The sequence below is a fragment of the Capsicum annuum genome, chromosome 10, assembly GCF_002878395.1.
Source record: "Capsicum annuum cultivar UCD-10X-F1 chromosome 10, UCD10Xv1.1, whole genome shotgun sequence".
In the NCBI taxonomy this organism is placed as follows: Eukaryota; Viridiplantae; Streptophyta; class Magnoliopsida; order Solanales; family Solanaceae; genus Capsicum; species Capsicum annuum.
In genome coordinates, this window is record NC_061120.1 from 216205281 (window position 1) to 216267207 (window position 61927).

General features: G+C 33.3%; 5 protein-coding genes and 1 long non-coding RNA gene across 9 annotated transcripts; 2 read left to right on the forward strand and 4 right to left on the reverse strand.

Moving 5' to 3' along the window:
• Positions 1-1028: 1028 nt before the first annotated feature.
• LOC107843758 (WAT1-related protein At5g07050) lies at positions 1029-4015 on the reverse strand. The gene is made up of 6 exons (XM_016688146.2): positions 3715-4015; positions 3434-3613; positions 2862-3102; positions 2610-2768; positions 1865-2016; positions 1029-1404 (listed from the first exon to the last, which is right to left on the reverse strand). Exons 1-6 carry the CDS (start codon positions 3912-3914, stop codon positions 1152-1154), a joined length of 1185 nt encoding a protein of 394 aa, XP_016543632.1. The 5' UTR covers positions 3915-4015; the 3' UTR covers positions 1029-1151.
• Positions 4016-24317: 20302 nt separating this feature from the next.
• Positions 24318-30261, reverse strand: LOC107843760 (bifunctional protein FolD 2). Of its 4 annotated transcripts, XM_016688151.2 has the most exons (7): positions 29930-30187; positions 29210-29244; positions 28085-28239; positions 27693-27876; positions 25869-26026; positions 25312-25524; positions 24318-24736 (listed from the first exon to the last, which is right to left on the reverse strand). In XM_016688151.2, the coding sequence occupies exons 3-7, from the start codon at positions 28196-28198 to the stop codon at positions 24506-24508; spliced, it is 900 nt and encodes a 299-aa protein (XP_016543637.1). In that variant the 5' UTR covers positions 28199-28239; positions 29210-29244; positions 29930-30187; the 3' UTR covers positions 24318-24505. The 4 variants fall into 4 exon arrangements, with proteins under 4 accessions (XP_016543637.1, XP_016543635.1, XP_016543636.1 ...); XM_016688149.2 differs by lacking the exon at positions 29210-29244 and having other exon boundaries at positions 29930-30261; XM_016688150.2 differs by lacking the exons at positions 29210-29244; positions 29930-30187 and adding an exon at positions 29536-29725.
• A 3073-nt stretch (positions 30262-33334) lies between these two features.
• Positions 33335-35968, reverse strand: LOC107843761 (transcription factor MYBC1). Its single transcript, XM_016688152.2, has one exon. It carries the CDS (start codon positions 34576-34578, stop codon positions 33754-33756), a length of 825 nt encoding a protein of 274 aa, XP_016543638.2. The 5' UTR covers positions 34579-35968; the 3' UTR covers positions 33335-33753.
• Positions 35969-37642: 1674 nt separating this feature from the next.
• On the reverse strand, positions 37643-40395 carry LOC107843762 (G2/mitotic-specific cyclin S13-7). Its single transcript, XM_016688153.2, has 6 exons — positions 40232-40395; positions 39369-39583; positions 39024-39266; positions 38793-38918; positions 38455-38703; positions 37643-38362 (listed from the first exon to the last, which is right to left on the reverse strand). The coding sequence occupies exons 1-6, from the start codon at positions 40266-40268 to the stop codon at positions 37841-37843; spliced, it is 1392 nt and encodes a 463-aa protein (XP_016543639.1). The 5' UTR covers positions 40269-40395; the 3' UTR covers positions 37643-37840.
• A 9375-nt stretch (positions 40396-49770) lies between these two features.
• LOC107843763 (tubulin beta-5 chain) lies at positions 49771-53802 on the forward strand. The gene is made up of 4 exons (XM_016688154.2): positions 49771-50048; positions 51349-51747; positions 51843-52112; positions 52899-53802. The coding sequence occupies exons 2-4, from the start codon at positions 51354-51356 to the stop codon at positions 53576-53578; spliced, it is 1344 nt and encodes a 447-aa protein (XP_016543640.1). The 5' UTR covers positions 49771-50048; positions 51349-51353; the 3' UTR covers positions 53579-53802.
• Positions 53803-55862: 2060 nt separating this feature from the next.
• Positions 55863-57022, forward strand: LOC124887658. Its single transcript, XR_007045498.1, has 2 exons — positions 55863-56400; positions 56643-57022. It is a non-coding gene; the product is annotated as an uncharacterized LOC124887658 (long non-coding RNA).
• The last annotated feature ends 4905 nt before the right edge of the window (positions 57023-61927 follow it).

Below are 61927 nucleotides of genomic sequence, written 5' to 3' on the forward strand. Positions count from 1 at the left end.
TTTTTTAAATCATATCATTAAAGCTCAATTTTTCAGTTAAATCATATAATTTAACCATCTTTAAAACTCAATTCAATCATAAAACTCTCAATTCAACCATAAAACTATTTTGTGAATTGATTTGAAAAAAAAATGAACGGGGAGAAAACATGGTGACTGAGGCAACTTAGGGGAGATGCTGATGGGGTGGGGGTGTTGGACGGGGGGTGGGGGTGTTGAATGGGGGTGGGGAGTGGAGGAGAGCTGCTGGGGGGAGTTGCTGGATGGGGTGGGGTGGAGGAAGAGGGGGTGGGGTGTTAAATTAAATAAAAAGTAAAATTTTATTTAAAAAATAAAAAAAATATAAATTAAACGTATTTGACACGTGGCAGCACCTAATTGACGCTTGTATTTCACTCTCCTTGTTGTGACTGAGATTCAGCGAAAAATGGTGTGTTTGTAACGAAATAAAAAAAAATCGTGGGGTAATAGGTCGAATTCAAAATTTAGGTGTGTTTTTGAAGATTTCGACCAACATCAGTGGGGTAATTATGTATTTACTCTATGTTTGGCGTAAGGATAACAATAATAGTGGCAATGTACAATAAATGGCTATAAATAATTAATGAGTCAATTTATTTAATTTAGCTTCAAAAATTAGTTGAATTATTTTCGAGAAAAGGAAAAATGGCATTTAGTTTAAAAGAGAATATCAATATTGTACTACTAAATATAAAGGCTTTTTTCATCGCGAATCAATGCCGCTCAATAATAAAATATGTGATGGAAAACAGACTCTCATTGAAATAGTGAGGAAGCTAACACTATTGTTTTAATTTTCTTTTCTCGCTTATTCAATCAAATTTTATCTGTGGAAATACCTATTGAACATTTTTCAATGAAAATAATGATGTTTTAGTAGCGTTAGAACTTTCACGTTTCTTTTATCTTAAATTAGAATACAAAATCAAGAAAATTAAAAAATAAATTATATAAAACATAAAGGGTGATGAAATTAGAAATAGATGTAAAGGACCAAGGAGGAGAAATTAGATGAACATTTGTTATTTATACAAAAGTCTCAAGGTTAAAAAAGTAAATTACTCTAAACATACTTGTCATATCAAAATTGCTCTACACATATTTTTTTTCCTTCTAATTAATAATTTAATTTAAATTAACCCTTCGGTGCTTTCCCGAGCCAATATAGGGAAACTGAATGCTGGAGCTGCTGATATTATTTTTTCATCATTTTTCTGAATTTCTAAATCATTAATTACTATAATCATCATTTGATTATTTCCATTAATGCCCTTCACTGGTTCATCAATTATTGATTCCTCAATTTCTTCTTCTTTATATTCCTTGTATTTTCCCAATAATACAGTGTATAGCCCTGCCACTATCACTACTGCACCAAGAATTCTGTAAAAAAAGAAAAAAGATAAAAGATAAAAATTAGTCTATATATATAGAAGAAAAAGAACGAGCTGATTTTTCATATGATTACTCGATTAATAGTTATTATCTCCAAAAATTACTTTTTTGGAGAAAAAAGTTCGAAATATGTCTAAACTTTGACGAAATTTGCTGCAACACGCCTCAATTTTGCAGGGGTCCTATAACCCTCCTCAACTATATATTATCGTATTTCTGTGACATATGTTTGTCCAGCTGGACCATCGCGTGAATACACACGCACTGAGCGCGTAAGGATTTGAAGTGGTCCAGCTGGACAGATATATGTCACAAAAATACGGTAATAAATAATCGAGGTGAGTCATAAGACCCTCACAAAATTGAGGCGCGTTACAACAAATATTGCTAAAGTTTGGATATATTTCTGACTTATTTTTTTTTTTTTAAATGATTTTCTTGGACTTACCCTCCAATATAGAATTTTTCAGCTAGAATGAAAGAGCCCATAATGGCAACAATGATCATCATGAGTGGACTAAAAGCTGTCACAAAAACAGGTCCTTTTTTCTCCATTACTTGACTATGTACATAGTATGCTATGCTTGATGACACAATTCCCTGAAATTTTATATAAAAAAAAACATATAAATATTGATTATTCATCATATATTTAAATCTATGTACATATAAAAAAAATAATTAAATTCAGTTGAAACCATTATATACAAATCAAAATCTGCCTATGCAGACTCGAGTTAAAGGGTTCGCAAGAGGTTCATCTGAATTCCTGTTATCGAATCAAACAGGAATAGGCATACAGTAAACAAAAGAAGCAAGAAGAACACACACAGATTTTACGTGAAAATCCTTGACCGAAAAAATCACGGGCAGAGAAGGAGGAATTTCACTATAATGAAGAGGAGTACAAGGAGAAGACGAAAGTCTCAATGACGTATATGTGACATTCAAAACAACCCACTAAATGTACTTATATAATACGTGCGTACAAATAAATTCTAAACTTGAAAAAATCACAAACATGAGTTGCATCGCAAACTTTTCAGGGTCGGTTCAACAAAATTCAGGCCACAAACTCTAACAATTTCCTTTGCCCGAAACTTATGTTATTATAGTACATATCAGGTCGGATTTTTTTTTTTCTTTTTTTTATGTATATACAATAGACGTCGGAAGAAAGGAAATGAACTTACAGCATAGGCAGCAGCAAGAAGGTTCATGTCAAAACCAATATTCCAAACAGAAGTTTTGTGTTCCATTACAAATGTTAAAGCACTTGATTGCAAAGTTCCCATGAAGCAAATAAGTGCAGTTAAAGATAATGGAGCTGCATATTTCTTCATGGTAATAGCCTATATAATAAAAATAATAAAAAATAAGTATAAGATTCTTGAAAAAATGATAATATAAGGAAAAAAAAAAAGAAATATTAGTGTGTTACATACCTGAAGAATAAAGAAAGAAGCCCAAGAAAGTGTAGCAAAAATGAGAAGAATTGCACCATTCACCCAATCTTTATCATAAGCTCCACTAGTAATAACTTCATTAGAATTTATGTTATTTGACCATAATAAATTAACAACTTGGCCTTTGTACAATGTCATTAATATGGCACCAACCATAGTTACTATAGTTCCCAACACCTTTGCTAGACATCCAATTTTCTTTATGTGCACTATCTCCATTCTGAAAAAAGAAAAAAGTTACTAAGTTGGTCCGAACGTTACGATTATTTAATAAAAGAGCAAAGTATCTAGCACCTCTGAACTATGGTCAAATTTGCTACGACACACTCCAATTTCACGGGGGTCCTGTTATTTAGTTGGCGTGACACCTTTTTAGCTGATGTGGCACCGTTCAGCACAAAACGGTGACAAAAAAACGCTAAAATGGACTTCGGAGGGGGTGGATAATAGGACCCCTATGAAGTTGGAGTATGTCGCAGCAACTTTGGTGATAATTCAAGAATATACTCGATCTTATGTCTAAAAAAAGATGCTGAACAATATGTATATACCTGCATAGGACTGCTATGACAAATGTCATAGCAGGTAACATGTTGCTCATGGCACATGAAAATGTTGGTGATGTATATTTAAGCCCAGCATAGTAAAAATTTTGATCAATCACTGGCCCTAGAAGACCCAATACAAATATTTGCAAGAACATCATGAATGTCATCTTTGGCCTAATTTTTCTGTCAATGAAAAAAATAAAGGTCATAAATATTATACACAAATCGTAATTTATTTCACACGATCAATATAGTTTAACCTGTAACGCGATGAGTAATTTTACCTTTCGAGAAAGAGAGCAAAGGGAGCAATAATAGCAGTAGCAAAGGCATTTCTATAGACAACAAGAACATAATGACTCATGCCTCTATTAAGTGAAACTTTGGTTATAATATTCATTCCTCCATAACCAAATTGCAATGAAATCATAGCTATATATGGTTTTGCTCTTTGGTAAAAATTGCAACTACATTCACCCTCCATAATTTTTAATATTTTTTTTTTCTTGAGATGATGTGAAAATGGAGGAAAATACACTAAAGTTTTTAGAGGAGATTTTTGTGTTTTTCCCAAGGAGAAGAAGTCAGACAATGCAACATATATATAGACAAGAAAATTAATTAATGCTATAGATGTACTGCTTCTTACTTTTTTTTTTTTTTTTTAATGTTTATGTGAAGATAGTGGAATACACTTTGCAATCAATTGAAGTGTGTGTGGTTCACACTCACGAGTGAGTGTAATGTGTACTTTCTCCATTTGAATCTAATTGAATATCCTAATTTGGTTATTTATGTAAGTTGTTAAAAGTTACTATATTATTGTTATTGTCATCATTAGTATTATTTTTAATATCTCCATCATCTTTTTTTTTTTTTTTTGTTTAATTATCTAAGATATCATACTGATTTAGTGAAAGTTTCTCCCTCCATAAAAACCTAACATGATAAGTAAAGGGGCGTTGCATTTAACTCGAGTTTAAAAACTATAAAAGGTGAGAAGTATTCGAGATTATTTAATGTGATAAATTATCATCACATAATTTACCGATGTCGGACTAGTAATAACTTTGCACAACTAATTTAACCTCAAAAACTAGGTCAAAAAATTATCGAAAACTATATTATTATTATTATTATTATTATTATTATTATTATTATTATTAATAATAATAATAATAATAATAATAATAATAATAATAATAATAATAATGTAAGTGGGATGATGATGATACACTCAAATGGATTGGTGGTGGGACCCATCTTGTATGTGGGACCCATCAACCATCGTCACACGAATATGCGGCATACCGTCGCCGGTGATTCGCCGGAACAGTAATGCCACATACCGGAGTACTTGCAATAGTAGTAAATGATTAATTAAAGTTAATAATATAAATAATTAATTGTAATGATGTGAGCTTAATAATTAGTAAAAATAATATAAATCCAAACAATTTGGAGTTTAATTACATAGAATCTCAACATTTTGCATAATTATTGAAAATTCTGATTTGGTTCTGTCAAGATATATAATTAACTCTTAATACATTCAACGAAGATATATTTTTCTTTTATAAAGATATATAATTAGCTCCCGATATAATTTTTTCGAATTTGGATCTGTCGAGATACATAATATATCCAACAAATATACATTTTTTCTTTGTAAAGATACATAATTAACTCCCAATACTTTTTTTTCGGTTTTGAATTTATCAAGATAGATATTAGTTCACCGATATATCCAATGAAGATATATAATTAGTTGAGATTTTTGTAATTACGTCGTAAAGATAGAAATTTGATGTGTATTTGTGTTATTTTTCCTAATTGTAATCAACAACATTTGCTTTTTTCTTAGTGTGCAGGGTGCTATAACTACCACTAATAGTCTTTTGGTTTGACTTTAATATATGAATATGCTCATAGAATATCTTTTAGAAATGCAAATGGCCCAAACTTGATATTCTATGATAAATACATCTTTAGTGAAAATTCTAATCCAACCTACAAAGAAATCAATAATTAATTTCTTCAAATATATTTTCACAAGAGCTAAAATAAATTGGATATATAAAATCTCTTACATGCAAGTGGATTTGTTATTACCAACATGGATTGTGGTACAGTGGATTAGGCTGCTTCACCCTTAACCAGAGGTCGAGGGTTCGATTCTGGGTACAGAGAAAACTCTTTTAGGGAGCGCTTCCCTCGAATGGGGCCCTACGTGGCGTGAATTCGAATTAGTCGGGCTTCAATGCGGGTACCGGACACCGGATGAAAAACAAAAAAAAAGTGAATTTGTTGTTAGAAAAGAAAAAACTCAATCAACATATAAATCTGTCAAGATATTTAATTTAGACATTCAAATTAAGTTCTCTTTCAATTGAACACATTAAATCCTAATAAAATATTCTAATTAGACATTTTGAGTAATTTTTTTTTTCCAAGTTCAATATGTCATCAGCTTGCACCAAACAGACAGGAACTAATAATCACATGATATTTGATACCAAATGAATATTTCAATAGCAAGTGGGATTAAATTATATTCTGCTATAACATATGGATATGAATATCAACTTATTAGAGATCACTCTAATTATTGAGAATCAAAACGTCACCCATTCCAACTTATCTCCTAACATTTCATTTCATCTTATCCATTTAGAATTTTCCAACATTTCTTGTTAATTAGAATTGTCTTGTCTTCTTTTTTTTTTTTGGGGTGGGGGGGGGGGGGGTTGTTTCTCTTTTACTCCTTTTTCACCCCCCCCCCCCCCCCCAAACCTCCTATCAACCAAATAAGTCATTTTATGGTAATTAAGCACAAAAAAGATATGAAGAATTAACTTAAATAGTCACTCATCCAAACACTTAAACTAAAATTATATAGTCAGAAAATGTATTTTATATATATAATTCATGTATAATATATGTATCACTATGTCTAATAAGAATAACTTTTTAATGCTATATTATTCCAACCAGGGGCGGAGTTATGCACCCAAATACGGGTTCGGTCGAAACCAATAATTTTGCTCAAATAATGTATACATAACAAGAAATTCATTAAATATATTTGTACAAATATTAAATTTAGAATTCAACTAAAAATATTTGAACTTGTCATTCTAAATTTCAAAATTCAAAAAGTTGAAATTTTGACTCCGTGTCCGACTTCAAATAAAAATGGCTTCATGTCACACAAAATGGAATTAGCTAAAATAGCAACCTCAAAACCCAAGTTGGCATATTATCCAATAGTAAATACAGTAAAAGAAAGCATAGGAAAAGTGGATCACTCAATGTGTTAACCTAATTAAAATTCCTATTTTTAGGCATCATGGCCTAACAGAAATATGGGCCACAAAATTCATGGTCACATAATGTGATATCACCATAAATTTTTCTTTCTATCAAGATCTTTTTTTTTTCATTTAATCATCTGATAGTCGATATCTATTGAACCGTTTAATTCAAATTCACGTTGCTTAGAATTCATTCGAGGAGAAATTGTTTCATATCAATAATTTCCATGATATTTATGGCCTTTGGGGTTCATATTCATAACTCACTATTAAAAAACGTAAATTTCCAACAAATATTTTCATCGGAATGTTGTTAGAAATATGAAATTTTCAACTAAAAAGTCTGTCGAAAATACTTCCGACATACGAGCTATTATTTAGCGACTTCTAATTAAGTATGGAGACAAATCACAACTATATATGTTACCATAGTCATGAAAAAAATTATTGTTTTATTTGATTATCTTCTTGTAAAGTACTTGGATACATAGTTAAAGTAGGAGGGAATTTTGTAGAAAAGAGTAAAGAGATAGAGAGTGATTTTTAGGGTTGTCAATGTTTGTATGTTTAGGGCAACTTACAAGAGGTAGGAACATCTATTTATCCTACTTTTGTTTTCTTGTCCCTTTGTTTTTCAAAAATTTAAGTTTCATGTATTGTTAGTGTACAAATATTCTATACTAGCAGGTAAATTTGATTTGTTATTGTAGATTACTCAATTTTTTTCTAAAATTTTTATGTAAAAAATTGGATAACCTGCAATAGCAGGTCAAGTTTACCTAATAGTGTAGAATATTTTGTACACCGACAATAGTGGTTGTGGTGCTTAGGATGTCAATGGTTTTGAATTTTTTACCTCGCTTATCTCATGAACAAACTTTAAAAATTTGACAAGTTTTGATTTTTGAATTTAAAGGTTTTCTCATGGGTGTGTCTGTTATACTGCTATTGGTCCTAAGTCGGGTATCTATTGGAAATAATCTCTCTACTTCACCTGAGTTAGTGGTATGATCTGCATACACTCTACCCTTCCCAAACCTCACTATGTGGAAATACACTGGGGAAAAATTGGCAAAAGTATCTTTCTCAAAACTATTATGTCAAAGGGACACTAAATTTCTTTTTGAATTAGTTTTTAGGGTCAGAGTGTAAAAAGTGTGTAAAAGTTGAAAAAAGTAGGCCCACATTGGACCAAGGGACCATTGTATCTTTTTTTTAACTTTACAATTTTAACATAATGTACTAACACTCATCCACTTATTCCAATATAAAAATAAAAACTTCTCTCTCCTCTTAAATAGTCTCCTAACTTCCGTTTTCAAGAACTCTTCTCCCCAAATGCCATTTTGATTTTTCCTTCTTCTGTAGCTGATAAAGAGCTCGTTGTTGCTTCATATGGTTAGTTAAAATTATGTTTTGATCATTTGTAGATCCATTTAAACAGGTTTCTTTGCTAATCGATTCGAGTGATGTAGGAATTTTTTTTTCGAATTTGGTTGATTAAGAAGTTTTGGTTTAGTTTTGATTTTTTTTAGCAAAAAAGTGTTGAATGGTGGGATAATCATTATTTGAAGAGTTATTTTGGAATTTTGATTCGAACAATGACTTGTTTCTGTCCGTAGACCCGTGGTCTATGAAATTGACCCGTGGTCTACAAAATTAGAATACCCTAGACTGAAATCAATTTTTAGACGTATGGAATTCATTTGAAATATGGTTGCTGAAATAGTGGAAATTGAAAGATTAATAGCTAATTAGTTTGATAAGGTGCACTAGTTTAATTTTTAGCAATTGTTGTGTTTTGATACTGCATGTTGGATTTTGGTTCCGTTATTGATGTGTGTAGTGAACTTTTTGATGGTGGAAGAGTTATTTTGGCATTTTGATTCGAATAGTGACCTTTTTCTGTTCGTAGACCCGTGATCTATGAAATGAGAATGTCCTAGATTGAAATCAATTTTTAGATGTATGAAATTCTTTTAAAATATGATGGCTGAAATAGTAAAAATTAAAAGATTAATAGCTAATTAGTTTGATAAGGTGCACTAGTTTAATTTTGATACTGCATGTTGTATTTTGGTGGGGTATTTCTTTGTTTTTTGAAGGATTTTCATTTGAACATTGACTTATTTTTGTTGTTAGACTTGTGGTCTATGAACTAAAAATCAAAGATTTGTTCTGCAGGTGTAGATTGTGTTGAAAATGAGTAAAAAAATCATCCATCCTGAGGAAGAAAAGGAAGGTGAGAAAAAGCAGTTGTTGAAGGTGAAGAAAAAAATGAAGCTCAAGAAGAAAAATAAGTTGAGAAAGAAGCAGCAGCAGCAGCTGCAGATGCTGAAAAAGGAGGAAATGAAGCTGAAGATGTAATGGAAGAAATGACAGACAAAGAAGGAGGAGAACACAAAGAAGTTGGGTTCATGGATATCGTTGATGAAATCAACAATACCTATGTTTGAAACATTCTTTTATTTCATAGAATTAATATTTAATCTTTCGTATACTGCTTGCATAGTCTATCATTATAATGCTGCTCAATTTTCAGTTGAGTTGTTGATTGATCGACTATGATTCTATCAAGTAGTAACATTGTAGAAAAATAGAAGTATTATTATTTGTTCAATATCACTATATCCATGTTACACTTTTTCAAAGAACGAATACTAGTATTATAACACATAACATCATTTTTAGGTCACTCTCCCTTTCTTCGGCCAAAATCAATTTTTGTTTTGGTTGATCCCTCTCTATTTGAGTGTTATGTAGCAATACTTTAAGGTGATTCCTTTGTTCTTCGGCTTTTTTTTTTTATCAAAGTCACAAGAAAACCTCTATTTTCTTCACATTCTTGGAGCCTTTATAGTAGATTAAATTTTGCTAAGCGACGAAAATTTGATGTCTCGAGTCCCTGACTCAACGTTGATGGAATGTTTGGAAGTAATAACCCATCGATCCATTTAAAAAACGAGCATGCACCATTATCCTAGAAGATAAATTATAATTACATAATGATTAACTTAACATTATAAAAAAGACATACACGGTTCACCTTCGCAATTGCATAGTTATAAAATTTGCAACCTGAATTTGAGTCTGTGCGTGATGTCTTCAAGACAACCGCATTCCCCTAATCACAAATTAGAATCTTTTTAGAATTGAATGTTTGAGATGCTTGAGACATTGTAGAATTTTTAAACAAAAACAAAGTGGATGAAATAAAATAATGAGGGAGTGAAGACTTTATATATGAAGTAAAAAAGAAGTTTTAAGTACAAAATAAGCCATTTGTTATCGTTGGAACAATAATTTTTTTAAAAAAATTGGTGGTGACACTTAATAGACTGTCGTAGATCATGACCTATGTCAGCCATCAATGAGATACTAAAGTCTACCGTAGACACGCGTAACGATGGACACTCAATAACATGTTTAAAAAAATATAAGTAAAAGATATACTTGTGCTTTGAGGATCCATCAACTCCTCCGGTCTATCGTAGACCTACACCTTAGGAGTGCATCGATGAATCTCTTAATTATGCGTAGACTACGGTGATGTATGTACACTGCTATAGACCAACACTTGGATGTTGTTTAGAAAATAATAAATAAATTAAAAATAAATGTAGGGTGAATTTCTACATATGTGAAGGAGTGTAAACAAGTCACACAATCATATTAGAGCTTATACAAATTAGGGGTGGTGTATTAAGGAGTGTGTTAATGGGTAGTGTTTGAATGTTCAATTTCCTAATAGTAATGTTTCTCAAAGCACAAGTATGTATTGAGGATGATGATTGTTCAACCACTATCCATTCCACATACTCTTTTGATTTGGGGATGGTGATTGAAGGAGTATGTGGAATGTGTATTCATCAAATAGAAAATATATCCTCAAAACATACTTGAACTTTGACAACCACTACCCATCCACACACTCTTTAATACACCACCCCTAATTTGTATAAACTCTAATATGATTGTGTAATTTGTTTACATTCCTTCACATGTATAGAAATCCACCCTACATTTATTTATTTATTTATTTATTTATTTTAAACAACATTCAAGTGTTGGTCTATAGCAGTGTACATAGATCACCCTAGTCTATGCATAATTAAGAGATCCATCAATGCACTCCTTAAGGTGTAGGTCTACGATAGATCGGACGAGTCGATGGACCCTCAAAGCTCAAGTATATCTTTTACAGATATTTTTTTTGGGCCAACATCAATGATAGTCTACTAAGTATCACCAACAGTTTAAGATTGTCTATTTAAATCTATTTTAATTTAATTATTTTCTTCCACCAACCTCAAAATATATTATTATCAGTTTAAATCATTTTTAATTTAATTATTTTATTCCATCATCCCCAAAACATGCTATTATTAATTTAAATCTATTTTAATTTAATTATTTTATTCCACCATCCCCAAAACATGTTATTATCTGTTTATATTATTTTTAATTTAATTATTTTACTCCACCAGCCCCAAAACATGTTATTATCTGTTTATGTTATTTCTAATTTAATTATTTTATTCCACCAGCCCCAAAACATGACCCATCGATTCACATAATCTACGATCGACTACTATGTTAGGTCGAGGACTGATGGAGTATACAATCGATGATAGACAATATAGACTATACGACCTAACAATGCATAAATTTTTGAAGACTATACGACCTAACAATGCATAAATTTTTGAAACATTGTCTGCATAGACGAATAACCGCAAAAAAATAACAGTCACAAAAAAGAGAAAAAATATAATGTACAAACTGAAAATACTTATATTGATTGAACTTGTTCATTGCATTACATGAATTTTAAGCAAAAAAGGCAAAATTGAAGAAGCTTTCTTCTAACAAAATCCTATTACGAAAGCTTCTTCAACAATGAACAATACAAAAAAACTTAAATACATAAAGTAAAATAAAAACCTAAACTAAATTAGGGGGATGCTGGGGGTGATGTAGTTATTGCCATTCATGCCAAGCCTCTACAGAATTGCTTAGAGGAAACGAGCAATACATTAGAGTTCACACTCCAAGTATGCTCGGTCTTCCCCCAGGCCGTAGAAAAGCCGATCAAGGTCATTACGCAGCAGCAGATCATAGTGACAAGGCGGAACTCGAAACAATAATCAAAAGTTTGCCTCACTGTTGCTGCATCTAGTAGCATTTTGAGCTCTTTCTTGTCGGTGAATATTTGATTAAGATAGAAATTGATTTCGTCGGTGAAAGAATGTCCTAGTTGTGATCCCATTCCACGGTCTTCTTCATCATCTTACGAGTCGATGAAACGTCTTCCATATGCATAGAATTATCTTCCATATTAATAGGATGGTCGCCATCGTTCTCATAATCACTGAAATCATCGTCGATTGCCGAGCGCAGAGGTGGGGGTTCTGATAAATTTACAGGTTTTTTGAAGGACCTCTCAACTACATTTATCCTCAAAATAGGCCTAAAGCCACCTGCATTAACATCCATCATGTACATCAGCACACATACATCACTATTTATGATCGTAGCATTCACCTTTTTCCTCGAATGCATTAGATAACTAATTACTATGTCGCTCGTCACGCAATCTAGATCCCCGCTCTGCATTACGCTTGCAACCAATTCATCGTACGAACTGTTGCAGCGAATAGCAATGAGGATTGTCATCTTGGTAAAAGATCTCCATTTCCAGCATTTGGGAATCTCCACTCATTCTACCATGAAATCACCAGAAACCAGAATAAATTCTACAATAGACATTCTAGAATTAGACTTTGGTCAATGGTAGATTATGCTTATGGTCTAGGTCGGGTTATATGCACAGTCGATGAATGACGATCAATGGTCGATGACTGGGCAGCTATCCGTATGAAAACCTTGAAATTGCAAATATTGCTTCTAATCAACGATCGTTGGGTTTATGAAATAGAAAAATGAACTTAGAGTCGCCTGAGGTGCTGTAATATACTTTCTAAAGTGGTTTTGAGTAATGTGAGTGGGGTTTCAATCTTTTTAACAATGATGGAAAGTGTGTTTGAGAAGATACCAAACAAATGGGGTAACAATGGCTGCAATGGACAAGCTTATGATATTTGTGGACTGATTTAGAGCTAATCGCCGGAAAATAACGCCGAAAAGTGATCGGAATCGAAGCTTTTTGGAGGAAAAACAATGGGTCATGTTTACACAGGCTAGTTTTGTCACTCCTAATTACGCGCTTTGCTTATAAGATCGTATTCGTTCCTTGTTATTTTACGGAATTTATAACCTCAAAGTCATTGTCTTTATATTCAAGTCAGTCTTATCCTGTCTGCTCGTAAGCAAATTACCTTAATTACACACATCCTTTAAATTTTGTAACTAGATAACATACTCTATAGATCTCCTTCTCCTCCTCCTACTACTATAATAATTGTACTCAGTACTACTACATAATTGTTAATTATATAGCCTTACTTTGTGGAGTAGTACAATTATATTGCAAGTCACGTCCTAATCTTTTTAACCCTTTTTTCTTGGTCAACAAAGTAGGAAAATCATCATGAAAATACTTTATTTTATAGATGTTTTATTTAATCTAAAATTTTATGGCTAGCTTGCTTTATAACGTCACATGAATCAAAACTAATTAATTAGTTGCACATAAGACACACTTCAATTGAAACTAAAAATCAATGTTCCTTTAATTCTTTTTCAAGAAACTATATAGTTATTTAAATAAACTCTAAAGGTTGATGATTTTTATATACAGGAAATGAAAAAAAGAAAAAAGATCTGACAAAGTCGTAAGAAGACAAAAAATTATATAAAAATGTAATTAATAAGTTTCACTTTCATTTATTGGTTATTATCCGCCCACTAATCATCGAGTAATGTTTTGATTACTATTAATATATTATAATAAATAATAAATTAATAAGATAATGTTTTAATATAATGTCCATTCTTTGAGCTCCCCTTTTTTTCTTGTTATTTCTTATATATCAAAAGGTCGAATTATTGGTACATATTGAAAATAAAATCATCAGTACTTTTTTTGGTCAAAGTTAACGTATACCAATAATAGATGGATCATCTTTTCAATTTTTTTTATTTTTTTTTGTAAGCATGCAAGAACGTCTATTTACAAATTGAATAGAATTCGTAATGCACTTCACTTTATTTTTATTTATTTATTTGCTTTTTTTCTTTCAAAAAGCCTAATGATGTAGACTTTTGAACCAATGAGTTTAAGTTATATGTTTAATCATGCTAGGGAACTCTTTGATTGTCCAAGTGAATGGAAAACGAATCAACTAATTATTGGCAATATCTGCAATAGAGTTTCATAATATTCGAATTTTTTCGAAATTAGTTTCTTGATTATCAATAATTAAAAAAGGAGTAGATTATAAGCATTAACAGTGTAAAAAAATATTATTAGATAATTACAGGTATATCTCTTGATAAACATAGCTTATAATTACAGTTAAATCTCTTGATAAACATATTCAATTAAATTTTTTTGATAATATAAAAAAATATTACACTAGCCAATAACCTAATTCATAAAAAAATTAAATTGGTCGGTAGGAATCTATGAGTATGGGGAACTATTATTACATACGTGAGCCATGCATGCATGATCAAGATCATGTCTTTTATTTTTAAAAAGAGCTTATATTAGTGCATATACTTTTTTTTAGTTGGACCAAAATAGTGATTGCTAAATCTAAGTCACCAAAATGGTGGTGATGAGATGGAAGAGATTACTTCACTATTAATGAGAGGTCTTTAATTTTAAGTCTTGACTATAAAAAAAGAGCTTGTTAGAGAACACTTTTTTATTAAATGGGCTTTACGTGATGCAAATTCAGATTAATTAGAGTCCGATACGAAATTAGATATCAGGTGAGACCCTCCCCCGTTGCTAAAATATCGGTTAAATCCGAAACTCACGGTAGATTGCCAGTGGCTCAAAGAAATGAAAGAATTGGTTACATTTTTCATTTGATCTCCTCTTACATCAACAGTTCGTATTGAGGTACGGTATCTGATATCAGGTGAGACCCTCTCCCTTTCGAAAAAAAGAAGAAGCTAGATGCGAGTTATCTACGGTTCATATTGAGATGGATAGAATACCTTCTCCCTTAATCAGACGTCTCAAGTTCCAACCGAACCCTGAATATGAAAAATATATATCTTGTTAGGGAGCGATCTTTCCTCTTAAATGGATCTTACACAGTGTCAAATCTGGAGGTGAGAAACCCGAAGAAAAGTTTGACCTAAGATTGTGGTGGTATGGATATATAGGATATATCCCTTCACTCTTAAGCAGAGATTTTGAATTTAAGCTCTATCGTACTACAACATGTACTAGCATATATTTATGGTTGTCTTCTTCTCCTTCTGTCTCTCTCATTTTTTCTCTTTACAACTTGTTTTATCTTTTATTGATCTTTAATTTCTAATTGATTGATTATAAATAGTTTGGGCAAAACTTTTGTGGCGAATGGCTCAATCCAGTAGATGTTAAGAATGAGATGAAGCACAAGTGGAAAATTTCTTTCTTTTTTATGAGATGGACCTCGTGCCTGATTCAATTCCAAAAGTTAGCTTAAGTACGGAGGATTATCCAAATTTATATAAGGAAGTCCAGGTTCCTTCAATCAATTGCTCATGTAGGATTCTTTTTATTCATCACCCCTTGCACGCCCGACTTACTATGGTTCCGAGATTGTGCCCACCCCAACACAATTTGGCCCCTGCACGGCGTGGACAATCTATCTGAAGGCCTATGTCGAGGACCTGACTCTGATATCATGTTGGACATATATAAGCTAGCTCAACACTATTTGGCCCTAGGTTGAGCCCCTGCACAACATGAACAATCTATCTAGAGGCCTATGTCGAGGATCTGACTTTGATATCATGTCAATTGAACATATAAGATAGCTCAAAGAAAATAAAATTGTCCAAATCCGTATAAGAAATTAAATTAAAGCCCAAGACCCCTTTCATCGCCAATATGAGATTTTTTTTCCATTCATTAGATTTCTTCTAAAAGAGTGACTCTTCTCATAATAACTAATAGGAACAAAAATATTTTAAATCATTATGTAATTATTGGTACTTTTCATCTCATTTATCTTCACTTTTTTGACTCGCTTTCTTTGTTAATTAGTTCTTTTGTTGCAAATAGTTCAATGGAATAATTGTTTAGATCAATTTAATAATAAATTAAGAACATGCAAATAGTAAATGTTAACAATTGAATTATTGTTGCTTTTAATTTGTTTTCATGCTTAGGTAGTGCTTAATTATTAGTAGCTATTTCATTCTCAGCAAAGTGGCTAGCTACTTTTTTTTAAAAAAAAAAAAAATCTTTTTACAGTCAAAAGACAGTCTTGTCAATTCAATTGTGTCAAATCGTTAAGTGATGATACATAGACTATAGTTCTGTTTTGGATTTTAATTATTCGTCGCTTCTCCACGTCCATACGCACACCATAATTAACTTCAATATCATTGAGCTGTGCTTTGTGAAAAAATATGTACTAATTTCTTACCTCAAGTATGCAGTAGCGGAATCAGAATTTTCACTAAGGAGGTTCAAAATCGAAAGAATTAGGCATACGAACTAGTCGAAGGGGATTCAGTATCAATTATATATACAAAAAAAAAAAATTAAACTATGTAAAAATAATAGTATAATTTTTCGTCGAATAGGATTTAGATGAACCCCCTAACCATAAGGTTGCTCTGCAAGTAAAAAATATTTTCGTAAAAGCACATTTGTATATAATTTAAATAAATATTACGGATGTGGTGAGAACGGTGGCTACATGGGAGAAGGTGAAGATAAGGTATGTTCGAGGTTTGGAGGACACAATCAATTAAAATACCACTTGTGAAATCGATTTTGCTTAGTTCTACTAAAGGAATCCCTTTATCTTCGAAAAACTTATCTTTCTTTAGAAAATATTTCTGATCATCCAAATATGAAAAAATTAGACACCCCAACCCAAGACGATGTCTTTTTTTTCTCCTCTCTACTAATGCCACGTGTATAGTGTATATATTAAACATGTCAAATCGACCTATTTCAAATGGACGTATATACTTTTCATCTTTTAGTTTTCTCGATTTCTTTTTTCTCCTCCTCAATGATACAGACATCAAGCTAGAGAATATATCGACCTCTAAATATTGAAAAACTTTTTTTAAAAATAAAAATGAAGAATTACATACATAGCTTAAAGCTGGCAACCATTTTTTTTAAAAAAAGGTATTGAAGCTCAAAGTATATATCAAATCACAAGTTACAAGAATATATAGGCGTCCTTTGGAATTTGGAAGTACCAAATATTATTATTACAAAGCCTTTCTCTTGATATTAACGTGCACCATGAAAAATGATAGAAGTACAATTCTTATTCGTTTTGTGTTAATTCATATGAATAGGTAGTACAAATTTGGGACCAAAAAAAATACCCCCTCTGGACTATTTTGAGTAATTGGCACGAAATTTGAGAAAATTAAGAAGATCTGCGAATTTTATTGCATTGTCTTAAATTAAAGATATGTGGAATATATCAAAATGTTCTTTAATCTTATGATCTTGAACAGACTACATGAAAAGTTTAAATTAAAGAGTTACTAAAAAAAGGATAATAGGTCAAATAAATTGAAAAGAGGGGAAGTAGTAGTATGATAGAGCTTTAATTTCTTATCTACAAATTAAAACAGTTAGATGGGGTTATCTTTATTATTTTCTCTTTTATCTGGTGGGTATTGGTCCTCTTTTTTGACTTTGATTTCCTTAATTTCCCTACATTTTTCTCTTCGTTTGTGTATTTTTGTGATCACCATCTTATTCTAAAAAAGGATGACTTAGACATTTTCAAGATTAAGATGAATATTCATGCTTAACCCTTACGTACGTGGCTTTCTTCAACTTTTTTTAAGTTTTGCATTATTGAGGTCGTTTGGTGTGAGGTATAATGAATAAATAGTTACGGGATAAATGAAGGATTATATTATTCCATGTTTGGTGTGAGATGTTAGTTACTATGAGAATTATTTATCCCGCCATTTACGCCATAGTGATGAAATAAGTTATCACAGGCATATACATGGTGGAATAACTAATCTCGAAATTAATTATCCCGAGATAACTCTTTCCCAACCAAATAACAGTAATTCCCTTTTGGATGAGAGTTTCTTCTTTCTTTAGGAAGACATGTGTTATATATTTAATTCTTCTGTCCTAATTTATATGAAAATGTTTGAATGGTAATTAACATTCATTACCAAAGGATCAAGATCATAGAGGTTGTGTAAAAAGTTGAGTTAATAAATAAGCGAGTCATTAACCTGCTCACATGATTATTTGAGTCGTAATGCCTGATAGACATTTCAAATATTCGTTAATCTCAAATAGGGCGCAAGCTAGGGACATTACTAGTGTATGTATGAATCAGATCACTTCACCATTATTACATTACATGGAGATACCTCAAATATAATTCTTAAAATGCTCGAGAGGCATTAATTACCTGTTATAGAGATGGTGCGATTTGATTCTTTTTTTCTTAATTTCATATTTATTCATTCCTCTAGGTCTTACGAGGAGAAAAACACGTGATTTGAGTAAAATTTTGAAAATAAAAATCTACGCTTTTTGAAGGTGAAGTTTGGAAATAGAACAATTTCTTCTATCGTGTATCCTCGATTATTGCAACCTCAGATACTATGTTTCATTTCTGTTGATTCTAGTATTAAGCGGAAGATTACGCCTAGAGATTCTGTATACATTACGGGCCAATCTTACTCTACTATATTCTTTTCTTTTGTTGTTATTGTGATGCATGTAGGAATCATTCTTACCTTCTCTTTCTTGATTAGGTCAATACAAAATACAGGGATCACTTGTGGCTAGAGGTAAAAGGTCAATCAAGATCGGATATAGCTGGTTTTCTGCCAAATCTATTTCAGTAGAGTATATGATGTCGATGGCCCGAGGTAGAGCACTTAATATATAGTCAATAATAGGCTAGGGTGGCCTCATTTCGTCGTACCAACCCAAGGAAAACTCTGAATATCTCATTTTTTTCTTGTTGGTAAGTATGTGTTACGATATTACTATCGTGCCGAATAATAAAATTCATATTATTCATGGATAAAATTGTTTTCCAAACTAGAAAAGGAAATAGGGAATATTTGGTTGAGAAGAAAAGAAAACTTTCACTTTTTCTTCCTCTTTCAATCCATAATGATAATAATAGTAATAAGCCATGCATGCATGTCTCTTTCTTTCACTTTTATTCATTTTTTGTGTAGACCATACTTACGTATAACACATTTTAGAACAACAATTGTCATCAAGACAAAGTTGCATGCCTCTTCTATACGCAAAGGAACAAGGGATATATATATATATATATATATATATTATCGTCCCACCAAATTGGTCCCTGCTTGAAATTCTTGCTCCGCTTAATTTATGTATCATACTTTATTTTTTAGTCTATTTTGTTGTTTAAAATAATTAAATTTTAAACTTCTTATTTTTCTTTTAAGGTTCGTTTGGTATGAAAGAAAATATTTTTCTGACAAAAAAATGGTTTTCTTATTTATTTTTTAATTTTTTTAAGTAAGAAAAATATACACAGCATATGACGGTGTGGAAGGTGGAGTGGAGGGGATGAGAGGGTGGGGTGGGGTGGAGTGTTGAGGATGGGTTAGGAGTGGCAGTGGGGGTCTGGGATAAGGATAGGAGACAGAGGTGGAATCAGAATTTCATCTAAAGGGATCGATATTTAAAGATAACCTAGCCGAGGGATGCATGAAAGGAGATTTAACACCTACTATAGATACATAAAAATAATTTTAATTATGTATAAATAATATATTTTTTTTGAAGGGCTGGCTTTGCCCTTGACGGGGTGGAAGAAGCATGATGGTGGGGGTTTTGGGAGGGGGGGGGGAATGGGAGGGGTGGATGCATGGAATATTAGTTGGCGTGTCTACGCGCACAATCAATATGAAATGTTATTTATGTAATAACTTACTTTTTCTATTTTCATCAGAAAAATAGTTTTTCTTGATTTTTAAGAAGATTGGTTTCGTAGAAGTAATGTTCATCAAAAATATGTTGATCAACAAAATAGGAAAATGTCTTCCTCCATATCAAACACACCTTCAACGAGAGATGATTTATAATAATAAAAGTTACCAAAGTCTTTATTTATATCAAACTATATGCTCAGTCATCAAATACCGTTACATAAAATAAGATCCGAGAAAATATTAATATTTCGATAGGATATACTATCATATATTATGTAATGATGCGTTCTCTTTTCCAAGTTCATACAATCATAGAAACTTGCCAATAATTGTCTTCTTCTCTTTTTGTGTTTTAAAGCGTGCAAGTTTAAAAATTTTCATGCACCAATTATTGATCCACAAAAATTTAAATGAATGATATTTCTATATAAGAAAGGACCTCTAGCATATGGTAAGAATGTTTGGCACAAAATACTCCTTTCGTCTATTTTTATTCTAAAAATTACACAAATACACAACTTATGTTTTCAATATTACAAAAATCCCAACATATACACAGAATGTTATGTATATGTCGACTATGTTATGTATATTAATAGGGAGAGAGAGTAAAGTAATTTAAAAAGTGGAAAAGAGTATAATTACTTCCAAAAGGATTGATATTTATGTTATTTATACTTTTTTATTTGTTTGTTGTTGACTTGACATACCTTAAGAAAGAATAATAATAAAAATGATTTTATTATATTATCATTTGGAATCACAAATTTAGTGCTTTTGAAAATACATTAGACAATGAATAATATTTAGGAAAAATAACATAAACACAGTCCTTAACTTATCATATTTACAAAAATTTTCACCCTTACAAAGTAATTACAAAAATTTCAGCTGATTATGTAGCTTCGTTGGATGTATCGAGAGCTAATTATTTATTTCAAAAGACCCAAAATCGGAAAAAATGTATCGAAAGTTAATTATGTATCCATACAAAGGAAAAAGTGTATCTTTATTGGATGTATTATGTATCTCGACAGACGCAAAATTAAAAAAATATATATATCGGGAGATAATTATGTATCTTTGCAAAAGAAAAAAATTATATCTTTGTTAGATGTATCGGAAGCTAATTATGGATTTCGACAGATCCAAAATCGAGATTTTAAGTAATTATACAAAATATCAAAATTTTCTGTAATTAAACTCCAAACTGTCGAGATTTATGTTGTTTACCCTAATATTTAGTAGCAGGTAAAATGAACATAAAGTGAAATAATCCATTGTTTTCAAGCTAAATAACTATTATCAATCGTCTATTTTTAGTATATTAGACAATTAAAGGACGGAGAGTAACAAATTGTTGGCTAAGAAAATCAATAGTGGGCAATACCTAATAAATGACCATATATTATAATGCATTTCACTTTAGTAAATCAAAGTAGGAGGTACCCTTTGCAATTGCAACATGTGGTACACTTGCAATTGCAAATTGACCAAGTGACGTTGGTTTCATGCTACAATTATATTTTAAGATATAGTACAGTATTATTATTATAAGTTTGATTGAGGATATAATAGTAACCTACCTAAATGATTGCGAATTCTAACATATTTCTATGTTGGGACCAAACTTTGGAGATAACAATAGTATAGCTAGACTATAGCAAAACTATTTGATATTTTTTTTTTGGTTTTTGGTTTCTCGTTCGGTGTCAAGTACTTGCTCTCAATAGGATTTTCTTCATACTCAGGTTCGGACCTAAAACCTGTGATTAAAGGTCGAATAGTTTCACCACTACACTATAATCCACCCATGTTGGTAGACTATTTGATGAGAAAAATGAATCCATAAACCCCCTCTTAAGTCTTTCATTAAAAAAAAAAAGGAGAACAAGTAGATCCCATAATATTATTAAGTTAAAAAAATAAAGTCGTTTAAACAATTGGGTTAGCTGTGTTCGACAACTGCATTAGTTGTCTCAACAACTTCGCAAAGTTGTCGAACAACTTCGCGCAGTTGTCAAACAACTTTGCAAAGTTGTTGGAATGAAAATATTTTGAAAAAAAAAATAATTTTTATTTTATACCTTTCACATAATTTTTAAAACTTAAAAGGACCTCACTTAATTGGGAAACTTGTTTGTCCCTTTATTGCACCATATTACTATAGTAACAATATAGCTAGACTACCTATTTACCTAATTGGATAACAACGATATCCCTATCAAAACTTTTAAACACCAAAATAAATTTAAAAAAAATAAAAAAACTCTTTGTTGGTTTTGTACACTTCTTTCTTTTTTAGGTTATGAAAGAATTAGTAGGTGTTTGGCCATAAAAAAATAAAAAATTTTAAAGTTGGAGTCGGAACTGTATTTGATCATGAATATAAAATGGAGTTATTTTTAACTTTTTGTGCGAGAAGTGAACGTAAAAAATTTTCACTTTTCCACATACTCTACACCAAATTAAATTTGAAATTTTTACGACCAAACACTATGTAGTCTATTGTTTTCTAATTCAACTACATCATTTAAACAACGGAAAAGGGTCAAAAATATCCTTAAACTATGAGAAAAGGTTCATAAATGCCCTCCTTCCATCTTTGGGTCTAAAAATACCTCAAATATGCCCTCAAGTTAACGGTCAATGGATGGAAACTCAAGTCAATATTTTGTCTCTTGTAAAAAGCCACATGTCATTTTCTAATTGGTCATATATTTTATTTTAATTTTTAAAACCTAATCTGTTGACTATACAACAGTTGGAGAAGTTGACAGAGCTGTTTAGACCTGCACCATGGCTTGATCCAACGCTCAAACCAGTACTATGGGATCCTTTGTCTCCGCCAGTTATTCAGCAGTCGATAGCACCACCCTTATCTGGTTATAAACCTATCAGGGAGCATGCATACAGAGCGCAATACGGCAGTAGTAAAGCAGGTCGGAATTTCTCACCGTATGATCACGGAAGGCAGCAGTTTGCACCCCACCATGTCGTGCCTCGAGAGGTTGCCCGTGATCCACATTTTCTTACCGAGAAAGAATACAGAAGTTATGGTCTTCAACAGGCAACACATCCAAACCCCTCTACTTCTGCTGTACATGTTACCCAGAAATTGGATCATTATGGATCTGAACAAGGAATGCAGCAGCTACTGAGGCGCCCTGCTAGTGTAAGAGGTGATGCAACTTTTGCACGGAATGAACACGTTCGCTCTGATGCTCGTTTTCCAAATGAATGGGAATACCGTAATCAGGGCCTCAAGAGTTTCCATGGGCAACCTGTTACTGTTGCTCCTGCTGTAGAAAGTCGCAATACAATTGCTGCAGCTGCTGATCATAGTTCAATGACTAATGTAGATCCTTACGATGAGACTACCACCTCGCTTTTAAACTGGTATCTTTCTCTGCCAAGGACCATGATAACACCTAGAGAGTTGCCTTTGACAGGCAAGGGGTCGTTTGTTAGTGCTTCCAACTATGCGAGCGACATCAGATTGCCTGCTGAAAATGTAAGATATTATCCACCAATACTTGCTCCTCATGCATTATCTGGTCACGGTCATTCATCAGCATCCTGGAGATGAACGTGGAAGATCATCATCGTCAGTCTTACCTCGGTATCCTTTCTCTGGCCCACCTACATCACGTCGCTGAAACTATGACGCAAACTACATCATCCCTCAATGATGCTCATTGTGGCTCCAGTTACTCTATTATATTTCACATTACCTCCTCGTATTGGGTTAGCGAGAAACAAAAAAAGAGAAGGAAATGCCGGATGCTTCAGCTTCACTTCTCCTAACAACTTGATGTTTGTTCATACATTTAGTAAGGTCCTGCTTGAAGGATTTTGATGGGAGTCAAATTAAACTGTAAGGTTATATCACTAGAACAGGTTATTGATGGGCAGTGGCGTGTGCCGATGCAACAACTGCTTAGTTTATGAAAGTAGAGTCCCATCGATGAATCCCATTTGCAAGATGGGTCGCAAGTCTCAACCCAACTCCAGTACTCCGTCTCAGAGCACCAAGGTCGCGCCCCATGCGATAGAGACGCGTCTCACACCCAATGTGGAAGAGGTGTATCCCTCCATGTAAATGAAAATGATGAGCCAAGACATCAATCTTTGGTTCAAAATTTCCTGTTTGATTTCTTATTTGTTGGTATCCCCTGTAGTCAACAGATTAGGTTCTAAAAATTAAAATAAAATGTATGACCAATTAGAAAATGACATGTGGCTTTTTTACAAGAGCCAAAACATTGACTTAGTTTCCATCCATTGACCGTTAACTGGAGGGCATATTTGAGCCTAAAAACAAACATTAAGGGTATTTTTAGACCCGAAGATGGAAGAAGGGTATTTATGAACCCTCTTCTCAGAGTTTAAGGGTATTTTTGACCCTTTTCCGTTTAAACAATTATTGTACTCCCACATCCAAATGCTAGGCTTCCTTTTCTTTTTATGGTGTGTTACATGAAACAAACCTAATAATTGAAAAAAAAAAAATGTATCATCTTACCAATAGATTAAATTTTTAAAAAGATTTTTTCGATACAAAACTCGATTACACAAGAACAATCTCATTGTTGTTTTCTTGAATGTAATTGACATCTTCTAAATGCATGTATTGTCAACAAGCTAAGAAGCCATGACATCTTTATTGTAATAGTCTACAGAGCCAAAGGAAGTAAAGTGTTTACTTGTCGATAACTCGTTTAGCTCCATCCAATGTATTCTTCAGAAGCATCGCAACAGTCATTGGTCCAACGCCTCCCGGAACTGGAGTTATCCATCCAGCCACCTTGCATGCTTCCTGAAAATCGACATCTCCAACGAGCCTATAACCCGACTTCCTAGAAGGATCATCTACTGCATTTGTCCCAACATCAATTACTGCAGCACCGGGTTTGATCCAGCTGCCTTTGATCTGAAAAATGAGTGCAGCAACTTAGTTTAGAGACGACGACAACAACAACATACCTGGTGTATTTCCCACAAAGTGGGGTCTGGGGAGGGTAAAGTGTACGCAGTCCATACCACTACATCAGATGAAGTAGAGAGGATGTTTCCGATAGACCCCCGGCTCAAGACAGATAACAAATATAACAAACAAAAAACATAAAAGAATCTTGTCTGTTTAATACTCCCTCCGTTTCAATTGATTTCGTCTTACTTTCTTTTTTAGTCCGTTTCAAAAAGAATCTCTTCCTTTTTAGCAACTCTTTAATTCCAACTTTCCATGTGACTTGTTTGAGATCGCAAGATTAAAGGGAGTTTTGGTACGTTTAATAGATCTTTAGTTTAAGATCACAAGATTGAAAAGTCTTCCTTCCTTTCTTAAACCTCCGCGTCAAGTCAAAAATAGACAAACTAATGGAAACGGAGGAAGTAATATATAATTGGGAAAGCTAAATCGCAAGTGTATAGGAAACAAAACTAGTGAATTGAGAAAAATGATACGAAAAGGAGGTTTCTGGGAAAGAAATAAATGGTAATTGTTACCATCATAGCTTGCCCTGCAGCAGCGATGATTATGTCAGCTTCACGAATGATTTTCTCTGGTTCCTTGGTACGTGAATGAACTATAGTAACAGTGGCATCTTCCTTCAGGAGAAGCAGAGATACGGGTAATCCAACAATGTTGCTTCGACCAACCACAACTGCATTCTTTCCCTTTATGGTAATCCCACTTCGAACTAAAAGCTCGATGCATCCCTGTTTAGCAAAAACCAGATAGGAGAATTTTTAGACGACAACAGGAGATAGCTGTTTATAGTATAAACATAGATTCTTGATTCAGGCAGGAGAACTACATGGGCGGAGCCAGAATTTTCATTAAGGTGGTTTAAAATATGAAGTAAACACACAAAGAAGCTAGAGGCGGGTTCAACATCTATTATATATACATAGAAAATAGTTTTTAACCATGTATAACAGGACAAATAGTGTAATGTTTCGCCAACCCCCTCGGCCCTACCTGGCTCCGCCCCAGGAGAACTAGATAAGACGTAATAAAAATAAGTCTTCATAGACTCAACGAAGTTAAATCACATTATTACCTTGGGCGTGCAAGGGAGGAACAAAGGTTGCCTGCCTTTCATTGCAAGCTTGCCAATATTTAGAGGATGAAAGCCATCTACATCCTTTTCCAGACTGATTTCACCGAGAACTTTCTCTTCATTAATATGTTTTGGTAACGGGAGCTGGACCAGTATACCTGCAGCAACGCACAAAGTGCCTTCAGCTCACTTGCCTGTGTTATGCATCACGATATCCTACCCCAAAGTCCCATACACTTAAATAAAAAATATACTTGCGGAACATTGCTAATAAACCAGAACTGGAAATGGTAACTTAAGGAAAAAGATAAAAAAGGAGAGAAATAAAAACATCTAACCAGCAGTGATGCAAAACTGGCAAAAATGCCAGCAGCTGAGAGTGAGAAAATAAGAGATTCGAACTACCCAATTAAAAAAGGCATGGTGGAGATGGTCTATAAACAGTAGCAGCAGAACACCAATATCGATATCTGCCTAGCAGGTAACCTTACCCAAATAGAAGTTTGGAACAACAAAAGCCAAAAAAGAAAAATATGCAGCAATGAGATTTAAGATGAGTGCCGGGCGGTACCCCTATTAGAGATGGCATATTAGATGAGAGATCTAATCCGATGATGTTCATAATGTGTCAAATACACTAAATTACATCAACTGAAATGGTACACATTTAGTACCCACGGCCGGTTAATATAGATGTCACTATGTTGCCAACAATTAACACCATTGAGTTTATCCAACATAGCAATTTCAATATTTTGCATTGAGCCTACAATAGCTAGGACCCTATAATTTTCTTATGGACTGACTAGACAGGCATGCATACTGTTGGCTAAAAAGACGTGTTAGTTCAAAAATAAAAGGAACATGGATGACAAAATAACTCGTGCAATACGAGCCTAGAAATATCAACCTCATCTTTAACACGGCCAGCCCTCGCACTACCTTAAAGAGCTTCAGTTCTTTACAGCACAAATTCCAATGCAATGGCATATTTTCTTGCCTCTTCTCTCACAATAACCGCAAACAGGAAGAGGCTAGAAAATCTTTAGAAAGTGCTTTGGGAGGAAAGAAAACTGAGTTTGAGAAATGGGATAAAGAAATTAAACAAAGGGAGGAAGCAGGTGGAGAGACAATTCAGGCGGAGTGGTTTAATTGGCGTAGATGGTTTGGTGGCGACGATGGCCATTTTTGGCAGGAAGCCCAACAAGCAACCCTTGCTATTTTGGGGTATTATTGTCATGTACTTGATAGTTGCAAAAGGAGATGTGATACTTGCTTTCATATTCAACCGTCTGCTGTTCACTCTACGCGGAGCGAGGAATGGGTTTACCTTTGTAACATCACAGATTATGAGAAAGGTATATCCTGCTAGCCAAGACAGCTTTGATACCATTTCTCAGGAGGAAGTTCCTTCTCGTGCTTCTGCCAAAGACAGCGTAGCAAGAAAATGGGGAAGCGATTAATCGCTTGTCGCCAGCAAATATTTTCTTCACCTTGTACTCTAATATTGTTAGTGTTTTTGGTCAGGTTGCTTTTTCATTTAGTATGGAGAGATCATTAGGGAGTTCTTGGCTATGTATTAGGTGAAATTGTTTCATAAGCTTCATGTTGATTTGATATTAACATTCGAAATGGAAATATACAAAATTTTGTTAAAAAAAAAAAAAAAAAAAAGAAACTCGTGCAATACATTGCATATTATGTTAAATCAACATGTCCAACCCAAGTACAGACCAGCAAGGCTAAATTTCCCAGTGAAACAGCAGAAATATAACGATACAAAACGCAAGAAAGATTAACTTCCTATTAGTGCAAATGACTAACCATGTACATCAGGATTAGCATTCAGCTCATGGACCTTGCTAATCAATTCAGCTTCAGCAACTTCCTCTGGGAGATCTACGTCAAAAGACTTTATGCAAAGCTCAGTGCAAGATTTTCTCTTCATATTCACATAACTTTGTGAATCCTTCCTATTTCCTACAATGACTACGGCCAACCCCGGGACCTGAAAATAACAAACAACTTGGATGCTTGAATATCGATGACCCATGTAAATACACTAAGTCTGATGAAGGACATTGCTTCACCAGCTTCAGAATTCAGATACATCATACACACATTCAAGTATGCACAATGCAATTACCACATTAATGGAAAAATTCCGAACATGCAATCACTAAAGCACACAGATACAACATGCCATGGAAACTAACCTTGCCATACTTTTCTGAAAGAAGTTTGACTTCAGAAGCAATCTCAGAACGAATAGTTTGAGCGATTGCTTTACCATCAATGATTGCGGCCTTGTGATCTGATGGCGATGCCATTTTTCTTCAAACGAGAGACAACTTGCCTAAAACTTCAGGACCTGCTTATCCATACCAGAAAAGATAAGTTAAACCAAAAGGTTGGACTAGAGTAAGAATACGCATATTCAAAGCCATTCTACTACATAACTAATTAAGCGGCGATGAATCTACTTCTGTAGGAGTATGGCTCTCACAAGGCTAATATATGTTTGATTGGTGTATATTCGTGGACTGATGATAACATTATTTCCATTCACTGGAACATATGCCCTACTTTTCCACATGCCATTAGGAATTTGGATGCCTAATTAAAGTTGTCTAGGTTCGGGTTTGACTTGGACCCCAATCTAATCTTTACGTCACACTACTCTCTATATGTGTGGGTCGAAATAGAAACTTCAACAATTGAGATTGATATTCAGGTACCGAAGTTTTCTGTTAAGGTAGATACTAAACTTAGAGGTCCTCAATTCGTAGAAAAAAACTTAGTAGCATCTCCATTTGAATTTTTCATCTGATTGATAAACATTCTTAAGATTCATCAAACAACGGTTCAATCACAAACTAGCTGGGATTAGGTATATGATCCCCTATATCTATTTAGTTGCTGCCGTGCCCATTTCGTTTGAACACTGGTAAATAACTACTAATATAATCACATTCTATAAAGCTGACAAAAAACACATAATTCAAGAACCAACAGTGAATCAACCCCACTTAATTTCATATAAAAAATCCAATTTCCCTTCGGTAGCAACAAATAGTTCAACAACATCATAATCCAATTTCTACGAGTAATGATTGTTTGAAGTTGTCACTAGTAAAATTTTATGCGGAAACTCAATCAGTAAGGAAGCCTTCAACTCTACTTTGAGCTAGAAGTTCCTCATAACCTTAATTTATAACTATAGCTCTTCCCACACTAAGGTTTTGGTATTAACACCCATGTACAATTAGGAGTCATCACATTTGGTTCTATGCACATTTAAATAACAATTCGGATCTTAGTTGAGAAGTTTGGGGTAATATAAACACCGTGTCCGAAGGCCTCAGCATGCAATCTCCTGTCAACACATAATAAATTATTAACATACCCAGTGTAATCCAACAAGTGGGGTCTCAACAAATGGCATCTCAAGAGGGTAGTGTATACGCAGACCTTATAGAGGCTGATTCCTATGCATACTCAGCTCAAGGAAACACATAATAAAACAGTAAGCTAAACAAAGTAAACATTTCAGATTGAATTTGCAACAGTTGGGTATACAATAATTCAATTAGTTAGCAACAATAATGTCAATCATTTCCCAATTAACAAATATCAAGAACTAGAAAATCTAGTCAAACAGAACTACCAAGAAGCTCAAAATAACTGCTAAAAGCATTTATCTTGCAATAACTCGTTGACCCAACTAATCATTAATCAAAGATATAATAACCCTCCCTCCTACTTAATCAAGATTCAGTATTGGAGGAGGGGGGATATGCACTCAAGGGTGCCTAGTGGTCAATGAAGAGAGCCACGAGGACAAAAACACTATCATCTGTCCAAATTTTAGTAGACAGAGTTACCTAATACATACGTTGTGGTTGGCTAGAAGTGGCACGTATCTAGTGAAATTAATCGAGGTTACCTTGTAACGAAACTTGTAAGCTAATTCGGATATCACGATTATTAAAAAAGAAAAAGAAATGGGTAAAAAATTGAATCTTTAAACACTAAAGAGAAATTAAGGAGTAGAGACTTACGGAAAATAAATCTTGAAATTGTTGGATCTGTAAGAAAAATGGAAAAAATATTTGGAGCTGTGGAATGAGAGTTGGTGAGTTGAAGTGGGTGGGAGATTATGGAAGATATATAAGATAGTATTTTTTATGTCCAATCTGATAAAAATCATTAAAATCACCAAAAGGAAAATTAGAATGAGAAATATAAATAAAATATCATAGAAATAAATATTTATGGGTATAACTTTGTTTATTTCATGATTTTTTCCGAGGATCGTTATTCGCTTATTTTTGCAACTAAAATGATATGGCCCTCTCTGCCTAGAACATTGAGTTGTTATTGATCTTAAGGAAGATCGCCTCTTGATTACGTTAAGTAATTTTTTGGAAAAGGTTCAAAAATATGTCTGAATTATCTGAAATAACTTAAAAATATTTTTCGTTAAATTTTTGGCTTAAAAATACCCTTCCATTAAATATTTGGCTAAAAAATACCCCTCCCTCTAACGGAATTCGGAAAAGGATTAAACATACTCCTGAACTATCTGAAATGACTCAAAAATACTCCTCTGTTAAATATTTGGCTCAAAAATATCCCCTTTAACGAAAATTCCACCAAGCATGCCACCTAAATAAAAAAAAAATCACGTAACTATGTCACATTACTATCCATCCACATGTAAAATGTTAGTATTTTTTAATAATATGACATTTCTTTCTTCTTTCTTCTTTATTTTTATTTTTTTACAAAGCAGTAAAATGAAAAAAACAAAAAACCAATTTTTTGCTAATTACTTCATTAGTGTTTTAAAAGTTCTAGATTTCACCTTTTCATTAGTGTTTTAAAAGTTTTAAATTTCATCTCATTATTGTCGTTTGGGATGAGGGACAATTTGATCTTGATCTGATGTTGACTCGGAGGAGGAGCTAATATTTTAACTTTTAAACTAGCAAATGTTGATGTACTAATAATTGGGTTGAATTTACTATATGCAAATTCTTTTTCAAAATAAATGAATTCCTTTTAACACTTGTTTAATCATTTGAAATTAATTCATTTTTCTAAATTCAGTTTTGATGAGTAATCTTATTATTTTTAGAACAAGTTTGAAAAAAAAGTAAAATGATACTTAATATTGATAAATTAGTATTTAATTATGTCATTCATTAACTTTTTGAAGATGCGTGCCACATTCAAAGATTCATTAATTTTAGATTAGAGGAAGTATTTATTAAATCATTTTAACATAAGCATTTTGAGTAAAAGCTAGCAAAGTCAAACACATCTTTTGAGTAACTAATTTTAATTTTAGTTTGAAACTTGTTGCTTTTACGAGTAAATCTTAATTTTAACTTTTATACTGGCCTAATAATTAATGGGTTTATCAGTTTAATTAGACTCTTTTGTTGAGTTTCACACTTTTAAACCTATTAACAGGAAAAAACTTGTTTTTTTAGATGATCAAAGGAATTTGATAATAGCGATGTTACATTTAATACATTTTTTCGAAAAAAATATTATGTAACCACCGTTTGTCTAATTTGATTAAAAATGAAAAAAACGTGTAAATTTTATCCGTTTCACTGACGTTTTTAAATAAAAATAAAAATAAAGAAAAAAGGAATGTCATATAATTAAAAAATACTAACATTTTACATGTGGATGGTAATGTGGCATAGTCACGTAGTTTTTTTTTATCTAGGTGGCATGCTTGGTGGAATTTCATTAAGGGGAGGGATATTTTTGAGCCATTTCAGATAATTCAGGGGTATTTTTGATCCTTTTCCGAATTTCGTTAGAAGGAGGAGTATTTTTGAACCAAATATGTAACGGAGGGGTATTTTTGAGCTATTTCAAATAGTTCAGGGGTATTTTTGAGACTTTTTTGATTATTTTTTATAATTGTGCTGTTCAAGTCAGCATGTGTACTTTCACTAATTCCACAAGATAACTAATATCTCCCACCAACAACATCATATAAGCTAAGTCTACTCTATCCACCAAGATTACGAAAGATGGAAAGAAATCACCTATTGTTGTTTATCATCACTTCAATTTTGAGAAAGATAATGTTTGATGTCTTGATTTATTTAAGAATATTCAGACGTTTATTGGATTTTTGAAATTTTGATCTTTTTCTGAATATTTAATGAGATATTCGAGATGTCTTTTTATTAAAATATATCTCTTTTTATAATGTGAGCTATAGTTTGGGATGGATGCTACGTGAGCTAAGATTTGAAGTAAAATAGCGTCCAAAAAATTCTAACTAACTTCAAAATTTGAAGATGAATTAAAATTTTCTTGAATCCTATTCAATAAAATTTTGTGGTGTACAGTATTCTAACCAAGGTGGAAAATAGACCATTTTTTTTATTTATATCCACTCATTGATTTCTCTTAAATTTTAAGATAATTCCATAGATCAAAGAGAGTGCATGAAAGGACGCCTTGCAGTAATAATAAAGTTATCTTCATGTGACTCACAAATTCGAGTAATGAAATCAATCTACCGCTTGTGTTAAGGTAGATTACATGCATTATATGACAAAGTTACATATAGGTCACCGGTTCAAACTATGGAACCGACATGAAACTTGCATCGAGATAAGCTTGTCTGCACTGCACAACAATAAAGTTGGCACCATGTAACCACTGGCCGGTAGGTAAAGTTTGAGCCATGAAATCAACCTAATACTTGTGTCACGATATAAACACCTCCATTTCTTGCAGAGGGGACTCGTGTTGTTTCCTCTACTTGGCGAAAGAAGCATCGGAAAGGAGTAATCAAATTCAAGAAAATGCAGCTAGAAATGATCAATTCTGGTCATGAGACGAAAACAAGAATGATTATGCTCTCCGGAAGATTCACAGCGAAGTTTGCATCGAGACCACTCAATTTACAACAAGCACGACACACCTCTATACGACACTAAACCAGGAGACAAGAGAACTAAATTCTTATGCAGAAGCTCATGAAACCATAACCAACGAGCGTAGTTGCATCATGCTGCTCATGGCTATTAGCCTGTTACTAACAACAGTATTTGACTATCCACGACTACTATCATGATGTCTTCACGGACAATAACTTACCTCAACAGGAAAAAAAGAATTTTAGGAAACTCGAGCACTTCTTATGCAACTACGGAATAGATCAGCTTTTCTCAGAGAACCATATTGGCCAATATACTTGCAGAATGTTGTTACTGCTGAATCGAGGACAATTATGACATTACTGTTACCAAATTGGCATCTCGGTATACTATTGCCACTGTTCATCCTCCATGGAAGGGGTTAAATTAGACTGCTAAATGGAGGCTGATAAGAGAAACACAGTGCTAACTATAACATAACTACACTCGATCCTTTCACCACCGATGACACTATGCAACAAATCCTATTTCATAAAAATACAACTAACATTGAACTGAAAACAGCAATGGACTTGAAAGTGTATTCGCAGTTTTACACAAGTACCAACCGAAATGACTCTATGGAGAGTCACTAAAAACAGAAAATGCCATCTACAAGATAAAAGTTTCTAGAAATTAAAGACTAAAGTATTATTCCAAAAACAGTCTCTAGAAATACTCATAAGCCAAATTGACGGGGTAAGCTAATTGTTACGAGTGACCATCTGAGAAATCAACCCCAAAAGCCAAATTGACGGGATAAGCTAACTGTTACAAGTGACCATCTGAGAAATCAACTCCATAAGCCAAATTGACAAGACAAGTTAACAGTTACGAGTGACCATCTGAGAAATCAACTCCACAAGCCAAATTGACAGGATAAGTTAACTGTTACGAGTGACCATCTGAGAAATCAACTCTTCTAAATATCAATCATCCCCAGTTGGAAACAAAGTAAGAACCTTTCTCCCATTAGCAGTTGTAGCTGATTCCAACCCCTCTACATAAGAAGGCAACACTGGACTACTACTATGAACAGATGTCCCCATTCTCTGAACCGGCTGCTGCTGCGACTGGCGAGACAAAAATGGAACCTCAAATTGCCCGTTTGGCGATGACCCCAAATGCCTATGCTGCTGCTGAAGTTGTGGAGCATGTCCAACAATTGCAGCCACTGGCACAAATGGCATATAATGTTCAGAATTTCCCCTCCCTGGATGCAAAAAATGTGCAGGCACGGGTGAACTCGCAAACAGATGATCTGTTGCGGGATCCACCCCTGCACCGGACATACTACTACTAGAAAAACCCTGCATACGCTTCAAATAAAGCCTATATTTTTGCAAATGACTAGCAACATTTTCGCGAGTTAAGCCATCTACACTCATCAACTGCATTATAGTCTTTGGGACAGCATTCTTGATCCCCAATTGTGCAACTGCATCCACAAACCTCTTGTGTAGCTGTGGGGTCCACACAAGTCTAGCCCTTTTCGGGGTTCGGGCAGGTTCATCAGCACCAACCCCTGATGAACCTGCCCTGCCACCCAACTCAGCCGAGTTCGACTCAAACTCGGCTGATGGAGGAGTATGAACTAGTGGTGACATTCTGGGATTTGGGGTATTGGGGTTTTGAATATGAAAAGCTATGGCTAAACTAGGAGTAATTAAGGTTTGGGATAAAGGCATCAGTTCCTTTGGAGATGGTAATTCTTCTTCCCATTTAGCAAACCAATTGGAATCTTCTTCCCTCATTTCCTAAACAAAGTCTTGGATTTTCCAATCACCTGGTTACACAAGAGGGGTGCTCGGATAGTAAGCAGCCTTCACCTCCAACACTAGTGTCGTGGATTCGAGTCACCAAGGGAGCAAAACAAAGCGCAGTATTTTTGCTCGGATGGTAAGTACCCTCCACCTCCAACTCTATGGTCGTGGATTCGAGTCACAAATGGAGGAAATTACTGTTCTTCTTGGTGCTTCAAGATTGATGGACTCATTGACAATTGGACTAAAAAAAAACAAGATGAAAACACAAAAAATAAGATTTTTATGATACGGGTTGCTCGGATGATAAGTACCCTAGAGTCACCAAGGGAACAAAAAAGTGCAACTTTTTTTGGGTAAATTGATGTTCTTCTTGTTACTTCAAAATTGATGGACCATTTGACAATTGAGCTAAAAACCAAGATGCAAACATAAAAAGACAAGATTTTTATGAGATGGGGTTGCTCGGATGAAAAGTACCCTCTACCTCTACCCTATGATGGTGGGTTCGAGTCAGCAAGGAGCAAATAAAGGTGCAAATTTTTTGTTTCCATTGTTGTTCTTCTTGGTACTTCAAGATTGATGGACCAATTGACAATTGAGATAAAAACCAAGATGAAAGCACAAAAAGATAAGATTTTTATTTTATGGGGTAGCAAATTTTCTTGGAAATTTGTCTCTTTTTGAGAATTCAGATTGAAAGACTAATTGATAAAAACTTGAAAGATAAAGACCTTTTATGAGAGGGGTTTAAAGGTTTTTTTTTCCTGGGGTCAGTTTGTGTGTTTCTTGGAAATTGAGATTGATGGACTACAACTATAACAACAACCATAAACATTGAAATTTTACAGGTGAAGTCCGCGAAAAAAAAGTAAAACATAACTTAATTATTGTCTCATTCTAGAAGCAGAGATACTGTTTTCGAAAGACACTCGAGTCAAGTGCTTTAGATTGATGGACCAATTGTCAAAAATGAACAGAAGACCAAAGGCCTAAAGGCAGAATAAGAAAAAAGGTGTAAACTCTCAAGAAAAATGGGGTTGTGATTGACAGTGTAAAAGAGACTTGAAAAGGATATGGAATCTTTTTCTTGGTCAATTTATATGCTACTTGGAAATTCAGATTAATGGGATAATAATAATAAGAAGTGAAGACCAAAGTAGAATAAAAATAAAAAATAAAAAAGGAGAATTTTTTGAAAAATGGGGTTGTGATAGTGTAAAAAGACTGGAAAGATTAGATTTTTTTTTTGTTCTGAGATGGGGCTTTTGTCTTTTTGGTCTCTTCTCTCTCTTTCCCTCCTAGAAAAGCTTTGTTAAGGGGACAAATGAACTTTACTTTCCAAATTCAATTATGGTGATTTTGGTTTTATTTGCATGGGGAATCTCAATTTGCTTCGATGTTCAATATTCATATACGAGTTCAATTAAATTCAGTTCCATAGCAAAGGTGACTTTCGTACGAGTGGAACTGCGTTTCTATACTGACTACTTATATTGTAGTAGTCTTTTTGGTGACATCCTTGGTTACACCTTGTTGTGAATTCTAATGATACCTCGATTAATTCAATAAGTAAGCTGTCATACAATTTATAAAGCATAGAAAGAAGTACTTAGTATTTATCTCAGCTTAATGTTTGTTACAATTTACTATGTTAAAACTGTCTAAGGTTATTTGTCTTGAGCCGGGAGTCTATCGGAAACAATTTCTCTACTTTTTCGGAGGTAGTGGTATGGATTGCGTACATTTTACTTTCCCCAGACCCCACTATGTGGAAATATACCGGGTTTGTTTTGTTGTACTATGTTAAAAGTAGTCAAAATTTTGATTAGATTAGTATGCTGGGCATCTCTATTATTAAAAACTATAACTATACATTGGACTATAGTGATCAATCATGTGGCTACTTGATTGGTGTGCTAAGTGAGTCCTATCTTTATACAGTGATATTTGTATTGAAGTTCCGATTAATTCAAATTCACGTTGTGTAAGGCTCATCATTTAATGAGAAATTGCTCGGGAAATATATTCTTTTCAAGGATAAAGAGATCATATCCGTCCCATTATACTCGCCATTTTTTGCTACAAGTTATTTTACTGTCAAGTGTATTGTCAAAAGTGGGAATCACATGAGCTTTCAAAGAATGGATAAAAAGTAGTGCTCTTCTTTATTTGATTTAACAGATAGGGAATATTTTTGGCTGCTCGATGTTAGTGCGTTTGCTTGGTTACAATAGGATTAGGAATTGACTATTAGTTCAAATTTCCAGTTCAAGATTCCTCTATTTCCTTTCTGATATTCGTGTTTTGTATTTTTGGCAAGGCTAGTGTGTTATATTTGTCACAACATATCCAATGAAATGACAAAAGTAGGAAGAGAGGTTCAATAGCTTCAGTTGGCCATTTCTGCGTCGACCTTCAGATGCACTAGTTAAAAGGTACATGAACGAAAATAATCAATCTCGAAGGACCTACACTGTGGCCGAGCTGAGCCTAGGAGAGGTCTATTGTGCCCGTGTGTTGGTTACAGGCCAAATTTTGCATTTTAAGCGATACTGAAAGACCAGTAGGATTGTGATTGTGTCCTATTACAGCAATCTCATCTAATGTACACACTTACAAAATGAGGCGGCTAATGAGATCATGTTGTGGCCGAGCTGAACCTAGGAGAGGTCTATTGTGCCCGTGTTAGTACAGGCCAAAAGTTTGCATTTTACGCACTACTGAAAGGCCAGTAGGATTGTGTCCTATAGCAATCTCATCTAATGTGCACACGTACAAAAGAGGCTATGAGATCGTGTTGTGTGAGCTGTGCGCGCCTAGGAGAGGTCTATTGTGCAGGATTGTGTCCTACTAGCAATCTCATCTAATGTACACAAGAGAGCCTAGGAGAGATCATTGTGCCCGTGCGCCCAATTTTGCATTTTACGCACTACTAAAGGCCAGTAGGATTGTGTCCTACTAGCGATCTCATCTAATGTACACACGTACAAAAGGGACTATGAGATCATGTACATTAGATGAGATCATAGCCAAACATTTATGGTGAAGAATACAAGATAAGTTGGTGGAGAAGTAGTATGCATCTCCCCTAAATTGATGAGATAAAAATAAACTTTCACATTGCTCTAAGTTGATCAACTAAAATGCTTTCAAATTAAGTTTTATGGAATTGAAATTATTCCATCTGGTCAGCAGATACAAATCTAAATGCTTTGTTTGAAAACAAATAAAAACTAGAACTAAGCGTCCTTTATTCATGACTGGCCAACAGGGAAATGGCTGGAGAATTCAAAGCAACAGCACCTCGAGAAGGACTCGAATACTTCCTGTAAATCACCTTCAGCTTGTGTTCTGGTGCCTCCTTGTGATAGTTAACCAGCAGCTTAGCACAACCTAGTAGCTGAGACTCTGAGAAACCAGTATGCAGTTTCAGCGTCTCGTTCCAAAAAGGATTGCATTGCAGTGTGTGTCGAGCAACATAGACCGCTGAGGCAGCAATCATCGACGAGCAGTAGCTATTTGTAGCATAGTTCATCACCCCTAATTCAGCCAGGAAATAAACCATGTTTTCCATTGAGGTAACATTGCAAGAATTCAAGACAGCGACGTTCGCTTGTACATCAGAAACAGCAGCTTTGATAAATCGAACAAGGAATACATAAGGCGTTGGCACCGTTAAGTACCACTCCAATTGTCCAAGAATCCTTTTTTCCATTGACAGAATCTGTTCATGACTGTAAGCTCTGTCTGAGATGCACACAAAGTCATTCACCTAAAAATGTACATTATCAGAATTGGTTAGTTAGTTAGTTTGCAACTCGAAAAAATGGCAAGTAACTTGCGTAATAGGACTTATTAATGTACCTCAGGTGCCCAAATTTCTTCATATTTGGAGGCAATGAGCATGGCACTAATGCCAACTAACTGCAGTTCCCTTCTTGATGTAGTCGCCGCAGCAAGGTAACGATCAACGATATTGATGGTAAGGTAAAGAGTCTCTTGATTTAGCTCAAATTTGTGATGCACTTCAATCAACCAGTCAATCAGAATAGCTCTCATCTTTTCACTAACCTCAGGCTGTGAATCCATATAGTCATGAATTCTGCTCTCACTCTATGAAAAAACAAAATAGCAACCATATTCAGTATTATCAAGATATGTGAACAAGAAAAAGCAAATTTTACATGAAAAAGATCAAGTACCTCAGCTATCTTGTAAAAAGTGTAGATATCCTCAACATATTCCAGCACTGCCAACTCATTATTCACATCTGTAGCATCAATGTCCACTATCTGGACCTTTGGTTTATGACTTAGACCACAGGCAGCCTTCACAAACAGAAGAACACAATCAGACTCCCACACAATGGCTTAAACTAAAATACGCGGTACATGTATTTTGAAGTAAGAGTTGTTGATTATATATATGCTCACCTTACTCCTAGCAGTGAGAGTTGAAGTAAGAGTTGTTGATTTCTTCATTGAAGAGTCAACACAAGCCTTCTTCTTTTGCTTGTTTTCCTTCACTTGTTCAACAGTATCAGGACTAATTTCAATCACCTCAGGCTTTGTTTTTACAGTAGTAGCTGCTTTCTTCTGAGCTGGTTTTCTTGCAACTTTAACAGGTAAAGCTCCATTAGCAACGATCGGTCCATCCGCATTAACAACCATTGATTTCTACAAAGTAATTAAAAACCAACAACCCCTTTATTAGTATAATTAACTTCAATGAGTTTGTAAAAATACTAAGAGAAAAAATGAGTTTCCAAGTCTTATTACCTTCTGGTTCTCAGCTGCTGCTTGTGCATTAGCAAGTAATTGTGCACAAAAGCTCCTCGTTATGGGCCGAGACACCTGAGGAAGCGCCTTTGCCTTTCCCCTCTCGACCCCACCACGCACAGTTACCATATTCCCAATATCACCAAGCGCCTTGCGGTTTCTTCCTTGTGCTCCTGCCATATTCTTCTGCTTTAAGGCTCCAGGAACTGCCTCACCTGAACAACGTTTCAAAGCTTTTAGTTTAGTACTACTATTAACATTCAGAAGTATTTCAAGGAATTATCGATACGTAGAAATTATGCCAAATCTTTTAAGTTTTTTCCCCCAATATTTATGAAGATTTGTGTCTTTGGGTTAACAAGAGACCATTCACAGTATACAATTGAATTGTAGAGGGGTATATTTTAGAGGTAAAAGGGTAATTAGCGGTTCTATTAGTTTCAGTAATAACTCTGCTAGTTAGATCTGCCTATATTAGTACATTTCCCATCAATGAAAGGTGCAATCTTACCAATAAATTACATGTCAAATACTACTCAAATTCACACTAAACATTGGAGCAAGTTTTTTTTCATGCTTAGGATTATAATAAACCAAGAACTCCTCAGGGAACAGACATCAAAAACAACATATCTCATGAAATCGCACGAGTGGATTGTTGAGAGGGTGGTGATATGTAGCCTAAGAGATAGAGAGGTTGTTTCCGATAGACCCTCAAGAACCGACATATAAGGGCATAAACAATTAAAAAAAAACTATCTTTTTCATACTCAACACGATTTGTACAACGACAACAACAATAACATTACCCAACTAAAAGTTTTACAATTTGAATACAAGAAACCAAAAAAACAAGAATTAACCTCTGTTCTGTTGTTGAAGAACGTTTCTTGCAGCCATTTCTCGAAGAACGAACGGATTATTGACTTGGGTGTCCGTAAAATTGCCCGATTTTCCCTTACCTTTTCTCTGAAAGCCTCTGAGAAACTGTGGATTTTGGTACACTGAAGAAGAAAGCCCCCTTTTTGAAGTTGGAGAATCGGCACTTCTATTCCTAACGGTCTTATTTTCTTCATTTTGAAATAGTAGCCGTTAGATTAGTATAGAGCAAGATCCGACGGTGTAAATTTAGTTTCACGAAAACTAGCCGTTGGGTTTGATTGTTTTAAATAACTATGTTAATTAATTTAGTTGATGGGATGATTAATATTACTGCGACAGATCGAAAGTATATAACAATGTGTATTCTATGTTATATTTCTAGTACTTGTATGTATGATATGATTTTTACACTACCTTTTTTTTTTTTTTTGTATAAACAATATAGAAATGAACATTTTTATTGTGGGTAATAACAAGGGCAAACAACATAAATTTTGACAATTTGAATATTAATTACAGAAAATCTCGATATTGTTCATAATTACTGAAACTTCTAATTTTGAGACTGTCGAGATACATAATTAGCTTCCAATAAATCCAACGAAGATATATTTTTTTTTTGTGAAGATACATGATTAGCTTCTGATATATTTTTTTCGATTTTGAATCTGTTGAGATACATAATACATCCAACGAAGATACATTTTTTCCTTGTAAAGATACATAATTAACTCTTGATACATTTTTTCGATTTTGGGTCTGTGGAGATACATAATTAGCTCCTCGATAATTCAAGAAAGATATATGATTAGTTGAGATTTTTGTAATTACTTTGTAATGGTGGGAGTTTGTGTAAGTAGATAAGTTGAAATGTATATTTATGTTATTTATCGTATTTCTTTTTAGGAAAAAAGGTGCGAAAAATACTTATACTTTGGCGAAATTTGCAATTACGCATCTTGCACTTGGACAACTGCTTGTGTTCACACACATTGAGTGCGTAAGAAAAAAATGTTTGATAAAGGGCAAATATATACTAATTAAATACGATAAAAATAGTCTAGGGGGTCATAGGACCCTCGCAAAATTCAGAGTGCGTAACTAAAAATTTCGTCTAAGTAAACAATAAACAAATGCACATTTTGTCATGGGTAATAACTATTCGATAAAAATCGAATCAAAATGACTCATTTAGCTCGCAAGGGTATGATTGTGGTTGGGAGGTATCTGGGATAGAATCTTGCCTCCGTCTAGTCATGAGTTCCTCATATAAAACTTGTCCAGTGCGATTTATATCACTTGTGTGATTTGGAAGCTATTGCATTACAATAAATTAAGTGTCCACCCGAAGGGTAAAGATTGTGAGTTTCCCTAGGGGTTCCAAAAAAAAAAACCTTATTTACATTCCTATATATATTTAAAACTAAATAAGATAGCAATGTAATTTCATAAGTAAGATCTAGAGAATGTAATTTGTACGTGAATCTTACTCTTATCTTGGAAGGTATTGACACTTTCATTACAAAAACTAAATTTCAAAACTTCCTTAATTTATCGATCTTGATTCTCGTATCAATTTCGAAACTATGGACCTAGCTAGGAATAACTTTTGTCCGTTGCATGATGACACTTGCACTAGGTACCATCAGATTACTAAGTCCGACTTTTGTCGCTGCATGACGGTTGAATCTTGCAGTCAAGCTCTCTTCTGCCTTTTATATATAGAACCTATTACTAAATTACCCTAGCTACCAAATTACTCCTTAATATACCTTATTAGGCTAATGAATTTTGTAAATCGAGAGCCAGTATGGCACTAGATTCACATAATGAAACAATTTAATTGTTGTATAAATTGCACAAAGGCTATATAGATTGATAAAGTGGTTTACTTAAATGTGAACTATTAATAATATGATCGATCTATTTGGACATGGTTTTAATATATTTGAAGTTGTTAATTTTTAACGATGTCTATTTTTAGTTTGTCTTGATTGTTAAGAGTACTTTCTATTTGGACAAGGTTTTACTATGTCAGGACTTGTTATTCTCATGCATTAATACTTTTGTTGTTGGAAACTTTTTGACAATGATTTTATTGCTGCATGAATATTTTATTTTGATGATTAGAAGTATTTTTTCGATTCAATAGAGAGAATCATTCTTTTATAAGTATATCGGAATCATTTTTCTTAGAATTAATAAAAGTGGGGCAATAGTCGACTCTTCCCACTTATGCCATCTGTCCATTCTCTCTCTTCTTACGCTTTAGAGCTGGAATGGAAAAAGGAATTTTAGAATTCACTTTAGCTACTTGCCGATGGAAAATGGAATTTAAGAGGAGCTAAAAGTCACTTGACTTTACGGGAAGGATCACCTTCTGAATTTAGGATCAATCGAATAGAGAAAAGATCTAGCGCCTTCGTTAGAGAGATCAGAATAGGATATAGGGGAAGAGCAAGGGCTAGAGTAGTCCTCTGAATTTTTTATTCACGATGTCAAATATATCTCATGATTCGACCTGTAGATGGTGATACGAACTACTACAAAGCCCATTCCTAGAAAAAATATTAGTTACGTACATTTTAAGGTTGTGGTTTAGCCATCAAAGAAATATGCGCAGATCTTACAAATAAGATTCAAATTATAGTATAATAACAATAATAAATTCAGTGCAGTGTTATGTCAGACAGGATTGATGTACGTAGACATTACTAAAGTTCAAATTAAAATAGAGCTAATAAATATTTGGTACAGAGGCGGAGCTAGCATAGAATGAGGGATTCATCTGAACCTTTTTCGGTGAAAATTACACTATTTATATATGATTAAAAATATTTTTTATGTATATATAGTAAATGTTAACCTCATTCGACTAATTCATGTGTATATATTTGAAGTCTTTGTCTTTCAATGAAAAATCTGACTCCGTCTCCGATTAGGTAATGTTTTTTATGTGCCTTATTATGGATGAAGTTGCCCCATGTGTAGTGATTAAAAGTGCCTGCGAATACCACCATGTCCAACCTGACACCTAATATAGTGGCTCAATCATAAACTTTGCTTCATTCTAAAGTATGCCAATTGTCTAACCTTTCTTTTTCTCTGCACAAGCTTACATGTGTTAGGGGGATTGGAGTAATTAGTGGCACTTGACTTGTATGTCACGATTTGAGTACTAAGGTGTGGTGGACGTATCGAGCCAGCAAGGATTATGGTGGGATAAATATGATTTCTTTATTTTAAATTAGAGATTTCAAATTCGAGTTTTGAATATGAAAAAAAAATCATATTAAGAGCTTTCCCTCTTAATGAATTTTACATAACATAAATTTAAATTTCGAATATAAGTTTCAAAAGTAGAATGAGAGGTAAAACCATAAGGCATATATAGCGTGACGTAAAGCATTACGATTCAAACCCATGCAACTAATTACGAATTGTGATATCTTGTTCATTCAATTGTCTTAATGTGTGACATGACATGAAAAATGCAATAGTGTCAAATGCTTGTCGAAATAACGTTCACAAATCACCTTTTGGCCCTATCGTAGAAAAATAATCACTGTTAAGATATTCGAAATTGCAATAACAACAACATATACTCAATGAAATTCAAAATTCTATAAGTAAAATTTCTCTGAGAGTATCCTGAAGTTTTATTTGTAGATTTTGAGTCTATGTTACAATAACTATTTTTCAATTACGTTGTAAAAGATGATTATTTATAAATTTTATTCACAAATGAATGACCATCAAGAGAAATAAAGTCTGGTTTTTGTCCTTGTGGACTGGACTTGGAATTGGATTCTTCATACATTTGCTTATAATATCTAGCCCAGTTCAAATGGGCCAAGCCCAATTCATTGACCCGCCACTTAGCATATAACTCCTTGAGAATCATGTCATTTGTCTGTCACATGTTGCCACTAGAGTAATAAATGCTCAACATAAGTTCCTGGCTCGCCTCTTACGAACGAGCAGAGTGCTTAAGGTCGTGGTAACTGTAAGCCTCTCGGGCAGCAGAGCTACCCTTGGGTCAGGGGTTCATTATAGTTAAAATTATTTTTAATATATGTATAGTAATTATTGAACCTCTTCGATTAATTCATACGTTTACTTTTGAAATGAAGTTCATCCTTTGAGTTATACTAATATTTTTATTTGGATCCGTCACACTAACTATTTTTGATACTGTAATTATACAACTACACTTCAAAAGAATATAACTTGCTTCAAGTTTCACTTGAATGGTGGTTGTGACATTCAATCTGAACTTAAATTAGGTGAAGTAATATTCTCAATCATTTAAACTTAATTATTATTTTGAGTACAAGTGAGTTGGAAGCAAGTTGGAGAGGTACATTTATCATCTTTTTTTAACTTGTACAAACGAATAATCACTTTCAAATAATAATATTCATACTATAATTAACCAATAAAATTCAGAAATTTTTCTATTTAAAACTTCACAAATAACAAAGTACTTTTGTTTAACTTTAGAAGAAAAATACAAATATTAAGTCACCATCTTCTACTCAAAAGCAAAAAAAAAGTCACCACCTCTTCATGACATGAAAAAACACTGTGATAAAATTATTTCCGATACTAATAATTATTTCAGATCTTTCTATAACAATTATAGTCTTTCTAATATCACTTTACAATATAACATATAAGCTTTTTTTTAAAATTGATTTTTATACTTCTTTCTTTTCAAAATGAGTGACTAAACTCGAATAGATCAACTCAACATTTTAAAACTAAAGTTGTTATATTTCAAAATTATTAGAAAAAATATATAAATTGCAATTGTATTCACTTCATATGATTAAAATTAATACTGAATAAAGTTCACATAATTTAAATTATGAAAAGCAACAAATAATTCATAATGATATGAGTTATATATTTTACCTTTATATAACAGTCTCTCATCGGCCATGACCGATTAAATCATATTTTATTTTAATTTTATCACTTAATCCCAATACATTGCTACAATCTGATGTTATAATTGCCCGCCTAATATAATGTTCTAAAATGTACTTTTCCTTAATCAATGAGTAATACAAGAACCAAGGCACATCACATGCTAACAATCTAATTTCATGTGACCCTTCATTTATAATAGGAAAACATACATATTAGTATATTTAAGTATTAAATTATCAAAAATAATAATATTTTATCAAATTATATTTTATAATATATGTATTTGAATTTTTGTAGTAATAGTTTATAAAAATTTAAAATATATATTGATCAAAAGAATAGTAAAAATCATATGTATTTATATTTTTATAGTAATAGTTTATAAAAATATAAAATACAACTTGTTATATTATATAATTATGAAAGTGTTGCTATGAAACTATAAGTAAGGGGAGAAGTATTCATTTGTCTCTTTGCTTAATAACCATGTTCCCATTACTCATACTGTCTCGTGAATATGTGACCAATAGAGATCTAACAAGTGAGAGTATCAATTTATCATTATAATACTTTACTAATTTTCTTTTCAAACATATCATGTGAGGAAAACAAAAAAGTGACCCCACATAAAAACGGATTTAGAATTTTTAGTTAATGTTATTTGTAAAAATTTAAAGTATGAAAATAAATTTTAATCACAAATAAAAGGAGATCTTATTTACGAATATTTGTGAGCCTTTGTTTATTTTTTGGTATTCCTTTCTGAACTTTTATGTGTGTGATTTAAGGGTTGTTAATAGTGTTTATTTCGAGTGTAGGATAATTTAAGCTTCCTTAAAATGCATTGATCACTAAAAATATCGGATATCACTTTAAGTAGATCCTAATCTAGAATGAACATCGCTGACTGTGTTATGTGGAGGTCATTAATAATTTATTTCTCAAACACAAGATAATTTGAACTTTCATAATTTTTTTAAATTTAATTTCTACGTAATTCGAGAACAGTTAACATCAACATATTTATCAAATGAAACGTAAGATAATTTGGATATTCTTGGTATGTACCTAATTGCTAGAAAAGTAGAACGTTATTTTAAGTTGTTCCTGGTCTAGGAAAAATAACATCCCATGACTTTGTGATCCAAATGTTGTCAATAACGTATGTCAATAACATCGTTAGAATCGTTGGATATTATTTCAGTTGATCTTGAGTTAGGAAGAACATCCTTTGACTTCATGAATTGAAGATTGTTATTATCATCTACTTCTCGAATGTAGGATAATTTGGACCTTCTTTGATGTATCGCTAAGCTAGGAACGTCAGACATCACTTTGGAGTGATCTTGATTCGGAAGAATATTCGTTTGATCACCTTACTTCGGCTTTGAGAAAAATAATATTTTTTATCTTGATCTCTTTATGAATATCTAATAACTTATGGGATATTCAAGATGTTTCTTAGTGACGGAGTCAGGATTGACACCAAAAGGATTTACAAGTGAATATACGAATTAACCGAAGGGGGTTCGATATTTATTATATATAAATAAAAAAATAATTTTAATCATGTGTATATATATGTATAATACAATTTTTTAAAAAACTACTCCTAGAATGGAACAACCTCCAAGAAACTTTAACAAGACTTAGAATTTGAGAATATGAATTGAGCTTATCTTGTATAGATCTATTTTAAGTCCAGTAAACTTTGAATTTCAATATCTATAAGTGTATTAGATTTTTAATAAGACAAACAAACTTTGAATAAACTATCATAGTCATAACTACACCATCTAAGTTGCAAATAGTAGTTATGACTTATGAGTGTCTACAGTTTACTTGCCTTTCAAGATAGAACAGAAAAACATTATTCACTTGCAGAAATTCAAATACTCATCTTATCATTAGTTAGAGTGGTATGGTATGAAAATAAAATAAAATTGATCTATCTGTATAGTAAAAAATGCACTCATAAATATTAAAGATGTCCTAAATTTGTGTAATGAACGTGACGTGTGCGTTAAAATTTACAATCCACAGTAGAACTTATCAAAAATCAATAAAAATTCACTCATATTTTATGTGTTCTTATTACAACGTCTTTTAATGAAAAAATTTTTAAAAAATTTATGACAAGACCTTATATAAATATGCATATGTAGTTTTATGTTCTAATTTTTACTTGTAGCTATTACATGACTTCTTTTTAGAAATTATTGAAAATTAACTAACATGATTGGAGCAATTTTGAAAACTATAACTTGATCATATAACATAAAACAACCAGAAAATTAATACTATAATATAAGTTCTTATTAAATATCAACCAACCCCAATCATGTCACACCTCCAAGGGGTCGTTTGGTTTGTCAAATAGCAACTAGATTAATAATTCAAAAATTAATTATGCCTGAACTAATTACATTAACATATTTCTTGTCGAGTGTAATTGTTTATTGTTTCTGCTTCTTTGAGGTAGCGGTATGGTCTGCGTACATCTTACCTTCCCTAGACCTCACTTTGTGGGAATACACTGATTTGTTATTGTTGTTGTATTTGTTTATTGTATTGAGAATAACATAGATTGCATTATCAACAATAATATTGAATAGAGTGTAGAAGTATAAAACAAGTGTATGATGGCATTAATATCAATGATGAAGTCCAAATATGAAGATGTCATGAGCACACAAAGATGTCATAGATATTCAATATCTATCAACGTATAAGACATAATGTTAAATATAAAATAATATAATTTTTCGTTAAAGAAAATTCAAACGAACGTCATTCATCTTACTTGACTTCCGATCTTGATAAATATCATGATTTATTATGTATAAATAATATTGATACTAATTATACTTAGTACAACAAGCCAAACGAATCCTAGTTTTCGCAAAATGAAACTGCCGACTATAGGAGGACATCCAAGTAATTTCACAAACAAAGGACATAATCGTCATTAAAATATCTCCAACTATTATATTTTAATTTTTACCTATAATTCAAATCTCACCATTACAGATCTCATCATAGCCGTAGATTTCTCCATCAAAGGGGTCCACATTATAAATTAGAGCCCTTGATCTTTCCCTCTTACTCATATAAAATTGGATTAAAAAACACACTTAAATTTTTTATTTTTAAGTTTCATATCCAAACCATCAAGAGTGTGAAAAATACATCTAAACTATTACTCATTAGTTTGAAAAACACATCCTACAATAAATAAAAATCAATTAAAAATATTTAAAAAATGAAAAAAATAATGTATTAACAAAAAAAATAAAAATATATCACGTGAATTAATTTTTAATGCTAGACACACTTAAAGAGTTTGTAAGCAAATATTCTATTTTATCGGCTTTTAGGTGTGTTTATCAAATTAATAAGTGCTAATAATTTAAATATATTTTTTAAAGTAAAAGTGATAATTTAGGTATATTTTTCACACTTTTCATTAGTTTTGGTGGGAAACTCAAAAGAGGACGATTAGGTATGTTTTTAATACTTTATGAAATTCTCTTCTTAGCCTTCACTTCTCTCCCCCTCCCCCCTCCCCCGCTATACTTCTACTCTCTTGATCAAGGAATTAGCTTTCATAGACTCCACTTTATAAGATTAAATTAAGCATATTGTTATTGTAAAGGTAAAGTATTGAGAGTTAAACAAAATTATTTCAAGTAAAAATGTATTGTTATTTCGAAACAAAGTACCTAACAAAAATAAATATCATCATATGATCAACGATAATAATAATATATCCAGTAAAATTTTAACAGTGAGTCTTGAAGAAGATAAAGTGTATGCATGTCTTATCATTATCTCAAGAAGGTAGAAAGTCTGTTTTTCAAAAACTTTCGGTTCAAGTGTAGCAAATTCAGATACAAAAAAGAGGAACACAATGAAGATAAATATGATCACACGAAACTGTGCGGAATTTACTATACAAACAGTAATCCGCAGCAAATTTATGCAATGAAAACACAATAAACGACAACAAAGACAAATATCTATGGCTAAACCTTACACTATCATACTACGATTAGTGCACGACAACATTCTTACCCAACTAACCTTCTACTTTAATGCACATCCTCCACATACGTCATACCCTGTTTAATCACCTATCTTTAATGCTTCTTTGGTCTATCTCTACCCTTCTTCGTACCCTCTATATCCAACCTTTGCACCTCCTCACCGGGTGTCTGACCCTCGCCTCATTACATGTCTAAATAATCTCAGTCTCACTTTCCTTATCTTATCCATTACAGAGGTCACTCTCACTTTGTCTCGAATGACCTTATTTCTGATTCAATCATATTTTTAATATACGCACATATCCATCTCAACATTTTCATTTCTGCCATATGTATCTTTGATACATGAAAATTTTTAATTGGCCAACACTTCACCCTATACATTAATATTCGTCGAATCACCACTCTATAAAACTTAATTTTAAATTTTAATGATATCTTTTTATTAATATATTTGTTGTATTCTCATAGAAAATGGAGTATAGAGAGAGGCACATGGTAAGTAAAATAGGTAATCTAGGAGGACATCCAAATAATATCACATAACAAAGGACATAATCGTCACTAAAATATCTCCCAACAATTATATGTTACCTATAATTCAAATCTCACCATATTAGATCTCATCATAACCGTCGATTTCTCCATCAATGGGGTCCACATTACAAATTACAGCCCTTGATCTTTCCCTGTTACTCATATAAAATTCTCTCTTTAGCATTCCCTTCCCTCACCCCCCACACTCTCCATACTACTACTCTCTCGATCGAGTGAGTAGTTCCACTTCACACTTCCGTTTTCTTCCTGATTTTTTAAGGTATATTTTCTGTTTATTGTTTGCAGATCTATGAATTTTGAATTGCATTTGAAATTTTTGATTATTTTAATGATTTATATTGTGATTAGTGATTTTTTTGTCATTTCCATGTCTATCTGATGATTTTATGTTTATTGTTTGCTGATCTGTGATATTTTGAATTGCATTTGTAATTTTTGATACTTTTTGAATTTTTAATGATTTTTGTGAATTTTTTTTAATGATTTATATTGTGATTAGTGCTTTTTTGCCATTTTAAAATGATTTTTTGGTCATTTTCCTTGACTATTTAATGATTTTATGTTTATTGTTTGCTGATCTATGATATTTTGAAATGCAATTGTAGTTTTTGATCATTTTCATTGTGATTAATGATTTTTTGCTATCTTAAAATGTTTTATTTTATTTTTCTAATTTTTAGATCTATAATGTCTTATTGTGATTTTTTGAATTGTATTTGTGGTTTTTGATGATTTTTATTGTGATTAATGATTTTATGCTATCTTAAAATGAATTTGCTGTTGTATATTATGTCCATTTAATGATTTTCTGTTTATTGTTTGCAGATGTATGATTTATTTTAATTGCATTTGTGATTTTTGTTGATTTTTATTGTGATTAATGAATGATTTTGCTATGTTAAAATGATTTTTTTTTCTCATTTTCCTTGTGTACTTTGTGAAAATCCTGCACGTATGATTATATTCTTAGATCTATGATATCTTATTGTGATTTTTTGGATTGCATTTGTAATTCAAAAATCTCCTGCATTCAATTAAAATTTTAGATCTCTAATGTCTTATTGTGATTTATTGACTTGCATGTGTAATTCAAAAAATACTCCGTGTACAATAATAATTAGATCTATAATTTCTTATTCTGATTGATTGAATTGCATTTGTTATTCTGATGATTTTTATTGTGAGAGTTCACTGTTTGTTAGATCAAATTTCGTAGATTTGTTGTATTTTTGCTTAGGATATACCGTAGTTAGTTGATTTATGGAGATCTGTGTAAAGTGTGCGTTGTATAGATATTTGTGTGAATAACGTACTTGATTTTATTGAATGTTGGTTTGGATCAACATTTCGTAGCAATATTGATGCTATTTAAACACACATATTGCCTCAAGCTGGAATAGTTATATAGGGAAGTTTATAATTCAATTGGTGAATGTCATAGCGATCTATTTAATTTTGTGAAAATCAGATATATTTGATTGTGAATCATGAATTTTATAATTTATGTAGTGGTTTTTAATATAAGAGAAGAATAACTTGGAACATCTTGATAATTTCAGGAAAGATGAGAGAAATCCTTCACATCCAAGGTGGACAATGTGGAAACCAGATCGGATCAAAGTTCTGGGAAGTTGTATGTGATGAGCATGGAATTGATCCTACCGGACGCTATGTTGGAACCTCAGATCTTCAATTGGAACGTGTCAACGTGTATTACAATGAAGCCTCGTGTGGGAGGTTTGTTCCCCGTGCAGTGCTTATGGATCTCGAGCCTGGCACAATGGACAGTGTGAGAACTGGCCCTTATGGTCAGATATTTAGGCCTGATAACTTTGTTTTCGGTCAGTCAGGTGCTGGAAACAATTGGGCTAAGGGTCATTACACTGAGGGTGCAGAGCTTATTGACTCTGTTCTTGATGTCGTCAGAAAGGAGGCCGAGAATTGTGACTGTCTTCAAGGTAAACTTATGGATTTGAGTAGTGTTTCTTAGTCGACAGCATCATCACCGTGCTTAATTTGGGCCATTATTGATACATTGTTCTACTCTTTCCAGGTTTTCAAGTGTGCCATTCACTTGGTGGAGGAACAGGTTCCGGAATGGGAACTTTGCTTATCTCCAAAATCAGGGAGGAATACCCTGACCGCATGATGCTCACATTCTCTGTGTTCCCATCACCAAAGGTTTCAGATACAGTGGTTGAGCCATATAATGCTACCCTTTCGGTGCATCAGCTTGTTGAAAATGCTGATGAGTGTATGGTGCTTGACAATGAAGCTCTGTATGACATCTGTTTCAGGACTCTCAAGCTTACCACACCCAGCTGTGAGTATATGTTATCCAAATTGATGCAATCTACTTTTTTGTCTATGTGCTATGACTATCAGTGTATAGATTGAACCTTCGTTTTTATCCTTTTTAAACTTGTGATAATGCAGCCTTCAAAAATAATATCTGGTTATAAAGTGAACAGCCTTTCTACTTCTCCGGAGGTAGTGGTATGGACTGCGTACATCTTACCTTCCCCAGACCCCACTATGTGGGAATACATTGGGTTTGTTGTTGTTGTTGTTGTTGTTATAAAGTGACATCTCTAGATGTACTCTGTAGGCTGGCTATCAGCTCGTCTCTAAGTTGGTGTAAAATGGTTCTATCAGTAATCAATGATTCATGTTGTAGGATTACTGGCTTGAGCAAAAATAACGAAATTCCTGACTACCCTAGATTTCCTTTACCTGTGGTCCTCACTCACAATGGGCTGTTCATTTGTTACAAATCATGGTCCCTACTATTTATTTCATTTCACTTTCTTTAATAAGGTAGATAAGCTGGTTATTTGGCCATTTTAGCAACATGTGCATGCATGTGTAGGTAGGTATTAAGCTAATCATTTAATGTGTATGTGGGAGTGTATATCTAGCAATTCAGTTAGTCCCTGTATTGCCTGAAACATCATGCATAAAGTCGCTCTGGAATAAAATTTAAATCAAACTACTCTAGTTTTTGGATGCTTGCTTATTTCTTTCTTACTTCCGAACCTTTTAGAGTTATGATAGGTTTTCTGCCTATGTTTTCTAACACTAGCTAAAATTTTTTGATATCATGTTGCAGTTGGTGATTTGAACCACTTGATTTCTGCTACAATGAGTGGGGTTACTTGCTGCCTCCGGTTCCCGGGGCAATTGAACTCTGATCTTAGGAAGCTTGCTGTTAACCTGATCCCTTTCCCTCGTCTACACTTCTTCATGGTTGGATTTGCTCCTCTCACTTCTCGTGGTTCACAGCAATACCGTGCACTTACAGTCCCAGAGCTGACCCAGCAAATGTGGGATGCTAAGAACATGATGTGTGCTGCTGATCCACGTCATGGTCGCTACCTTACTGCCTCAGCCATGTTCAGGGGTAAAATGAGCACTAAGGAAGTTGACGAGCAGATGATTAATGTTCAGAACAAGAACTCATCTTACTTTGTTGAATGGATTCCAAACAATGTGAAATCCAGTGTCTGTGACATCCCGCCTAGAGGTCTCTCAATGGCATCCACCTTCATTGGAAACTCAACTTCCATTCAGGAAATGTTTAGGAGGGTGAGCGAGCAGTTTACTGCTATGTTCCGTAGAAAGGCTTTCTTGCATTGGTACACAGGTGAAGGAATGGACGAAATGGAGTTCACAGAAGCTGAAAGCAACATGAACGATCTCGTGTCTGAGTATCAGCAATACCAAGATGCCACTGCTGATGAAGAAGGTGAATACGAGGATGAGGAGTATGATGGGAATGAAGAGAACTGAAGAAACACACTTATTATATATGGTTTGCAATATGTTTCTGATCTCTGCGGGTTATGAGCATTTCTTTTTCTTGTATGTTCTATATTTGTCTACACGTCGCTGTGTTAAGTCCCCTAGTTTTGTGCCCTATGTAGTTTATCAGGAGTGAATGCTGGTGTGTGAATGTGGATTTCTAGTTGTAATACTGTTACCTATCTCTGCTTAAATATTTGTTATCTTTCTTATTTCGTCGTTCATATTCTCTTTACTTTTCAACCATTTGTGTTGTGGTTACTTTAGTATTTTCTCAAAAAGTCGAGATAATTTTGTTATTCAAATGGCTTGTGGAGCCAAGTGGTGGGTTATGTTATTTATTATTGTTGTAGTGTACTGGGTATTGGTTAAAGTTGCATTATTGAGGGTCAGGTGCTCTCAGTTCCCTTGTCAAGTGAGGCATCAACATGGTTTTGCATTATTAACTACATTGCGTGCTTCACCATGTGCCTTATGATAAGGTTCCATGTGCAGTACGAAGCCATCACTTTCATAAGTTCCACATTATGCTGTTCACAGCCTAACAACAACAAAAAATCCACAATATTCCCACAAAGTGGGGTCTAGGAGGGTGGTAAGTGTGAGCAGTTCATACCACTATCTTGGAGGTGAGATGGAGAGACTGTTTCCAAACAGACCTCCGGTGTCTAGCATGAAATAATGGAGAGACTGTTTCCAAACAGGCCTCCGGTGAGCATGAAATAATACGACAAACAATAACAGACGTCGAAAGTGAGATGGAGAGACTGTTTCCAAACAGACCTCCGGTGTCTAACATGAAATAATACGACAAACGATAACACACGTCGAAACAAGCTTAGCCCTACGAACTACTAGCATGGATGCCATAATAAGAAAGTTTTATTAATTTCAAAAGTAGATTCTTACTGCAAGTAATATATCATTTGAGTAAATACTGATGAAAACGTCATTACAGAGTCAAATTTACTCGTCTTTGATTAAACTACAGTTGTTCAATGTAGGTGGTCTTTGGGTCGAACCTAACGTCATTATAGAGTCAAGTTTACTCATCTTTGATTAAACTATAGTTGTTCAATGTAGGAGGTCTATAGGTCGAATCTATCCAATTTTTACAGTACGATGATTGGTTGTTCATGGCCTAGCTTTAGGTAGCGTCTTTCTTTGGTGGTCAATATCAACACTTCTCTGGCTTGAAATTCACTCGCTTATCTGGAATGAGCTACTGAGTTGGAGTACAGGCAAGAAGGCAGAGAGTTATATATTCACTTGTGTGATTTTTTTGATTGCCTCTACATCAAACAAATTTGATTAACTAATGTGTGTATCCACGATAATCTCATCTATTTCGACGGAGAGGGGTTCACCTTCTTCTATTTCTAGGGGCAAGATATATACTCTACACTCTAGAGAGTCAAATCATACATAAATTGGAGTGACTTCACTATCTGAAGAAAGAAAGCTGCTTTGACAGGGTCGACTACCAAGGAAGGAACTCGAAGTTAAGGGTACCGTTTTATGCAAGGCAACGATAGCTGGACGAATGGAGGGTGTGTGCAATAGTTTTCTTACTTTCTCTCGATCGATTCAGCATCTATAAGTTGAGAGATAAAGAGAAAAACCTTTTCTCAAATTGGAAGATGCAACACAAATAATAACTCTATTAAAAAAAGTATATAGAAAAATTCTTCATACAAATAAGGTCACCCTAGTGAAAAAGAAAAGAAAGAGACTAAATTTCCCTAATATGTTGCATGTGGCCCTGCCTAAGTAATGTTTCTTTGGTTGAAAAATTACATATTTATTGGTAACTATAACTTTATAGCCGTGGTTTCTGGTAATTCTGGTTCTTGAACTTCCTTGTTTGTGAACTTCTATAGTGGTACTTATGACTTTTTTTTTGTTTTCATGATGCACCTTGATGAACTCAATCAATCTAGGAGGTTAACCTCGAGGAAGGAGGAAGCTAAGATCGGGGTATTAACCGAGAAAAATAGCTAAATTGAAAAGAATAAGAGAAAAGTAGAATTGTATTATGATTTCTGAATAGCTTTGAATCATTATACATGAGTATTTATCGCTACTCATTGATCGATAACCGTCTAACTAACTATTGGACTCTGCTACAGTAATTCTGTTGTCTGTTACAACAGTAAAAACAGACAACTGCTATAATACTTAACAGACTTAACTAACTTTTGAATCCTAACTGTTTTTGCTCTTCTTAACCTGCCGCACTTGTATCAGTAGAGGTAGACTGTAGTATTTATCATCTAAGCAACCCCATCTCATAAAAATCTTGTTTTTTGGTGTTTTCATCTTGGCTTTTAGCTCAATTTTCAAACGGTCCATCAATCTTAAAGTAACAAGACCAACATAAATTGACCCAAAAATAAAACAGCTCAATTGGTGACTTGAACCCACAGCTATAGGGTCAGAGGTAGATGGTACTTATCATTATCCGAGCAACCCCTCTTGTGTAACCAGGTGATTGGAAAATCCAAGATTTTGTTTAGGAAATGAGGGAAGAAGATTCCAATTGGTTTGCCAAATGGGAAGAAGAATTACCATCTCCAAAGGAACTGATGCCTTTATCCCAAACCTTAATTACTCCTAGTTTAGCCATAGCTTTTCATATTCAAAACCCCAATAGCCCAAATCCCAGAATGTCACCACTAGTTCATACTCCTCCATCAGTCGAACTCGGCTGTGTTAGGTGGCTGGGCAGATTCATCAGGAGTTGGTCCTGATGAACCTGCCGGAACCCCGAAAAGGGCTTGACTTGTGTGGAACCCACAGCTACGCAAGAGGTTTGTGGATGCAGTTGCGTTTCTGTTGGTACTTTTAAAACTGCGAATACACTTTCAAGTCCATTGCTGTTTTCAGTTCAATGTTAGTTGTATTTTTAAGAGTCAGGATTCGGTGCGTAGTGTCATCGGTGGTGAAATTTGTTCACTTAGATGAACCTTCTCCGAGTGTAGCACTGTGTTTCACTTATCAGCCTCTATAAAATTACTCTTTATCATAATAATAATGTCGACTATTGATGAAGGTGGAAGATCACACAAGTTAACTCCAACACAAGATGATACTGATGAAGATTCAAAACAACAACACAAGACTAATGATGATAATGAAGCTGATTCGATGATATTGATCATGAAGATCCAAAACTACAACACAAGAAGCATCCCTGTTATTGTCGAGGCCTCGGGTGCTTTTTTGGGTCTGATTTATTTTCTTTACCTCAAATACTACTACATCACAAGATGAGATTTCATTAAGTATTTGGCTCAGGAATATTTATATATCCACTGTTCTCCTCTTCCAAATAAAACACTAAGTCTCCTCGATCTCCATTTGTCTTTTAAACTTTTCTCTTTGAGGTTGAAACATATCAATCTTTTTGGTGTCAACACATGATGCCGCACATATTGTGTCATTTTTTCTTATTTTTGCCTTTTTTTTTTTTTTTTTCTTTTTTAATCGTTTCTCTTTTGTTCCTTTTACTAACTTTAACTTTTTGAATAAAAGAAAAATAAATATTGCGCAATGTAAGTCACTAAAACGCAAGATTCGTATTTTGATAATCATCCACCATGAAATCATGACAATATAAATGAACATTGTGCAATACTTTTACTTGTAAATTTATTATTTTCTTCATTAACCCGAGAAAAAGGACAAATTCATCAATTTCAGAGGATAATCAAAGTGGGCAAAAATTAAAAGAAGAGATTGCGAATTTGTTTCTAATTTAATTTTATGATAAAAATTAAAGGAGCAATTTCAAAAACAAATTAAACAAATACTACCAAAAATAAATATCCCAGTGAGAAAGACTGAATATTTTCCTAAGCAAAAAAGTAGAAAGAAATAAATGGACTCCTCTAATATTAAGTTGTACTTGTTGGGCTTAAGCACAAGAATTTGGATTTGGCCTTGAGCCTGACCCACTGATTATCACTCATATTAAGAGAATAATAACACAAAGATTTAACGTGAAAAACTCTCCAATTGGAGAAAAATCACGGGCCTCCCAGAAAAATATTCACTATATGAAAATTATTACACCATACAATAATATTTTTCTCACACATCCTCACTTCCTAAAATACTATTCTCAAAGAGATCTCCAAGAGAATTATATCTAAATCTCTTTAATAGTAAGCAAGGAAATAAATATTTTTGTGTGTACAAACAATGAAAGAGGTGGAGTTTATTTATAACTCTCAACTTCCTCCTAAACCAAGTAGATTTTCGATGTGGGAGGCAAAACTTTTCTTTCTTCATATACTTCAACAAATCTCCACCTTTTGAAGAGAACAAAATTCAATCCATTGGCCCATTATAGTTGTCCAACTACACATAACAAAATCAGTTCTCCACCTGACTCTAAACTCAGCCAATCATATGTAACTGCAACTTTCACATTGTCTGCTAATGACAATCATAATTCTAAATTCAAGAATTATCATACCCCCACCATAAAGAGTACCTCCACTCAGATTGAAAAAACAATCCAAGAATTTTCACTTGAAATTACTTCCCAATTTCAAGAATTTCAGTTTCGTCACATGTCGAAAAAACCTGCTAATAACTTATGGTGCAACCCTCTTGTTGATTTCTTGAGAGTTCATTTGTCATCGACATCCTTTCTACCACACACCTTGCATCACCTATCAATCAATGCCCATGTGCAAACTTGTGGACCAGCTACCAATTAAACATCCTCTTCCATGGCAACTCTAAAGGTAGCATTCATGCTATGAGGATTTCATCTTTCTCACAAAGAAATATCATTCCACTGTTCTAGGGAGACAACATTGACAGCATTTTCTTTGGAGCTTCCAGCCGAACTAGCCCCATTATTTGAACAATTATTTTTAACATGTCCCGGTTGTTTACAATTCTATCAGATGACCTTCTTCTTGGAGCTTTGCTTCCATTTTCCTTTAACAACAAGAGCTAAGTTGAAGTGCCTTGTATTCATCATCAATTTTCATCCAATAGATTCCAATTCAGAAACAATCTTATTCAAGACACTCAGATGATCAGAAATAGTCGTACCTTCAGCCATTTGCAATTTATGAAATTGCTCCTTCAAATATAACCTATTTGAAATACTTTTGGTTTGGTACAATTCTTCAAGTTTCTCCCACCACTCCTTTGTTGTAGACAATCCAATCACATTAGCAAGAACATTTTTAGCTAAACACAAGCGAATTTGACTTACCGCTTTCATGTCGAGCTCTTTCTATTATTCATCACTAATTCTGAATTTTTCTGAGTCTTTACTGCTTTCAGATTTTTCTGAATCCTTATCACCTTTTCCGCTAGTTGGTCTCTCTTTCAATGCCTTGTGTAATCCAGATTGAATTAACACATCCTTGACTTGCACTTGCCACAAATCAAAATTAATTCTTTCATCAAATTTCTCAATGTCAAATTTTGTCCTCATCTTGTTTATCAGTACTAATAAATGAATAATAGTAATGTAAAGTACCCACTAAATTAGTTCCCAGGAAAGAGAGGTGGATCACAAGGGATACACTTAAGTACCAAGTCTTTCCTTAGCCAGAACCTCTTTAGATTGTACTTATTCCCACTATTACCAAATATACAAGTACCCCAAAGTAACTCCACCAGAATAGCAAACTCCACCGGAACGAAACTTCTGCTTGAGAATAATAATTCTAGTTCAGAATTTTTTTTCTAATGTGGAAGATCAGACAAAGCTGCAACCACAGAGCATACTAAAATTTCAAAAGAATTATTCCACACCGAAGGCTTTGATACCACTTGTTGGAAAAATGGACTATTTTTTCGCCCCTTTCGGACTGCTTTCAAGCAGAAAATAACAGAGAAATTAAAGAGAATAACAACACAAAGAATTAACGTGGAAAACTCTCCAATTGGAGAAAAACCAACACAAAGATTTAACGTGGAAAACTCCCCAATTGGAGAAAAACCACGGGCCTCCCAGAAAAATATTCACTAAATGAAAATTATTACATCATACAATACACAATATTTTTTCACACACCCTCACTTCCTAAAATACTATTCTCAAAGAGATCTCCAAGAGAATTATCTCTAAACCTCTTTAATAGTAAACAAGGAAATAATTATTTTTATTTACAACTCTCAACCTCCTCCCAAACCAAGTAGATTTTCGATGTGGGAGACAAAACTTTTCTTTCTTCAAAAACTTCAGTAGTATTGGTAGTTGTTGTAATACTATTACTAATAACTTTTCCTTCCACCCACCGCCCTCTTGAGAAAATTATTCCTACCTACACCATCCCCCGATAATAATTATGTCGCAATATTGCTAACAATGTCGTCGTTGTTGTCAATATAAATGAACATTGTGCAATATTTTTACTTGTAAATCTATTATTTTCTTCATTAACCCGAGAAAAAGGACAAATTCATCAGTTTAAGAGGATAATCAAAATGGACAATCTTTAAGACAACATTTAAAAATATTGTAATAAAAACTTTAAACTAAAAAATATTTAAACTTTCAACTTTAAAAAAGAGATGCAGTAATTTAAAAAAGAAATGTGCTAGAAGCAAGGTTTTAAAAAACTTCTTAACCCAAATAATCCTCAACTAAGAAGATATTTTAAATAGATAACAATTTAAATTTTTACTAATTGTAACTATCTCAATAATTTTAAAGTTTTAATTTTATCTCAATTTTTAGTGATTATCTAAATAATCTTATCCCAACTACTTATCATTATCTTACAACTTTAAAAAAGAGATGCAGTGTAAATTTTTTAAAAAAGGGATGCAGTAATTTTAAAAAGAAACGTGCTAGAAGCAAGGTTTTAAACAACTCCTTAACCGAAATAATGCTCAACTAAGAAGATATTTTAAATAGATAACAATTTAAATTTTTACTGATTGTAACTAACTCAATAATTTTAAAGTTTAAAAATTATCTCAATTTTTAGTGATTATCTAAATAATCTTATCCCAATTGCTTATCGTTATCTTTCTGTAATTCAAAAACTACAGTTTTACTATAAAATCTCATATCAACGCATTTCAAATTCGAAACCCCCCAAAAAAACACTAGCCAATATCTATCAAAAAAATATCTGCTAAAATTGACTATATGCATGAGATATCAAATACTAAGATGCAATGAAATTTAAAGGTTCTTATAGTTTTTCAGATATTTCTAGGTCAATTAAGAAGTGTTCCTATTAGGTTTCTACAAAGTTGTCTAAGTGGATGCCAGGAAAATTTGCTTCCTGTTCTCTTGAGGAATCTTATTGACTCAGTAGATATCTCATGTGCCTGGTATACAACTGTATGGGCAAAAGTAATATTGGTGGAATAACTTTCAGTAGATGTATTTTATATGTATTTTGTACTCGAGGTTCATTGTGTTTATAGGCCTTTATATTATGATCCAAGTTTTGTTGACAGGATTTATTTGCAGTCGGCAAGGTTCTTTACAAAGTGATTTCTAAGACTTGGGAGATCAACACACTATTTGTGATTTACAAAGTGAAAGCATGTTTTTGATTTATTGCTTTCTATGTCGCTACAATTATGTTCACCTGCAGTGTTTGCATGTATAATAGGCTTTAAATCATCAAAAACTATCTAGATAGCTATAAATCAAAAATTTGACATACCAGACCCTTGCATAAATCTTCAACAATCTTATTTTGAATTTTCCTACTTTGTGACTGCATTCTAGAAATATGTCCTGCTCTATACTTGGTTCTCCATCCACTTACTTCTGAAAACAACTCATTCAATAGAGACCGAAGAATAATGATTGCAATAGCATAAAACTCACAAATTCAATTGCAAATATGAGCAGCTAATTTCTACAAGTTTTACAATCATTTCTCTTCCTTAACTAATCTGTACAAAATGTTTCTTGGCTTCACTTTAATTTTAATCTCTAATGATTACTAGGATGGGATAGACAAGGATATCCCATGGATTGGAATAGGTTGGGATATCCCATGGGATTTTACTCATGGATTCAAGATTAAACTGAACATATAACCAGCCATCCAAATTTCTCAAATAATCGTAGAATACTGAAAATTATCTTATACAATGAAAATCAATAGTTTTCTACATTGTATTTCTTCTTCCGATAAATTAGGAGTAATATTTTACATTGTGAATGCAATAGTGTTTTGCATTTTGGCTATGATAGAGTAAAGAAACAATTACAATAGCAGCAGAAATGGTAATAAGTGTTAAAAAGAAACTCTAGATACCTCAAGATTTATGTTATGTTGCTATGATACATAACACGTCCGCGATAATTCTTCTTTTGTATTCATATAAATTCTG

Bases quoted from the DNA above. Each gene is read 5' to 3' on its own strand.
- LOC107843758 (XM_016688146.2), bottom strand. From the start codon at position 3,914: ATGGAGGGTGAATGTAGTTGCAATTTTTACCAAAGAGCAAAACCATAT. The intron at 3,614-3,714 runs GTAAAATTACTC...TTTCATTGACAG, and splicing joins TTTGCTCTCTTTCTCGAAAG to AAAAATTAGGCCAAAGATGA. The intron at 2,769-2,861 runs GTATGTAACACA...TTTATTATATAG, and splicing joins CTTCTTTCTTTATTCTTCAG to GCTATTACCATGAAGAAATA.
- LOC107843760 (XM_016688149.2), bottom strand. From the start codon at position 28,198: ATGGCATCGCCATCAGATCACAAGGCCGCAATCATTGATGGTAAAGCA. The intron at 27,877-28,084 runs GTTAGTTTCCAT...TGTTATTTTCAG, and splicing joins TTTCAGAAAAGTATGGCAAG to GTCCCGGGGTTGGCCGTAGT. The intron at 24,737-25,311 runs GTAACAATTACC...CTCATTTTTCAG, and splicing joins CTGCAGGGCAAGCTATGATG to ATCAAAGGCAGCTGGATCAA.
- LOC107843761 (XM_016688152.2), bottom strand. From the start codon at position 34,578: ATGAGGGAAGAAGATTCCAATTGGTTTGCTAAATGGGAAGAAGAATTA.
- LOC107843762 (XM_016688153.2), bottom strand. From the start codon at position 40,268: ATGGCTGCAAGAAACGTTCTTCAACAACAGAACAGAG. The intron at 38,919-39,023 runs GTGAGCATATAT...CTGTTTGTGAAG, and splicing joins CTCTCACTGCTAGGAGTAAG to GCTGCCTGTGGTCTAAGTCA. The intron at 38,704-38,792 runs GTACTTGATCTT...GTTTTTTCATAG, and splicing joins CTTTTTACAAGATAGCTGAG to AGTGAGAGCAGAATTCATGA.
- LOC107843763 (XM_016688154.2), top strand. From the start codon at position 51,354: ATGAGAGAAATCCTTCACATCCAAGGTGGACAATGTGGAAACCAGATC. The intron at 51,748-51,842 runs GTAAACTTATGG...TACTCTTTCCAG, and splicing joins GAATTGTGACTGTCTTCAAG to GTTTTCAAGTGTGCCATTCA. The intron at 52,113-52,898 runs GTGAGTATATGT...ATCATGTTGCAG, and splicing joins CAAGCTTACCACACCCAGCT to TTGGTGATTTGAACCACTTG.